At 47.9% G+C, this 71,835-nt stretch overlaps 2 protein-coding genes across 2 annotated transcripts; one reads left to right on the forward strand and one right to left on the reverse strand.

Moving 5' to 3' along the window:
• Positions 1 to 12,316: 12,316 nt before the first annotated feature.
• On the forward strand, positions 12,317 to 46,442 carry ache (acetylcholinesterase). The gene is made up of 4 exons (XM_055630951.1): positions 12,317 to 12,574; positions 25,095 to 26,618; positions 28,668 to 28,834; positions 45,413 to 46,442. Exons 2-4 carry the CDS (start codon positions 25,117 to 25,119, stop codon positions 45,532 to 45,534), a joined length of 1,791 nt encoding a protein of 596 aa, XP_055486926.1. The 5' UTR covers positions 12,317 to 12,574; positions 25,095 to 25,116; the 3' UTR covers positions 45,535 to 46,442.
• A 7,262-nt stretch (positions 46,443 to 53,704) lies between these two features.
• znhit1 (zinc finger, HIT-type containing 1) lies at positions 53,705 to 60,354 on the reverse strand. Its single transcript, XM_055630953.1, has 5 exons — positions 60,285 to 60,354; positions 57,208 to 57,378; positions 55,767 to 55,846; positions 54,768 to 54,937; positions 53,705 to 53,856 (listed from the first exon to the last, which is right to left on the reverse strand). The coding sequence occupies exons 1-5, from the start codon at positions 60,310 to 60,312 to the stop codon at positions 53,835 to 53,837; spliced, it is 471 nt and encodes a 156-aa protein (XP_055486928.1). The 5' UTR covers positions 60,313 to 60,354; the 3' UTR covers positions 53,705 to 53,834.
• Positions 60,355 to 71,835: the final 11,481 nt, after the last annotated feature.

A 71,835-nucleotide genomic window follows, 5' to 3' on the forward strand; every position in this document is an offset into this window, starting at 1 on the left:
GTAATGTAGAATGCCCGCCAAACTTCACAGCTGTGTATCTCTGGCTTATTAAAAGTTGACTGGCTTCTTAAAAATTCATAAGCTTCATAAAAGCTTCATAATGCATTTCGTTGTCTCTGTACTGTACACTGACAATGACAATTAAAATTGAATCTGAATCTGAAAAGTGTCTCCACGCCTTCTTCCCCCCTTCTCCCCTCCCCCAAATCCCCTCTCTTTTAAAGGACTACCGTACACTGTGCTAGCCATCTTAACCTTCCTGTTCATCGCGGTGTGTGTCTGTATCACCTTGGCTTTGCACCGTGTGAAATTGCGTATCTCTTTTTCTGTAGCCATTTCGATAAGATTATTAATAAATAATAAAATGATTTCTGTCACGCATTATGTTGTGGGAATTCCTTTTAAACTGCACAATGTTAGTTGTGCATACATGATTTTGTATTTAATCTCATTATTGAGTCCATATGGTCCATTATTTGTAATAATTACAAACAATTAATTACTTATTGAAGCTCAGAAGCTGAAGTTGATGATGGCAGTATTAACATTCCTCTGATTGGGTAGGGCTGGGCTGATGACATAATTCCTGAGAAAGACATTTTGAATCTAAATATAATAATATCTAAATACCATCATTTGGTGCATTCTTCTGTTGGGCCAAAAAACCTTGCACTTTTTTGCAAAAAAAATGCTGGAGTAACTCAGTGGGTCAGGCAGCATCTTTATTGTATGTAGACAAAAATGCAGCATCTATGGAGCGAAGGAAATAGGCGATGTTTCGGGTCGAGACTCTATTATGAATCACTATGTATTCGTTTGAAAGGAACAGGCCATGGAAACAGTTACTAATCCAATCATCTCAGACACAAAACGTCACCCATTCCTTCTATCCAGAGACGCTGCCTGTCCTGCTGAGTTACTCCAGCATTTTGTGTGCCATCTTCAGTATAAACAAGCATCTGCAGTTCCTTCCTCCTCAACCTGTCATCAACAGCCAGGTTACTTCTCCTATTCTCATCCCCTTCCTTTTGTCTACTGCCCTGCCTGATCTCCTCTGATCTGCGCCACTCTGTTAACCTGTTCTATTATGGGGCGCCGCATGATGGCTGCCTCACCAACGGTCTGTCTGTCTTCATCTTTTTCCTTTTTTTGTGTTTCTAGTTTGTTGTAAAATGTATGTTTTAGTTTCGTTTTATATTTGTATGTGAGACCAAATCTGGAGTATGGTGTACAATTTTGGTCGCCCAATTATAGGAAGGATGTCAACAAAATAGAGAGAGTACAGAGGAGATTTACTAGAATGTTGCCTGGGTTTCAACAACTAAGTTACAGAGAAAGGTTGAATAAGTTAGGTCTTTATTCTCTGGAGTGCAGAAGGTTAAGGGGGGACTTGATAGAGGTCTTTAAAATGATGAGAGGGATAGACAGAGTTGATGTGGACAAGCTTTTCCCTTTGAGAATAAGGAAGATTCAAACAAGAGGACATGACTTCAGAATTAAGGGACAGAGGTTTAGGGGTAACATGAGGGGGAACTTCTTTACTCAGAGAGTGGTAGCGGTGTGGAATGAGCTTCCAGTGGAAGTGGTGGAGGCAGGTTCATTGGTATCATTTAAAAATAAATTGGATAGGCATATGGATGAGAAGGGAATGGAGGGTTATGGTATGAGTGCAGGCAGGTGGACTAAGGGGAAAAAAAATTGTTCGGCACGGACTTGTAGGGCCGAGATGGCCTGTTTCCGTGCTGTAATTGTTATATGGTTATATGTTATATTTGTGTAGGACTTCCAGCGCTCTAAATCCGTGGATTTTAACATCTTGAAGCCAGGGGTCGGCCTTTGGTGCTCCAACCTGCAGAAGCTGCGGGCTTTAACATCGTGGAGCTCGCGTTCGTTGGTTAGGGACCGACTTCGGGAACTCCAAGCCCGCAGGAGGTTCGGCCGTCCTGATGCTGGAGCTTAGACCGCCCCGACGTGGGAGCTTGATCGCCGGCTGCGGATGGTTCGACTCCCCCGACTGCGAGAGGAAAGGAGGAAAGAAGATGATATTGCCTTCCATCACAGTGAGGAATGGGGAGGAGCCGCTGTGGTGGATGTTTATGACAATTTTTATGTAGTTGTGTAGTTTATGTAGTTGTGTGCTTATTGCAGAGGCATAGAAACATTGAGCACAGAAATAGCCAATCTGATCCACCATGACCATGCAAAATGTTTTACCCATCAACACTAATCCCATTTGCCCGTATTAAGATCACATCTTCTATACTTTGCCTATTTGAGTGTCTGTCTGACTATCACTTAAACATAGTCATTGTAATTGATTCCACCATGGGGTAGCACAGTTGTGCAGCGTAAGAGTTGCTGCCTCACAGCGCCAGAAACTCGGGTTCAATCTGTACTGTACTGTACTGTACGGTAATGCTGACTGTACAGAGTTTGTACATTCCCCCCGTGACCTGTGTGGGTTTTCCCCGGGACCTCCGGTTTCTTCTCACACTCCAAAGTTGTGCAGGTTTGTGGAATAATTGGCTTTGGTATTGCAAAATGTCTCTGGAGTGTTAGTGTGCGGGAATCACCAGTCAGTGCTGACTCGGTGGACCGAAGGGCCTGTTTCCGCGATGTATCTCTAAGCCAAAACAAAACTAAAGATCTCTCTCATCACCAACATTCCCTGGTGACCTTCCTTTTACCCTAGGTAGACAAAAGTGCTGGAGAAACTCAACGGGTGAGAAGAAGTGTTTCGGCCCAAAACGTTGCCTACTTCCTTCGCTCCATAGATGCTGCTGCACCCGCTGAGTTTCTCCAGCACTTTTGTCTACCTTCGATTTTCCAGCATCTGCAGTTCCTTCTTAAAAACTTCCCAAATTGCATCACATTGCATTTATCAGGATTAAATTATCTCTGTCAATACTCGGCCCAACTTTCCGTCGTATGTGTATCCTGCTGTAGCCTTAGATAATCATCCATGCTTTCCGCGGCTCATTTTCGTGTCATCCGCAAACTTAATTATGAAAGTGACTGCAGCAATTAGCAATGAAAGAGCTGATCTGCTGATACCAGATGGTTCATAAGCTTCAAGTACAAGGATGGATGATGTGCCCAGTCTTGTTTAGGTATAATTTGCAATTTTTAAATAAAAGCAGATCATTTGTCGATTTTTCCCTGTCCTTAGCAGTGGATTTGAACAAAATCGAAAAGCAATCGGGTTAATTAATTAAGATATTTAAAAAGTCATCTAAGATATATGGTAAGTCAGCTAAAGTGCATGCAGTGACTATGATTTACACTTTGTGAGGATTAAATGGAAAGGGATGCCAGGCAGTTTGCTGTGAGAAGATGGGTTTTTGCAGGATAGCAGTCTGCTGAGCTAAGATATTTCGAAGAGCTGAAAGCATCTTCCAGAACTCACACACACACACTTGGGCTCTGCAGAGATGATGCCATTGCAATTTGTAAATGGGTTGATTGCTTCAGTGAGTTAACATACTGCATTTTAAGAAGTGCATTCAACTAGTAGGATTTAAATTCAGGTTTTAGTTTTTAGTTTGGTTTGGAGATACAGCACGGAAACAGGCCCTTCGGCCCACCGAGTCTGCGCCAACCTGCGACCCCCACACATTAACACCATTCCCACTCACGCTAGGGACAATTTTACAATTATACCAAGCCAATTAACCTACAAACCTGTACGTCTTTAGAGCGCGGGAGGGAATTGAAGATCTGGTAGAAAACCCACGCAGTCACGGGGAGAACGTACAAACTCCGTACAGACGGCAGCTGTAGTTGGGATCGAACCTGGGTCTCTGGCGCTGTAACCCCTGAAAGGCAGCAACTCTACCGCTGTGCCGCTGTTAACTAAATAAAATTGGAATCTAAAGCTAATATGATTAATGGTTCATATATAGTTACCGGATTGCCTTAAAAGATCCTAACTCTCCCCATTGTCCTTTGCTATCCTTACCAAGTCTGCTGCACCACAGACTACTGACCCACAAGGAGTGTTTGCACTAATCAAGAGTGGCATGGTGGCACAGTGGTAGAGTTGCTGCCTTACAGCGCCAGGGACCTGGGTTCAATTCTGGGTACTTGTCTGTACATAGTTTGTACGTTAATTGGCTTGGTATAATTGTAAATTGTCCCTAGTGTGTGTTAATGTGTGGGGATCGCTGGTCGGTACAGACTCGAGTGGGCCAAAGGGCCTGTTTCTGCACTGTATCTCTAAACTAAACTAAACTAGTTCCCCCAGCAACTCATTCCATTTAAAGGGCAATCAGCGATAGGTAATAAACATTGGCCTCGGCAGTAAAGCAAACATCCAGTGAATGAATTAATATAAAAACCCTCCAATAAAACCTCTAAGTATGCGTCACGATTTCCTGCTCACTCTATGCTCATGACTGCGTAGCTGGACATAGTGTGAACTCCATCATCAAGTTTGCAGACAACACCACTATTGTGGGACGTATCACTGATGGGGACGAGTCAGAGTATAGAAGTGAGATCGACCAATTGACCAAATGGTGCCAGCACAATAACCTGGCTCTCAACACCAGCAAAACCAAGGAACTGATCGTGGACTTTGGAAGGGGTAGGATGGGGTCCCACAGTCCTGTTTATATCAGCGGGTCGATGGTGGAAAGGGTCAAGAACTACAAATCCTGGGCGTGCATATTTCCGAAGATCTCTCCTGGTCCCAGAACACTGATGCAATCATAAAGGAAGCACATCAGCACCTCTACTTCCTGAGAAGATTACGGAGAGGCGGTATGTCAAGGAGGACTCTCTTGAACTTCTACAGGTGCACAGTAGAGAGCATGCTGAACGGTTGCATCGTGGCTTGGTTCGGCAACTTGAGTGCCCAGGAGCGGAAAAGGCTGCAAAAAGTCGTAACCACTGCCCAGCCCATCATCGGTTTTAACCTCCCCACCATCGAGGGGATCTATCGCAGTCGCTGCCTCAAAAAGGCTACCAGCATCATCAAGGACCCACACCATCCTGGCCACTCACTCATCTCCCCGCTGCCATCGGGTAGAAGGTACAGGAGCCTGAACCGCAACATCCAGGTTCAGGAATAGCAGCTTCCCCACAGCCATCAGACTATTAAACACAACTTCAAACTATGAACTATAACTGCCTATTGCACCTTATCTGTTTACTGATATGTATATATATATATTCTATGGTTATATGGACACACTGATCTGATCGGTATTTATGACTACAATATCCTGTTGTGCTGTAGCTTGCAAGAATGTCATTGTCCTATCTGGGACACATAACAATAAACTCTCTTGACTTGACGTGACTTTATTTCAACAGAGTACTATCATTTATGATTTAATTTGGTATTATCACATACTTTGGAGTGGTCTTACATACCAGAACAACATGATACCTTTCAAGTGCCCAAATAATTGTCACCAAAAGAGGCAGGTTTAGCATAACATTACTATTGTGATAGATAATAGTACAGGCAGGTTTCTACAAAGGCAGTTTGTTTGTGGTAATCTTTGAGAGGTTAAAGCTGTTTATAACACTGAGACAATCTCCCTGCTCTTCGTCGAATAGTTCTGTGGAAGAAAAATGCATAAAGCCTGAATTCTGTGCTGAAGTGTTGGGAATTGTCAGGGATTGAACTGACAAGTGTTGCACAGAGGGGTGTTCTGCTGAAATGAAGACAAAATAATGCTGCTGGTGCCAGAATCTTGAGCACAACGCAATCTGCAGGGGGAACTCAGTGATTAGAGATACAGTGCGGAAATCCGCCCATCGAGTCCGTACTGCCCAGCGATCCCCGCACACTAACACAATCCTACACCCACTGGGGACAATTTTTTATTTTTATTTTTTAATTTAATTATGTACATTATGTACATTAACATTATTTAACATTTACCAAACCAATAAACCTACAAACCCGGGAGGAAACCGAAGATCTGGTAGAAAACCCATGCAGGTCACGGGGAGAACGTACAAACACCGTACAGACAGCGCCCATAGTCGGGATGGAACCCGGGTTTCCGGCGCTGCATTCGCTGCAAGGCAGCACGATCCACCGTGACTGCCCCAGTCGGGACCCTTAATCAGGCTGAAGAAGTGTGCTGATGAGAAATGTCCTCTGCCCATTTCTCTCTCCAGATTCTATCTGTTTACTGAGTTCTTACAGCATGTTGTTGTTAGTTTAGTTACAGCGCGGAACGGAGGCAGGATCGAACTTACAGTGCCACTGTAAGGCAGCAACTCTACTGCTGAGCCACCATGCCATCCTGTTGAAAGTTTACCAACCTTACGGTTTAGGTTTCATTTGCAGTCTCACTGAACTGCTGAAGGCACACTTTCTTTTCTTTTTCGGATCTAAATAATGGCTGAACTCAACATTGAGTTAGCAAATCTTAGAACTGCAGATAGTGGACAATGAAACAGAAATAGGCCAGACAGCATCCGTAGGAAGCTATCAATGCAACGGGCCTTTGTGGCCTGGCCAACTGTAAAATAGCATCTTGTATATAGAAGGTACACAAAAATGCTGGAGAAACTCAGCGGGTGCAGCAGCATCTACGGAGCGAAGGAAGTAGGCAACATTTCGGGCCGTAACCCTTCTTGAGAGTCTATCTTGTATATAGACTCTTGTATATAGACTCAATAAGCAGATGTGTACATTCTGTACCAACTGAGGGATTGTATGATAGTCCTGCTGAGCTGTGTACAGAAGAAAATATTTTGCGGTACCTTGGTGTACATGATAATAAAGAATCAATTGATTGAGCAATTGATTGGTAAACAGAGTCAACCTTTTCAGGTTAGATCTGAGATGTTTACCCTGTTATTCTCTGTCCACAAGTGCTGCCTCGCCTGCTGAGCATTTGATGTCAAATTAAAACTAACCATTCATGCCAAACCACGGTATAGTTGTATTCATGCTGAATGTTTATGTTAACCATATAACCATATAACAATTACAGCACGGAAACAGGCCATCTCGGCCCTACAAGTCCGTGCCGAACAAATTTTTTTCCCCTTAGTCCCACCTGCCTGCACTCATACCATAACCCTCCATTCCCTTCTCATCCATATGCCTGTCCAATTTATTTTTAAATGATACCAATGAACCTGCCTCCACCACTTCCACTGGAAGCTCATTCCACACCGCCACCACTCTCTGAGTAAAGAAGTTCCCCCTCATATTACCCCTAAACTTCTGTCCCTTAATTCTGAAGTCTGATGTTAATTGACATGTTCTGATAAAACTTTACTTGGAGATAATAAACCAGTTTCTCTCTTTCACGGGGCTTGAACTACACGCGACTGGTTAGCTTATTTTAATTGCTTGTTATTGATCATTGGTTTCATTTAAGAGAGTAGAAATTCCTATTTTGGCACAAGGCAATAGTTGAAACTCTGTGCCAACAGTGCAGAATTGTTTGGGGGAAATGGGGGATATAGTGATATTAACAATCACTTGCTGTCCTTGCAAGAATCTGGACATTCATACATTTTATATGAAGGCAGATTATGCATGTTTTAAAATGCTTGTGCCCACATTCAGAGCGCTTATTTTTGTTCTTGATGGAGGCGGGGGTGATGGCTCAAGGGTCACTATGCGAACATCACCATGGCTGGGAAAGCAGGAATGCAGGAATTTACATGGAGTTCTGCAAGTTGTAAAATCCAAGAATGTAGTAGGGCGGTCACAGTGGTGCAGCGGCAGAATCGCTGCCTTCCAGCGCTTGCAGCGCCAGAGACCCGGGTTTGCAACTGACTACAGGTGCCGTCTGTGCGGAGATTGTATGTACTCCCTGTGACTTTTCTCCGGGTGCTCCGGTTTCCTCCCACACTCCAAAGACGTACAGGTTTGTAGGTTAATTGGATTGGTGTTAATGTAAACTGACCCAAGGTGTGAATGTGCGGGGATCGCTGGTCAGTGTGGACGTGGTGGGCCGCGAAGGGTCTGTTTCCCCTGCTGTGTCTCTAATGAGACTAAATTGGCTGGCATGAGGACTAGTGAAAAGATTTGCAGTTGTCGGGAAGAGAAGGAGTCAGGTGGAGACATCGTATGAAAGTTCAGACTTTCGAAGTGGGACAAACAAAAGATGGACAAGAATGAGGTTGATCTCGAGGCAGGAAAGACAGAAAAGTCGGCGGCAAAAAAGATATTGTCGGGAAAAAGAGCAGGAGCCGACCAATAATAGGTGCAGGAGTAGGCCATTCGGCCCTTCGAGCCAGCACCGCCATTCTTGGTTCTTGGTTTCTTGGTCCTCCAAAATATTCCAAATGGAATTCAAACTGTGGAGGTGGTGAAAGGAGGGCTTAAGCCAGAGAGGGTTATTGGGAAGAAAGAGCTACTTTAAATGTAGTTACATCTGGTTGGGTAACTATAGTTGGGTGGAGATTATTCCATGCTTTAATTGTGTGTGCGGGGGAAGAACTAATTGCTGTACACATCTGTCTTTGTAGCTGGGATCACAAATTGGATCGAATGCCCTCGTCTGCTCCTAATTGGTTTTGGTTTGGTGTAGGTCTTGTAGTCCATGTCGAGCTGACCATTTAACATTTTGTAAAAACAGGTCAAACGGTGAGCTTGACGTGTGTGTGTGTGTCTTGGAGAGGGTTCCTTCCACCCCAGAGAATTCAGAAGGTTGGTGACTCTCGCTTTTCTCTCATAGGTGTTAGTAACAAATCGAGCTGTCTGTCTGTCTTTGGACACGTTCGATGGAAGAAATGTTTTTATTTGTGTATGGGTCCCATGCTGCAACTGCGTAGTCCAAATGAGGTCTAACCAGGGTGAAATATAGCTTCTCCTTGACAGAAGTTGAACAATTCACTGTGATCATGGCTGATCATCCACAATCAGTACCCGGTTTCTGTTTTCTCGCCATATCAACTGACTCCGCTATCTTTGAGAGCTCTATCTAACTCTCTCTTGAAAGCATCCACAGAACCAGCCACCTTCGCCCTCCGAGGCAGAGAATCCAACAGACTCACAACTCTCTGTGCGAAAAAAGTGTTTCCTCATCTCCGTTCTAAATGGCCGACCTCTTATTCTTAAACTGTGACCCCTGGTTCTGGACTCCCCCAACACCAGGAACATGTTTCCTGCCTCTAGCGTGTCCAAACCCTTAATAATCTTATATAAGATCCCCTCTCATCCTTCTAAATTCCAGAGTGTACAAGCCCAACCGTTTCATTCTATCAACATATGACAGTCCTGCCATCCCGGGAATTAAAAGGAATACAAAGTTAATAACAGCTTTGCAATATAATAGCTAAAGTTACATAGTTACTTAAGGAGAGGCACAAGGAATTTCAGATGCTGGAATTTTGAACAAAAGAGAAAGTGCTGGATGAACTCACTTGGTCGGGCAGCATCTGTGGAGAAATACACAGACAGCATTTCAGGTTGGGATCCTTCAATATTTAGTGTGCCGACAAATGTTATAATTAAGAAGGAAAGATAGATCAGCCATGATTGAATGGCAGAGTAGACTTGATGGGCCAAATGGCCTAATTCTGCTCCTATCACTTATGAAGTTATGAATTTATGAAGTACAAAGGTACAATGGGAGCACCACTGTGACTCAAATTGAGTTTATTGTCAAAGCCACAAGTACAGTGAGCACCAGGTACAAATAAAATCTTGCTCACACCAACCAGACTCAGACTCAGACCAACACACAAAAACAAACGATACATAAATTAGAAATAAATTACATGTAAAAATTGTAAACAAAAGACTGACAAAAATAAAAGAAATTAGTGCAAGGCACAATTGGAAAAAAACATAGCTGACAAGATATGTTTAAGAAGGAACTGCAGATGCTGGAAAATCGAAGGTAGACAAAAATGCTGGAGAAACTCAGCAGGTGAGGCAGCATCTATGGAGCGAAGGAAATAGGTGACGTTTAGGTATGAGACCCTTCTTCAGACAGATGTGGAGGTTCTACCTGCCCCCACCCCCACATCAGTCTGAAGAAGGGTCTCGACCTGAAACGTCACCTACTCCTTTTCTCCAGAGATGCTGCCTGACTCGTTGAGTTACTCCATCATCTTGTGTCTCTTCGGTTTCCACCAGCATGTGAAATTCCTAGCTACACAATATTAAATCTCAATATTTTTTGTTCTGGGATTAAAAGTAATTCACATGGATGTCTGAAAGCTTCCAAGGACAGAAGGACCAAGGACAGCAGGAGTGAATCCTGTGAGAGCTAACTCTCTGCATACGCAAATATGGGGTGGGAGATCGCAACCTTCACGTGGTCCGCCCAGTTTCGACGAATGCAATCAACCTGGTGAGCACAATCGAATAAGATCAAATAGAACAAGTTGTCCCACAGCTTTAGGCTGTACGCAAGAAGAAGATACACAAATATCACAATTATTAATAGTACAGCAAAAATGCCTATGATCATGTCTGATGTGCCGTGACAAAACAAGTCTGGTCTTGAATATGCAAAATATCTCCGTAGAAGATGTCTGATGTCTGTAGGACAATTAGCATCTCTCCACTGTCTTGCATGTGGCTGATGCAGACAAGATTGTGTAATGGTTACGGCAAGTTACAAACCATATCTCTGCTGTCAGCCCGGAACCTGTCATTAGTACCTTGTTTCTTTTATATCCAACACCGATTATTTGCTTGTCCCTTACATTTTGTAATAGTTTTATGGAGACCGGCTCTTGTTTGTGTTCCTCGTCACCATATCCCCCTGTCCTGACAAGGAGACAGAGTGCTGGAGTAACTCAGCAGATCAGACTGCATGTCTGGGGAAGGTGGATGGCAAGGAGGCAGTTTGTGGGATGGCTAGACTCAAGGCTATGGGCTTTTGCGGGCCAGCTACAGCCAGGACTGTGAGATGGCGCCAAAAATGGGGACTCAAAAGTCAAGAGTGTTTTATTGTCATATGTCCCGGACGGGACAAGGAATAGGTGACATTTCGGGTCGAGACCCTTCTCCAGAGATGCTGCCTGTCCCACTGAGTTTACGCCAGATTTTTATGTCTATTCACAGAGAGGAAAGGGAATGACCAAGATGTCCAAATCCCCATTCCCTCTGCCCATCCATAACCCCCCCCCCTCAACTTCCATAGGTCAACGAGCATTGCTTTTGTCTTGCTGATGTTTATGTCATAAGTGATAGGAGCAGAATTAGGCCATTCGGCCCATCAAGCCTACTCCGCCATTCAATCATGGCTGATCTATCTCTCCCGCCTAACCCCATTCCCCTGCTTTCCCCCCATAACCCCTGACACCCGCACTAATCAAGAATCTATCTCTCTCTGTCATACAAATATCCAATGACTTGGCCTCCACAGCCTTCTCTGGCAAAGAATCCCACAGATTCACCACAGTTATGGGCTAGACTGTTGTTCTAACAGAACAACACAAGGTATGTCTGAAGAAGGGTCTCGACCCAAAACGTCACCTATTCCTTCGCTCCATAGATGCTGCTGCACCCGCTGAGTTTCTGCAGCATTTTTGTCTACCTTCGATTTTTCCAGCATTTGCAGTTCTTTCTTAAACACAAGGTGTCCGATCTCTTTCCTGTAGAAACATAGAAACATAGAAATTAGGTGTAGGAGTAGGCCATTCGGCCCTTCGAGCCTGCACCATTCGCCATTCAATATGATCATGGCTGATCATCCAACTCAGTATCCCGTCCGTACCTGCCTTCTCTCCATACCCCCTGATCCCCTTAGCCACAAGGGCCACATCTAACTCCCTCTTAAATATAGCTCTGTACTCTGTCTCAACACTGTTGTTGATCCAGCATCAATTTTTTTCTCATACATTGTGGGCCAGAGGGGCTGTTCTGTTCAATGTTTTTCCAACCATTGCCCACTTAGCAGAGGGAAGTTGGTTTGTTAATGACAACGCAATGTTCAAGAATTATTTTATCAATGGATGGAGAAGGAATCAGCCAGCCCTTATTGTCTATTTGTGAAGAAATTCTATTCTTTGTGCAAAGTGAAGGTAGACTTCGCCAGCATGTGCAGTTCCTTCTTAAACATTTGTGCAAAGTGAAATTCGTTACACATTTTCGTTTTAAGATGTAGGAAAAATCGAAGGTGGACTGAAATGTTTGGTGGACAAAAATGCTGGAGAAACTCAGCGGGTGAGGCAGCATAAATGCTGCCTCACCCGCTGAGTTTCTCCAGCATTTTTGTCCACCAAACATTTCAGTTTCAATCTCAAGTCTTCCGAGCGGGGCAATATCTTCTGCTGTCTGAACTTGAATGTCATGTTCCTGCCATTTCTACTCGCTCGTAGAAGATAGATTCAGTGGGGGTGAGAGAGTGCATTTTGTTCCAAGTGATGAAACGCCGGCTTGTCTTGCTACAAGCATCCAGCCCTCTCCATCCTCGGACATTCGGCCCTGCATTGCCTCCCCAGCCAACATCGCGAGATTGTTCTGCGGATCATTAATCCAGTATCCCCCTCCCTCCACTCCTCAGCTATATACACACACACACACACACAGCCAACCTCACGTCAAGCGGCGTCGGCAGCAAACAACAGTCTTACACCGCTGACAGAGCCACCACCTGCAGTCCCAGTGTGTGTATCGCCTATTCGCATACAGGTAAAGACTCTTATCTCTTGCTTCCATTTATTTCTGGGCTTGGCAATTAATCTGTGCGATTTTAACCAACGCTGGCTTGTATTTTGTTGTTGTTGTTCTTGCAATCTTGTCTTGTCTGCAATGCTGTTATTTTTCCATGCATCGCCTTAAAGAGAGGGACCGTGAAACTGACACAGCCGTCCCCCAGTTAGTTTACTGACACGCTGCTGTTTCACCGTGCGTGTTGCTTTTCCACGCATTTTGAAAAGGGTTTGGTGGCTCACTGCAGGGCGAATCCACCGGTACATCCATTTGAATCGGTCTAAAAATTAGCGTTGCATCACCTAGTGAAAGATAGATAGAGAGACAGGAAGCAATCGATACCCCGCTGTGCCCATGACAACGCCATAATAATGTCGCCTGAGCTATTTATGGCCTCTGCTTTTTTTTTCTGGCAATGGTATATAAAAAGACCTGGGATATGTTTATTATTTTAACCCCCTGTGCGGTCGAGATGCAGCAGGTAGTGATCACTAAATATAATCTTGTCAAATCCCATCGCGTTTACAAGGACCCACACACTCTGAATCCCACTCCCCCTGCCCTGAGAGACCTGACATTGTCACAAATGAGGACATGGAGGGTGAAGAATTATAGAGGTCATACACACGTTCTGTTGGTTGGATAATTTGTTCAGGATCGGATTCCTCCAGGGATTTCCTGTGGCGCATCAAACGTGGAGTGGTGTGGCTGTTGTGTGTGTTGTCAGGGCCTCTGACTGGGTTTGTTCATCAACGCAGTGCTACAACAATTCAGGGTGTTTCTGCTCCTATACACAAAAGGATTTGAGTATAGGAGCAGGGAGGTTCTACTGCAGTTGTACAGAGTCTTGGTGAGACCACACCTGGAGTATTGCGTACAGTTTTGGTCTCCAAATCTGAGGAAGGACATTATTGCCATAGAGGGAGTGCAGAGAAGGTTCACCAGACTGATTCCTGGGATGTCAGGGCTGTCTTATGAAGAAAGACTGGATAGACTTGGTTTATACTCTCTAGAATTTAGGAGATTGAGAGGGGATCTTATAGAAACTTACAAAATTCTTAAGGGGTTGGACAGGCTAGATGCAGGAAGATTGCTTCTGATGTTGGGGAAGTCCAGGACAAGGGGTCACAGCTTAAGGATAAGGGGGAAATCCTTTAAAACCGAGATGAGAAGAACTTTTTTCACACAGAGAGTGGTGAATCTGTGGAATTCTCTGCAACAGAGGGTAGTCGAGGCCAGTTCATTGGCTATATTTAAGAGGGAGTTAGATGTGGCCCTTGTGGCTAAGGGGATCAGGGGGTATGGAGAGAAGGCAGGTACGGGATACTGAGTTGGATGATCAGCCATGATCATATTGAATGGCGGTGCAGGCTCGAAGGGCCGAATGGCCTCTACTCCTGCACCTAATTTCTATGTTTCTATGTTTCCATGTTTCTTCCAGCAGAGGTCTGGGTCTGGATGTAGTATGCTGAAAAGCTCCAGGTAGAGCATCACTGGACAATTTTTACATTTTATCAATCAAGCCAACTAACCTACAAACCTGAAGGTAGACAAAAATGCTGGAGAAACTCAGCGGGTGAGGCAGCATCTATGGAGCGAAGGAATAGGTGACGTTTCGGGTCGAGACCCTTCTTTAGTCTGATGAAGGAATGGGTGCAGGAGTAGGCCATTCGGCCCTTCGAGCCAGCACCGCCATTCAATGTGATCATGGCTGATCATCCCCAATCGGTACCCCGTTCCTGCCTTCTTCCCATATCCCCTGACTCTGCAATCTTCAAGAGCCTTATCTAGCTCTCTCTTGAAAGTATCCAGAGAACCGGCCTCCACCGCCCTCTGAGGCAGAGAATTCCACAGACTCACAACTCTCTGTGAGAAAAAGTGTTTCCCCGTCTCCGTTCTAAATGGCTTACCCCTTATTCTTAAACTGTGTGTGTGTGGCCCCTGGTTCTGGACTCCCCCAACATCTGGAACATGTTTCCTGCCTCTAGCGTGTCCAAACCCTTAATAGTCTTATATGTTTCAATAAGATAGCCTCTCGTCCTTCTAAACTCCAGAGTATACAAGCCCAGCCGCTCCATTCAACGGCCCTTAGGGGAATAAGAGTTACAAGGCAGCACGGAGGGAGGGTGATGGCTGTTTGTGTGTGAGCTCACTCCCCAATTGTCTAGCACTCCACACTCACAAGGACATAAGGAATAGGAGTAGAATTAGGCTATTCAGTCCACCAAGTCTACTCTGCCATTCAATCATGGATGATCTATCTCTCCCTCTTATCCCCATTCTCCTGCCTTCTCCCCATAACCCCTGACACCTGTACTAATCAAGAATCTATCTATCTCTGCCCTAAAAATATCCATTGGCCTCCGCAGCCGTCTGTGACAATGAATTCCACACATTCACCACCCTCCGCTAAATAAATTCCTCCTCATCTCCTTTCTAAAGGCACGTCCTTTAATTCTGAGGCTGTGCCCTCTGGTCCTAGACTCTCCCACTAGTGGAACCATCCTCTCCACATCCACTCTATCCGGGCCGTTCATCGGGAGGAGGGGTGTTTTTGGAGAATTGAGCGAGAGATCCTGTAAATCCTATGACAGCTGCGTTGGACATGATGCCTGATCCAACGCACACTTGGTATCAGTGACATCCCGTGCGGATAGGTCACCGGAAAGAATTCACCGAGTAGACACAAGATTCTACTTTTACCTCTCACAGCTTCCTCTCCGATATAATTAGCCCCGGCCAGTTTACCTCGGTAAATAACACCCCTCAATGAGCATGTCCGTCCTTCAGTTCCGGCCCCGTGGTCTCCTGGGCGGAGTGAGCCTCGGGTAATCTGCAGTCGGCAAATGCTGATGTTGTAAAATCCTCCAAAACCCACTCCTCCGCTGTCAGAGGGAGGCTCAGCATAAATTGGAGGAACGGCACCTCATATTTTGCTTGGGCACCTTTCACCCCAGCGGTATGAACATTGACTTGTCCAACTTGATAACCCTTGCTTTGCCACTCTCTCCAGCCCTCTCCCATCCTAGTTCTCCAACCAGCTTCTTCTCCTTGCATATGGCGTGCACAGCCTAAAGTTGCAGGACGACTTGTTCTATTTGATCTAATTTGATTGTGCACACCAGGTCGATTTGCTATCAAAACATGAGGGGGGGGGCACAATTTCTTGGCAGTCGAGCCCACACACACACGCACATGCGCACACAAGCGAGGCTTCGGCCGTGGGCCCTGTGGACGGTAACATCGGGAGCTGACCTGGTTGGTGACCGTCTCCGAACTCCAGCAACAGCAGCTTCGTCCGCCCCGAATCATTGGGCTTGAATCGACCCGTTCGCGGGGCTTTTCATCGGCAGGCGGGGGCTTCAACATCAGGAGCCTCGATGCAGCAGTTTGATTTTATGCCGCGCCGGGCGCTGAAAGGCCCCCCCCCTCCGTCCCCCCCAGGATTTCCGCCCACGAAGGTTGCAATCTCCCACCCCTTCGACCAGTTTGACTGTCCTCCTGATTGCATTTGTATCTTTGTACACCTCACTGCCAATTTCCCCTCGCCAACAGTGATCTATTCTACATTTTCGTTGCACCTCATCTGCTTTTTCACATGTTACCCTTCGCTATCTCTGTGCCTCCCCCCACCCGACTCTCTGTCTGAAGAAGGGTCTCGACCCATGACTTCTCTCTAGAGATGCTGCCTGTCCCGCTGAGTTTCTCCAGCATTTTGTGCCTATCTCCAAAATACACTGGCAGGGTAAGGAGACTTCCCTCAAGCCACCATCTCTAACACCAAGACCTGAAATGTCACCTATTCCTTTTCTCCAGAGATACTGCCTGTCACGCTGAGTTTGCCAGCGTTTTGTACCTATCCCCTCTTCATTTAATCGTGACATCTTATACAGAGCAGAAAAGGGTCTCTATTTAACATCCTGTCCGCCTGACCTCTTTGACAACGATCTCTTTTAGGACTGTGCTGGGTGCATCAGCCTAGATTATTAATTTCATTTCATCATTGTTGAAAACATTAGCGACGCAGTGGCGCTGGTTTCCGACGGGAACGGTGATGGATGCTCCACACACACCTCTGTCCTCCAGTTCCTGCGGACCTCTGCCGCTGGAAGTATAGGATTTTGATGTGTGTGTGTGTGTGTGTGCTTTACCATCATTCCTTACAATGCCATGTACCACTGTGGCCTAGATCACAAGCTCCAAATGGTACCCTGAGTGAGGCTTGAACTACAAACCTTCTGTCGCAGAGGCCAATTTGCCACAGCTGATGTTGAAAGGGTAACTATGAGCAGAAAATACAAGGGCAGATGAAGCGAGACATAGACAGAAGCAGCTGCAGATGCTGGTTTATTAAAACAAATGCAAGATGCTGCAGTAACACATGAGAAACATAGACAATAGGTGCAGGAGTAGAGGCCATTCGGCCCTTCGAGCCTGCACCGCCATTCAATATGATCATGGCAGATCATCCAACTCAGTATCTCATCCCTGCCTTCTCTCCATACCCCCTGATCCCTTTAGCCACAAGGGCCACATCTAACTCCCTCTTAAATATAGCCAATGAACTGTGGCCTCATCTACCTTCTGTGGCAGAGAATTCCACAGATTCACCACATTTGTGTAAAAAATGATATTCTCATCTCGGTCCTAAAAGACTTCCCTCTTATCCTTAAACTGTGACCCCTAGTTCTGGACTTCCCCAACATCAGGAACAATCTTCCTGCATCTAGCCTTAAGAATTTTGTAAGTTTCTATAAGATCCCCCCTCAATCTTCTAAATTCTAGCGAGTACAAGCCGAGTCTATCCAGTCTTTCTTCATATGAAAGTCCTGCCATCCCAGGAATCAGTCTGGTGAACCTTCTGGTGAAGCAGGGACCTTTCCCCGATTCACAACATCACCTATCCAAGTGCAGGTCTAGTTTGGAGATACAGCGCAGAAACAGGCCCTTCGGCCCACCAGGTCCGCGCCGACCAGCGATCCCCACACATTAACACTATCCTGCACCCACTAGGAACAATTTTTACATTTACCAAGCCCAACTAACCTACAAACCTGCACCTCTAGGTTTTGGAGTGTGGGAGGAAACCGAAGGTCTCGGAGAAAACCCACGCAGGTCACGGGGAGAACGTACAAACTCCGTACAGACAGCAGCCGTAGTCGGGATGGAACCCGGGTCTCCGGCGCTGCAGTCGCTGTAAGGCAGTAACTCTACCGCTGCGCCACCGTGATGAGGTTAGGAATAAAAGCAAACTGAAGTATGTATCCATTCCCTTGTTATTAAGATCTTGGACAATGAATTGTGACTGCCAGCTAGATTCCCAGCACTGCAGTACGCTGCCTTGATTAAATTAGACAGCAAAAATGTAATGTTGCAGGCTGTGGTCAAACCTGCAGGGGAGAGGGAGGGAGAGAGAAAGAGAAGGAGAAATCAATGGCAAATACATTGGCCATCTCCGTGCATTACACTTCATATAGCCAAGAGCTGAACTGTGTCATGTTCATTGAATTGAATTATGTCGGGATTGTCAAGAGGTGGTAGAGTGCTATTCACTCAGGTAGAATAGGTCCTGCCTGCTGGCAATATTAGCTCTTAGTTCAGTAACGGATCAGCATTCAAAATCTACTGTATCTGTCGTTCAAGGTGTGACTTCTTAAACATGGGCTTGCCCAAACGTAGACTAGGGGATCGTTTTACTGAACACCCTCGCTCAGTCTGCCTGGACCTACCTGGTTACCAAACACTTTAATTCCCCCTCCCATTCCCACACTGACCTTTCTCTCCTAGGCCTCCTCCACTGTCAGAGTGAGGCCAAGGGCAATTGGAGGAACAGCACCTCATGTTTGTCTTGGGCAGCTTACAGCCCAGTGGTATAAATATTACCTTCTCTAACTTTGAGTAACCCTTGCATCCCCCCTGTCTCTCCATCCCTCCCCCAACCAAGTTGCACCAGCTTCTCGTTCTCACCCAGCAAACAGCTAACAATGGCCTGTTTCCTATATCATCATTACTTTATTGCATATTTTACATTCATTTGTTCTATATCTCTCCACATCACCATCTATATCTCTTCTTTTCCTTTTTCCCCTGACTCTCAGACTGAGGAGGCGTCTCGACCTATTCCTTTTCTCCAAAGATGCTGCCAGGCCCGCTGAGTATCTCCAGATTTTTGTGTCTATCTTCAGTTTGCTCTGGATGCTTTCAAGAGAGAGTTAAATAGAGCTCTTAAAGATAGCCGAGTCAAGGGAGATGGGGAGAAGGCAGGAACGGGGTACTGATCGTGGATGATCAGCCATGATCACATTTAATGGTGGTGCTGGCTCGAAGGGCCGAATGGCCTACTCCTGCACTTATTGTTTATTGAATATTGCCTATACTGGAATTTGGAAGGATGAGAGGGAATCTTATTGAAACATATAAGATTATTAAGGGTTTGGACACGCTAGAGGCAGGAAACATGTTCCCAATGTTGGGGGAGTCCAGTACCAAGGGCTACACAGTTTTAGAATAAGGGTTAGGCAATTTAGAACGGAGACGGGGAAACACTTTTTCTCACAGAGAGTTGTGAGTCTGTGGAATTATCTGCCTCAGAAGGCAGTGGAGACCGATCCTCTGGATGCTTTCAAGAGAGAGTTAGACTGAGCTCTTAAAGATAGCGGAGTCAAGGGAGATGGAGAGAAGGCAGGAATGGGATACTGATTGTGGATAGAATAGAATAGAATAGGGTACTGATGATCACAGTGAATGACGGTGCTGGCCTGAGGGGCCGAATAGCCTACTCCTGCACCTATTGTCTATTGATTGGAGGCCTGAGCTATAGTCAAACATAATGTAGGATAGTGTGTGAAGGAAGGAACTGGTTTACACCGAATATAGACAGAAAATGCTGGAGTAACTCAGCAGAACAGGTAGCATCTCTGGAGAGTAGGAATGGATGACGTTTTGGGTCGAGACCCTTCTTCAGACTTCTGAGGGTCTCAACCTGAAACATCACCCATTCCTTCTCTCCAGAGCTGCTGCCTGTCCCACTGAGTTACTCCAGCATTTTGTGTCTATCTATAATAGGGTAGATCTGCTGCAGAATTCTAAAGTCTTCAATTAATCCCTCATCTCTGTAGCCAATTTATATATTGAATTAGAATGCAGTCTAATCATATTCTCATTCTGTGCCAACCATTAATCTATTAGTATCAACCTGTACCAATTCTATTTCCCAGCACTTGATCTATAGCCTTCTATATTGGAAGTGGAAGATATTGCATCTCTGGTCAGGGAGGTTCGGTGACCACGTATTGTATATGACAAGCCTGCTGGTGGAAACAGTCGAGACTCCCAGTAAAATACTTAATATTTTGCTGTTGTGTTTGAGGGATTTTAACCCTGGAATGTTTAAGAAAGAACTGCAGATGCTGGAAAAATCGAAGGTAGACAAAAATGCTGGAGAAACTCAGCGGGTGAGGCAGCATCTATGGAGCGAAGGAATAGGTGACGTTTCGTGCCAGTTGTGTGTTTACTTTAAAATGGAACACTATACCCAAGTGTGAATATTGGACAGATGTTGTAAAGGGCCCCATGGCGCTATAGGAAGAACAAGGAAGTTCTCCATGTGTCTTGAACAATATTCTCTCTTGATCTTCTTGTCCCGCAGAGGGCAAATGTGTTAATTTCCACATTTCATTCATGGCTTCTGAGGCATTTCCTCGGCTTGTGAGATTGTTACTCAAAAACAAGCGTTGATTTTTTGTCAAAGTCGCCGATCTTATAAGTGCGATATTGTTCCCAGAGTCCAGCTGTGGGTTGCCATTTTAATACATTCAGTGGACACCTAATTAACAAGAAAGACTCAAATGTCACCGACCGTTTGAAGTCAAGGGATCAGCCAAGGGTTAAGAACTTGTATTCCTCTTGAAGGCTTGCACACAACAGGCACTGTCTCTTTAAAGGCTCTCTCTATGTGGCCATGAGGCCCTGAGTGTGAGGCATTAAATCACCCTAGCCACTAACAGCAGCGCACAAGCCTTTGGTGTCTCCCTTCTGGACAGCTGCAGCCTTTAAATAGTGTCAGCTGGTCGCGAAAGCCTGATTTTGTCCCTGGCTGCTGGCATCAATTCACGGTATGTGCCACCTCTGTTCTGTTTTTATTTTGGGGCAATATGTGTGTGGATTTCTCTCCCGCAGCGGGGAAAGGTAAGGGAGGATTTCGCAAAGGGACGCGCCCTTGACACAACAGATAAGGAAGAGGAGCCTGGGGACCCGAAACGTCACCCATTCCTTCTCTCCGGAGACGCTGCCTGTCCCGCTGAGTTACTCCAGCATTTTGTGTCTATCTTCGGTTAGAAGCAGCATCTGCAGTTGCTTCCTACACAACCAAAAGGCTTGGACGTCAATTTTAAGAAGCAGGAGGGGAGTTATTCCTTTTGTGTAGCAAGCTGGGACAAGCTGCTTGGGAATGGGAGTGGGAGTCGGTTCAACAGCTTACAGCACGGAACGGAATCAACGGTTTATGTGAAGGAAAAAAATGACAGGGTGACGCAGCAGTTAGTGCTGCTACTTCGCTCCTCTCCTGCAACCCAGATTCGATTCTGACCTACGGCCTTGTCTGTGTGGAGTTTGCACGTTCTCCCTGTGACCACATAGTTTCTGCGTCGGGTGCTCCGGTTTCCACCCAAACATGCAGATTGTTCGTTTAACTGGCTGCTTCAGAATATCCCAAGTGTAGACAGGTGGAAAAATTAATCAAAGGGGAGTTGATGGCAATGGAGGTTGCAGGGTTATTTATGAGCCCGTCCCACTTAGGCGATTTTTCCGATACTGTTTAAAAGCTTCATTTATAAAGCGGGTTATTTATTTCTAGTTTGAGCCTTTAGCTCATTTATTTATAAATAGCTGGCCCAGCCACCTCTGACACAAACCTAAGGGCTTGCAGCTTCATCAGAGCTGGCCCGACACAAAGTCCGTCAGTCTGAACAAGGCAATGCCGCCTGACCTGCTGAGATACTCATGTTTAAGAAGGAACAGTACAGAGAAGGTTCACCAGACTGATTCCTGGGATGTCAGGACTTTCATATGAAGAAAGACTGGATAGACTCGGTTTGTACTCGCTAGAATTTAGAAGATTGAGGGGGGATCTTATAGAAACTTGAGGGGGGGTTGGACAGGCTAGATGCAGGAAGATTGTTCCCGATGTTGGGGAAGTCCAGAACAAGGGGTCACAGTTTAAGGATAAGGGGGAAATCTTTTAGGACTGAGATGAGAAAAACATTTTTCACACAGAGAGTGGTGAATCTGTGGAACTCTCTGCCACAGAAGGTAGTTGAGGCCACAGTTCATTGGCTATATTTAAGAGGGAGTTAGATGTGGCCCTTGTGGCTAAAGGGATCAGGGGGTATGGAGAGAAGGCAGGGATGGGATACTGAGTAGGATGATCAGCCATGATCATATTGAATGGCGGTGCAGGCTCGAAGGGCCGAATGGCCTCTACTCCTGCACCTATTTTCTATGTTTCTATGTTTCTAACTGCAGATGCTGGAAAATCGAAGTAGACGAAAATGCTGGAAAAACTCTATGGAGCAAAGGAAACAGGCAACGTTTCGGGTCGAGACCCCACATCAGTCTGAAGAAGGGTCTCAACCCAAAACGTCGCCTATTTCCTTCGCTCCATAGATGCTGCCTCACCCGCTGAGTTTCTCCAGCATTTTTGTCTACCTGCTGAGATACTCAAGCATTTTGTGTCTATATTTAGTTTTTATTACAGTATTATAACCTTTAGACTTTCACATTTATTGATGGTATCAGCTGTGCCTGAATAGATTGTCCTTTCACACCAGAGCCAATCTGTTTGATACAGCGAAAGGCATTGTCATTTGGATAAAACATTAACGTCAAGCACCCCAGACGTGATTATCAAACCCGCTGACAAGTTGGGTGCCGCCTGAGGCCAGGCGATAACTCTCAGGCACCTCCTCCTACTTATCCTTGGACCATGACCCCACAGACCAGCATCAGACTTTACTATCACACACCATTTTTGATTTCATCTCTTCCGGCTCTCTGCCCTCCAAATCCATCAACCTTATCGTACCCCAGCCCCGATTTCACCTTCTCCCCAAAACCCACAAACAGAACTGTCCTGGCAGACCCATTGTTTCTGCTAGTTCATGTCCCACTGCATTAATTTCCACATATCTCGACTCCATCCTATCCCCCCTGCTCCAATCCCTCCCCACCTATGTTCCAGACACCCCACACGCTCTTCCTCTCTTCAATGACTTCCGTTGTTCAGGCCCCCACTCCCTCATCTTAACTATGGATGTCCAGTCACTCTACACCTCCATCCCCCACCAGGAGGATCTTAAAGCCCCCCGTTTCTTCCTCGACCGCAGAATCAGCCAATTTCCATCCACCAATACTCTCCTCCGCCTAGCAGAGCTGGTCCTTTACCCTCAACAACTCCTCCTTAGACTCCTCCCACTTCCTCCAGATCCAAGGCGTAGTAATGGGCACCCGCATGGGCCTGAGCTATGCCTGCCCCTTTGTAGGGTACGTCGAACAATCCCTGCTCCAGGCGTACACTGGCCCTATCCACAAACTCAACCTCCGATACATTGATGACTGCATTGGTGCTACCTCCTGCACCCATGCAGAACTTCATCAACTTCATGACCAATTTCCATCCTGCACTCAAATTCACTTGGAAATGGGGAATAAGAGTTACAAGACAACACAGAGGGAGGGAGGTGGCTGTTTGGGAGAGAGCCCATTTGTCTAGCACTCCACACTCACAAGGTCATAAGGAATAGGAGTAGAATTAGGCCAATCGGTCCATCAAGTCTACTCTGCCATTCAATCATGGATGATCTATCTCTCCCTCCTAACCCCATTCCCCTGCCTTCTCCCCATAAACTCTGACACCCGTACTAATCAAGAATCCATCTATCTCAGCCTTAAAAATATCCATTGACTTGGACTCCACAGCCGTCTGTGGCAAAGAATTCCACAGATTCACCACCCTCTGACTAAAGACATTTTTCCTCATCTCCTTCCTAAAAGAACGTCCTTTAATTGAGAGGCTGCGACCACTAGTCTTGGACTCTCCCACTAGTGGAAACATCCTCTCCACGTCCACTCTATCCAGGTCTTTCACTATTCTGTACGTTTCAATGAGGCACCCCCTCATTCTTCTAAACTCCAGCGAGTACAGGCCCAGTGCCGACAAACGCTCATCATAGGTTAACCCACTCATTCCTGGGATCATTCTTGTAAACCTCCTCTGGACCAGAGCCAGAGCCAGCACATCCTTCCTCAGATATGGTGCCCAAAATTTGCTCACAATATTCCAAATGCAGCCTGACCAGCGCCTTATAGAGCCTCAGCATTACATCCCTGTTTTTGTATACAAGCCCTCTTGAAATTGAGTTTGCTTTCTTTATTACCGATTCGACTTGCAGATTAACTTTTTGGGAATCCTACACCAGTTCCTTTGCGCCTCTGATTTCTGGATTCTCTCCCCCATTTAGGAAATAGTCTACGCCTTTATTCCTACTACCCTTTTTCAGACCTGTCTAAGTTCCCCAGAAATGCTGCCTGACCCGTTGAGTTACTCCAGCACTTTGCGTTCTATGCAAGATTCCAGCACTTGCAATTCCTGTCTAGTAGGAAGTGTCTAGTCCTGTAGACACTTGCAGAGTCTACTGTTTCCAACCCTAATGCAATTATCAAGAAAGCTCATCAGCGCCTCTACTTCCTGAGAAGATTATGGAGAGTCAGTGCACAGTAGAGAGCATGCTGACCGTTGCATCGTGGCTTGGTTCGGCAACTTGAGCTTGTGCCCTGGAGAGGAAAAGACTACAAAAAATAGTAAACACTGCCCAGTCCATCATCGGCTCTGATCTTCCTTCCATCGAGGGGATTTATCGCAGTTGCTGCCTCAAAAAGGCTGGCAGTATCATCAAAGACCCACACACCATCCTGGCCCACACACTCATCTCCCTGCTACCTTCAGGTAGAAGGTACAGGAGCCTGAAGACTGCAACAACCAGGTTCAGGAATAGCTACTTCCCCACAGCCATCAGGCTATTAAACCTGGCCCGGACAAAACTCTGACTAACTCTGAAGAAGGGTTTCGGCCCGAAACGTCACCTATTTCCTTCGCTCCATAGATGCTGCTGCACCCGCTGAGTTTCTCCAGCAATTGTGTGTGCCTTCTGATTATTAATAACCCATTTTCTGTTATTTGTACTTTATCAGTTTATTTATTCATGTGTGTATATATTTATATTATGGTATATGGACACACTGATCTGTTTTGTAGTAAATGCCTACTATGTTCTGTGTGCTTAAGCAAAGCAAGAATTTCATTGTCCTATACAGGGACGCATGACAATAAACTCACTTGAACTTGAACTAGTTCAGATTTTCAACATCTACAACTTCCTGATTTTCCGAAATTGGGAACAGTTTTTTATTCCCTTGTGTCCTCAATGTTTGTCTTTCCTTCCAGTTCCAAAATAGACGCGAAGGAAATGAATGTTCTCGTGGCCTCGGTGTTGGGGATCCTCCTGCCCTCCGTCACCCTGTGTCAGTCACAGCATCATCCCGAGCTCCAGGTTAGCACCAAGTCGGGAAAAGTCATGGGAACAAGAATACCGGTGGTGTCCAGCCACGTCAGCGCTTTCCTGGGAATCCCATTTGCAGAACCTCCAGTTGGTAATTTGAGGTTCAAAAAACCTGAAGGCAAGAGGCCATGGTCGGGACTCTGGGACGCCTCTGCCTATCCCAAGAACTGCCAGCAGTACGTCGACAAGGAGTTCCCTGGGTTTCCCGGTTCCGAGATGTGGAATCCCAACAAGGAGATGAGTGAGGACTGTTTGTACCTCAACGTCTGGGTGCCTTCTCCAAAGCCAAAGAACGCCACGGTCATGGTCTGGGTCTACGGAGGCGGCTTCTACAGCGGAGCCTCCACCTTGGACGTCTACAATGGGAAGTATCTGGCCCACGTTGAGAAGGTGGTGGTGGTCTCCATGAACTACAGGGTGGGTGCGTTTGGTTTCCTTGCCCTGCACGGCAGTCAAGAGGCACCTGGGAATGTGGGCCTTCTGGACCAGAGGCTGGCTTTACAATGGGTGCAGGACAACATCCAATCCTTCGGCGGCGACCCAAAGATGGTGACCATTTTCGGAGAGAGTGCTGGCGGGGCCTCTGTCGGCATGCACCTGCTGTCCCCGGGGAGCAGGGACCTCTTCCACCGGGCCATTCTTCAGAGCGGCTCGCCAAATTGTCCATGGGCCACCGTTTCAGTGGCGGAAGGTCGTCGGAGGGCCGTCGAATTGGGAAGACTCCTCAACTGTAACATCAACAGCGACAGTGAGTTAATCCAGTGTCTTCGGGCAAAAGAGCCTCAGGAACTGATCGACAAGGAGTGGTCAGTGCTCCCCTACAACAGTGTCTTCCGGTTTTCCTTTGTTCCCATCATTGACGGGGAATTCTTCCCAGATTCCCTGGACGCCATGCTGGACTCGGGCAGCATCAAGAAAACTCAGGTCTTGTTGGGCGTCAACAAGGACGAGGGTTCGTACTTCCTTCTGTACGGAGCGCCGGGCTTCAGCAAGGACTCGGAGAGCATCATCTCACGTGAAGATTTCACGGTCGGGGTCAAGCTCAGCGTCCCGCACGCCAGCGACCTGGGACTGGAAGCTGTGGCCCTTCAGTACACCGACTGGATGGACGAACACAACGGCATAAAGAACAGAGATGCGATGGATGACATTGTGGGCGACCACAACGTCATCTGCCCCTTGATGCACTTTGCCAACAAGTATTCCGAGTTTGGTAACGGCATCTACATGTACTTCTTCAACCACCGGGCCTCCAACCTGGTGTGGCCGGAGTGGATGGGAGTGATCCACGGCTATGAGATTGAGTTTGTCTTCGGCCTGCCACTGGAGAAGAAACTCAACTACACGAAACAGGAGGAGAAGCTGAGCAGGAAGATGATGCACTACTGGTCAACGTTTGCAAAAACCGGGTAAGCAGCCAACAAAAGCTACAGAAAGATAGGTGGCGGGGGGCAGGCAGGCAGGCAGGGAGTCTGCAGAGGGACTCGGACAGACAATAGACAATAGACAATTAACAATAGGTGCAGGAGTAGGCCATTTGGCCCTTCAATGTGATCATGGCTGATCATCCCCAATCAGTAACCCCGTTCCTACCTGCTCCCCATATCCCCTGACTACGCTATTTTTAAGAGCCCTATCTAGCTCTCTCTTGAAAGCATCCAGAGATCCTTCCTCCACCACCCTCTGAGGCAGAGAATTCCACAGACTCACCGCGCTCTGTGAGAAAAAGTGTTTCCTCGTCTCCGTTCTAAATGGCTTACTCCTTATTCTTAAACTGTGTGTCGCCCCTGGTTCTGGACTCCCCCAACATCGGGAATATGTTTCCTGCCTCTAGTTTGTCCAAGCCCTTAACAATCTCATATATGTTTCAATGAGATTCCCTCTCATCCTTCTAAACTCCAGAGTGTACAAGCCCAGCTGTTCCATTCTCTCAGCATATGATAGTGCCGCCATCCCGGGAATTAACCTGGTGAACCTACGCTGGGCTCCCTCAATAGCAAGAATGTTCTTCCTCAAATTAGGGGAACAAAACTGCACACAATACTCCAGGTGTGGTCTCACTAGGGCTCTGTACAACTGCAGAAGGACCTCTTTGCTCCTATACTCAACTCCTCTTGTTATGAAGGCCAACAGGCCAAAACTGCACACAATACTCCAGGTGTGGTCTCACTAGGGCCCTGTACAACTGCAGAAGGACCTCCTTGCTCCTATACTCGACTCCTCTTGTTATAAAGGCCAACATGCCATTCGCTTTCTTCACTGCCTGCTGTACCTGCATGCTTATTGGGAGAGTGTGCAAGGAAGTGGCAAATGGAATACGGCACAGCAAAGTGTACGGCCATGCACTTTGGCAGAAGGAATAAATGTGGAGAGGATTCAGAAATCGGTGGCAAATGGACTTGAGAGTCCTCGTGCTGCATTCACAAAATGATGTCCAGCCATGATCACATTGAATGGCGATGCTGGCTCGAAGGACCGAATGGCCTACTCCTGCACCTATTGTCTATTGTATATTGTTAATTTAGCAGGTTGAGTCAGTAATTAGTTTAGTTTAGTATTGTAGAACGGCAAATATAATGCTGGCACTCATTTCGAGAGGAGAATAAAATGGATGTACGGAAACTTTATAATTTATTTTATGTAAAGCACTTTGGTTTCAACGCGAGTTGATTTAAACGTGCTCTATAAATAAAATTTACATACTTACTTACTATAAAAGCAAAGATGTAATGCTGATAAAGGGCTCAAAGTGCTGGAGTAACTGATGTTTCAGAAGGAACTGCAGATGCTGGAAAGTCGAAGGTAGACAAAAATGCTGGAGAAACTCAGCGGGTGAGGCAGCATCTATGGAGAGAAGGAAATATGCGACGTTTCGGGTCGAGACCCTTCTTCAGACTTCAGTGACTCAGCTGGTCAGGCAGCATCTCTGGGGAACGTGGATAGGTGATGTTTCGTATCGAGACCCTTCAGACTGAAGAAGGGTCTCGACCCAAAACGTCACCAATCCATGTTCTCCAGAGATGTTGCCGGACCCGCTGAGTTACTCCAGCACTTTGCATTCCATGTTTCAATGAGATCCCCGCTCATCCTTCTAAACATTCCATGCAAAGTTCCTTCATCTGCAGTTCCTTGAGTCTACTATTCCCAGCAATTTCCAATTTTAGCTCAGGCTGCCAACATCTCGCTGATGTTATAGGTCCTTAGATGAGGGGGTGGAGGGGGGGGGCTCATTGGAACCTACTGAACAATGGAAGGCCTAGATAGAGTGGATGTGGAGAGGATGTTTCCACTTGAGGGAGAGTCTAGGACCAGAGGGCGTGGCCTGTGAATAAAAGGACGTACCTTTCAGATTGGAGATGAGGAGACATTTCTTTAGACAGAGAGTGGTGAATCAGTGGAATTTATTGCTAAGTTCTACCCAACAGGAGTCTCACCCTAGATCTCTTTTCCCTCTGCAGGAATCCAAATGATCCCCATCCGCAGGAGAAAAGATGGCCTCCCTTCACCACCAGCGAGCAAAAGTTCATTGACCTCAACACGGAGCCGGTCAAAGTCAACACACGTCTCCGAGTGCAGATGTGTGTGTTCTGGAACCAGTTCCTCCCCAAGCTCCTCAATGCCACAGGTATGTGTTGCTTTCTCCGTGAACGAGTCCAGAACCAGGGGCCACACACGCAGTTTAAGAATAAGGGGTCGGCCATTTAGAACGGAGACGAGGAAACACTTCTTCACACAGAGAGTTGTGAGTCTGTGGAATTATCTGCCTCAGAGGGCGGTGGAGGGCGGTTCTCTGGATACTTCCAAGAGAGCTAGATAGGGCTCTTAAAGATAGCGGAGTCAGGGGATATGGGGAGAAGGCAGGAACGGGATACAGATTGGGGATGATCAGCCATGATCACATTGAATGGTGGTGCAGGCTCGAAGGGCCGAATGGCCTCTACTCCTGCACCTATTGTGTATTGTGTATTGACGTTCCGATCCATGCCAAAACATCCATGTTTAGGTTTTATGGATGCCATCCACATTCTCCTTGTCTCCAGATCTTGCTAGACCAGTCATCGAACTACCCGGATCTATCCAAACAGTAGTGCCACTGCAACTGCAGTGCTCACACCTATGTTTGTGGCGTTAGGCTTGGAGGGTTGCTTTCATGGTTTATAGTCACGTGTACCAGGTACATTCTTAGCAGACAGCTCAGCAAGACCACCCCCGCACACAAGCACAATCCTCCCGGTCATCAAAGATCCTACAGCGGAGCAAGATCCCTGTAGTACTGTCATGGGCAGATTCATGGGTAATTCTCGGCCCCATTTCCGTAACCGGCTTCCGTCTCCGCACCAAAGATCCCGTAGGATACTAGTGCGGAGACGGAAGCCGGTTACGGAAACATCCTCGTAAAAATAAAAGTTATTTGGGAAAAATCTTCTCACAGAATTTAATTTATTAACACAAACTGTTCCCCCGCAACGTTGATTACACTGCGAGTCGGGTGGGGTCCGGTTACTGAAATGGATGAAAAATAGGCCCACGTTCCGCTCCGTTGCGTACTGCACGTCAGCCCATTGCATTCAGCAGGAGTGGTCTATTGCTCCGCTATAGGATCTTTGCCAGTCAGTTCCGTCTGCAGCTGGCCACAAAGCCCGGCAGTAGCAGCCCTCGCCTCCATTCCAATGTCCCTCTCCACTATGTTTACGAAGGAACTGCAGATGCTGGAAAATCGAAGGTAGACAAAAATGCTGGAGAAACTCAGCGCGTGAGGCAGCATCTATGGAGCAAAGGAAATAGGCAACATTTCAGGTCAAGACTGAAGAAGGGTCTCCTATTTCCTTCGCTCCATAGATGCTGAGTTTCTCCAACACTTTTGTCTACCTCCCTCTCCACTATCATGCTCGTGTCTAGGGGAGGACATGGAAGCGAGGCTGCTGTGGTGATTCCTCTCCCATAATGGACCAGATCAAAGTCATAGTCAGTCAAGGTGCAGTGATATGAATTTGCCAGCAGCAATACACTTAAAAAAAGAACACACAATGCACAATAAGATTTAACACAAACATCCACCACAGTATTCTTCACTGTGGTGGAAGGCAACAAAGTTCAGGCAGTCCTCCTCCCTTTGTTCACCCGTGGTCGGGGCTATGAACCCTCCGTAGTCACCGCTACGGACAGTTCGATGTACAGGCCCCTGTAGGCTGGGATCAAGGGTGGGCAAGTGGCATAGTGGGTAGAGCGGCTCACTCGCAGCTCCCGTCACCCACGTTCATTCCCGACCTCCGGCGCTGTCTGCGCAGAGTTTGCAGGTCGTTCCCCGTGAGCACGTGGGTTTACCCCGGGTCCAATTGTCCCATCTGTGAAACGCCCCGGGTTTGCTGGGAAGTGAACGCGAACAACGCAGAACTATTGTGAACGGGAGTTAGATGGAGCTCTAGGGGCAGTGCTGGCTCGAAGGGCTGAATGGCCTCCTCCTGCACCTAGTTTCTATGTTTCTATGGATGATCGATGGTCAGCATGGACTCGGTGGGCCAAAGGGCCTGATTCCACGCAGTTCCTTGCAATCACTCACCACTGCATATTGTGTGGGCATCTTCACCATGTGGACTATCTATCCTGGTTCACCAGTGCCTGCTCCAGGGGCACTAGGGATGGGGAGTTGGCAATCAGTCGCCATCTGAAAACGGGTGAAGTGCTGCGCAAATTAAGAAAAATGCATTCAAAGGAAGATCTACACTTGATTTTGAACAATCTTTCCATTTTAATTTGCCATTTTGAGTTAATTTAATCCTTCTTCCCTTTTTATTTTAGCTTGTGATGGAGAGCTTTCTAGCTACGGGACACCTAGTTGTAAGGGGAACGGTTTCTATGCTCTTTTATTTTCCATCCTCTACCTGTCTATTTATTGAACAAGAATAGCCGGCCAGCATGCCGTGACAAAGGCCCTTGAAGGAGATGAAGGAGGATGGCAGGGCTGTTTCCCAGGTGTTTGTAAGATCCAGGACCTGTCGAAATCACTGAAGTGGATCGAGAGGGGAATTAGGGTCCCGTATTAGCCGGGACATCCCATATTTTGGGCTCAATTGGTTTGTCCCGTACGGGACCGCCCTTGTCCCGTATTTGACTGCTAATACTCGGGTGGAGGGGACTGTCGGGTTGGACCCCGCCTCACGTGGTGCAGCCCATGGAGTGCAGCAGCAGCAGCAGCAGCGCCTTGCCCGTGGCCCCGTCGGTCGGCTGTCCGACCTTCGCTTACCTCCGACACCACCTTCTCATGGCCGATTATCAGTTCATGAGTTAGACGGGGCGATGGACTGTGCGTACAACAGACCACAAAGCCCAGCCGGCGGGCCAGCCGAGGAGTTTTGGCCCGGGCCACACGCAAAGTCCAGCGCCCGGACAGAGGCCAAAACTCCTCAGCTGGCCCGCTGGGCTGGGCTAGGCTATGTGTGCAGTCCAGCACCCGGGCCAACTCATTGTTCACCCAGTCGGTCAACGAATTGCCGTGGGGGAATTTGTCCCGTACTTTGACCTTTCGTCCCTTATTTGGGAGTGAGGAAAGTTGGCGACCCAACTCTAACCTCCCCCCCAAACTTCTGGTCTGCAAACCCCCTGCCCACATCAGGCTCCCAGTTACCCCCAAACTCCCCAACACCCAGCACTGAAATATCACCCCCAACTTCCCTCTCCCCTCCCAGCTCCTCTCCGGAACATCACCCCACGCCCTGCAAAGGTCGGCACAGTGGCGCAGCGGGTAGAGCTGCTGCCTCACAGTTCGATCCCGACCACTGGTGCTGCCTGTACGGAGTTTGCACGTTCTCCCTGTGGGTTTTCTCTGGGTGCTCCGGTTGTCTCCCACTCTCCAAAGACGTGCGTTCGGGTTTGTAGGTTAATTGGCTTTGGTGTCATAGCAAATGATCCCTAGTGTGTGGAGGGCAGTGTTAGCGTGCGGGGATCGCTGGGTTTCCGTGCTACACCTCTACACTGAACGTCCCTCGCTCTGAGAAACATTGATGAAGCCGTGCACCAGCCTTGTGCACGTCCCTGTCTAACGACAAACAACCTGGCTCACCCGCCGCTGACTGATCTGGTGTAAATTTGCTCCCACAAGCAACTAACTCACTGCCCCTCCTCCAGTCCTGATTTCCTGCCCACCTTTATGAAGCATCACAGCATTCTTAAAAACATTATGGAATTATTTGACAAAATCAATCTCCTGTTGAGCAACCAGTTCAATATAACATTTTTTGAATATTTTATAAGCTGGCCCCAAACAGGCCCTCTAACTTCTAAACTATCTTTTAAAAGTTTATTTTTCAACAGTCGGCGTTCTGAGTCATTAAGTGATTTCTTCTTGTGTTTCTATAATACATTCTGTGCTCTTTAACCTGAACCCACTCGGACTCTGAAGGCTGTTCCTCAGGTTGTTTGCTTCATAGTTTAACTCACCCCTATTTCTCTAAACCTGTGTGTGTCTAATAACAATCTCATTCTGGCTTTACTGATTAAGAACTTTAATGTTTGTGGGTAAGTTCCCTCTCTAGCCACTCTCTGCACCAACACAAGCCTGTTCAAGGGGCCAACTGGTACTTGTGAGTATGTATGTGGTCTATGTCAGTGTCTATGTCTCTGGCACTTTCTCTGCCTCTCTCTCTCTCTCTCTCTCTCTCTCTCTCTCTCTCTCTCCGTGTCTCTCTCTGTCTCTCTGTCTCTCAATTCAATTCAATTTCAATTAAAAAACTTTATTGGCATGATAAAAAAACATTGTTATATTGCCAAAGTATAAAACATGACATACATATTTAAAATGCATAAGTATAAATACAAGTATCTTTTTCTCCTCTCTCTCTCTCTTTCTCTCACACACACTCTCTCTCGCTCTCTTCTCTCTCTTTCTCTCTCTGTCTCTCTCTCTCTCTCTCTCTCTCTCTCTCTCTCTCTCTCTCTCTCTCTCTCTCTCTCTCTCTCTCTGTCTCTCTCTCTCTCTCTCTCTCTCTCTCTCTCTCTCTCTCTCTCTCTCTCTCTCTCTCTCTCTCTCTCTCTCTCTCTCTCTCTGTCTCTCTCTCTCTGTCTCTCTCTCTGTCTCTCTCTCTCTCTCTCTCTCTGTCTCTCTCTCTGTCTCTCTCTCTGTCTCTCTCTCTCTCTCTCTCTCTGTCTCTCTCTCTCTCTCTCTCTCTCTCTCTCTCTGTCTCTCTCTCTCTCTGTCTCTGCCATCTATTTTTCTCCTCCTCCTACCACCTCATGTCTCTCTCTCTCTCACACTCTCCCTTCACCTCTCTACCGCTCATCTTTATTTCCTTTCTTTCCCCACCCATCAAAATTCAATGTGGAGTGAATCTGCTCCAGGCCCAGGGGCCAATTTGGACGAGGGGATTCTTTCCTAACATAGGTTGAATTTTCTGCAGATTCCAGGTAAAAGCAGAAAGATGGGATTTAGAGAGTTATGTAAAAGGTTGATCCAGTTTGCAATCACCAACCCAATCTCCCGGTGGCCCAGCACTACAACTCCCCCTCCCATTCTCAATCCAAACTTTCTGTCCTGGTCCTCCTCCATGGCCAGAGTGAGTCCCACCACAAGTTGGAGGAGCAGCACCTCATATTTCCCTTGGGTAGTTTACACCCCAGCGGTATGAACATTGACTTCTCCAATTTCAGGTAGTCCCTGCTTTCTCCCTCCTTCCCCTCCCGTTCCCAGCTCCCCCACTGTCTCCGCCTCTTCTTTTCTTCTTCCCACCAGAATAGAAACGTCGCCTATTCCTTCGCTCCATAGATGCTGCCTCACCCGCTGAGTTACTCCAGCATTTTTGTCTACCTCCACGGTTATGGTCAATTTTATTGCCTTCAGCTGAAGATAATCTCCAAGAACAAATTTGATTGGGCCAGGATCACAAGCAGGAACCAAAAAAGTAGTTTTATTGGAATTGATTGAAAGACACTATCTAAATGGCGTTTAGTTGGGAAAAGGGGAAGTACAACGGGATCTGGGGGTCCTTGTACATCAGTCTATGAAAGTAAGCATGCAGGTACAGCAGGCAGTGAAGAAAGCGAATGGCATGTTAGCCTTTATAACAAGAGGAATCGAATATAGGAGCAAAGAGGTCCTTCTGTAGTTGTACAGAGCCCTAGTGAGACCACACCTAGAGTATTGTGTGCAGTTTTGCTCCCCTAATTTGTGGAAGGACATTCTTGCTATTGAGGGAGCCCAGCGTAGATTTACCAGGTTCATTCCCGGGATGGCGGGACTGTCATATGCTGAGAGAATGGAGCAGCTGGGCTTGTACACTCTGGAGTTTAGAAGGATGAGAGGGTTTCTCGTTGAAACATATAAGATTGTTAAGAGTTTGGACACGCTAGAGGCAGGAAACATGTTCCCGATGTTGGGGGGAGTCCAGAACCAGGGGCCACACACACACACAGTTTAAGAATAAGGGCCAAGCCATTTAGAACGGCGACGAGGAAACACTTTTTCTCACAGAGAGTGGTGAGTCTGTGGAATTCTCTGCCTCAGAGGGCGGTGGAGGCCGCTTCTCTGGATACTTTCAGGAGAGAGCTAGATAGGGCTCTTAAAGATAGCGGAGTCAGGGGAGAAGGCAGGAACGGGGTACTGATTGGAATTGATCAGCCATGATCACATTGAATGGCGGTGCTGGCTCGAAGGGCTGAATGGCCTCTACTCCTGCATCTATTGTCTATTGTCTATTGTTAAGCAGACAGAATGTTCCTGGGCAGGACTTGGATCGGTGATTCCTAGATGGTGACTTTCTCTCTCTCCACCAGGGAGCAGGTGTGGCAGGAAAACAACAGCCAAGAACAACCAGCAATGAAATTAACAGCGCCCTATATACTGTGACTCAGAACAATAAAATTCTAACTTGCTACAGGTTTTACTGGCAGGTTAATGCAACCACACAACACATAAATGTACAGTCACACAATGAATATAACTTTGGCCTAGATAACAAGACCAGAATGATATAAGGTAGACACAAAAAGCTGGGGTAACTCATCGGGACGGGCAGCATCTCTGGAGAGAAGGAATAGGTGACATTTCGGGTCGAGACCCTTCTTCAGAGTGAGAGTCGAGGGAAAGGGAAACGAGAGATATAGACGGTGATGTAGAGAGAGAGAAAGTGAACAAATGAAGGTACACTCTGGAGTTTAGAAGGATGAGAGGGGATCTCATTGAAACATATATGAGATTGTTAAGGGCTTGGACACGCTAGAGGCAGGAAACATGTTCCCGATGTTGGGGGGGGTCCAGAACCAGGGGCCACACAATGGAGCGGCCGGGCTTGTACACTCTGTGGAGTTTAGAAGGATGAGAGGAGATCTCATTGAAACATATATGAGATTGTTAAGGGCTTGGACACGCTAGAGGCAGGAAACATGTTCCCGATGTTGGGGGAGTCCAGAACCAGGGGCCACACACACACACACACACACACAATTTAAGAATAAGGAGTAAGCCATTTAGAACGGAGACGTGGAAACACCTTTTTCTCACAGAGAGTTGTGAGTCTGTGGAATTCTCTACCTCAGAGGGCGGTGGAGGCCAGTTCTCTGGATGCTTTCAAGAGAGAGCTAGATAGGGCTCTTAAAGATAGCGGAGTGAGGTGGGGAGAAGGCAGGAACGGGGTACTGATTGGGGATGATCAGCCATGATCACATTGAATGGCGGTGCTGGCTGGAAGGGCTGAATGGCCTCTACTCCTGCACCTATTGTCTATTGTCTATTGTTAAGCAGACAGAATGTTCCCGGGCAGGACTTGGATCGGTGATTCCTAGATGGTGACTTTCTCTCTCTCCACCCTGGGCAGGTGTGGCAGGAAAACAACAGCCAAGAACAACCAGCAATGAAATTAACAGCGCCCTATATACTGTGACCCAGAACAATAAAATTCTAACTTGCTACAGGTTTTACTGGCAGGTTAATGCAACCACACAACACATAAATGTACAGTCACACAATGAATATAACTTTGGCCTAGATAACAAGACCAGAATGATATAAGATAGACACAAAAAGCTGGGGTAACTCACCGGGACAGGCAGCATCTCTGGAGAGAAGGAATAGGTGACATTTCGGGTCGAGACCCTTCTTCAGAGTGAAAGTCGAGGGAAAGAGAAACGAGAGATATAGACGGTGATGTAGAGAGAGAGAAAGTGAACAAATGAAGGTACACTCTGGAGTTTAGAAGGATGAGAGGGGATCTCATTGAAACATATATGAGATTGTTAAGGGCTTGGACACGCTAGAGGCAGGAAACATGTTCCCGATGTTGGGGGGGTCCAGAACCAGGGGCCACACAATGGAGCGGCCGGGCTTGTACACTCTGTGGAGTTTAGAAGGATGAGAGGAGATCTCATTGAAACATATATGAGATTGTTAAGGGCTTGGACACGCTAGAGGCAGGAAACATGTTCCCGATGTTGGGGGAGTCCAGAACCAGGGGCCACACACACACACACAATTTAAGAATAAGGAGTAAGCATTTAGAACGGAGACGTGGAAACACCTTTTTCTCACAGAGAGTTGTGAGTCTGTGGAATTCTCTGCCTCAGAGGGCGGTGGAGACCGGTTCTCTGGATGCTTTCAAGAGAGAGCTAGATAGGGCTCTTGAAGATAGCGGAGTCAGGGGATATGGGGAGAAGGCAGGAACGGGGTACTGATTGGGGATGATCAGCCATGATCACATTGAATGGCGGTGCTGGCTCGAAGGGCCGAATGGCCTCTACTCCTGCACCTGTTGTCTATTGTCTATTGACCTGCGTGGGTTTTCTCCGAGATCTTCAGTTTTTCCTCCCACACTCCAAAGATGTCCAGGTTTATAGATTAATTGGCTTGGTTTAATTGTAAATTGTCCCTAGTGGGTGTAGGATAGTGTTAGTGTGTGGGGTGATCGGTGGGCCAAAGGGCCTATTTCCACGCTGTATCTCTAAACTAAACTAAACTTAGCTAAGCTTTGTCAGTGGTTACTCCAGCCTGTGGTAAATATGAATGTTGACAGCATCCTACCTTTGCTGTTCCTACCATTGATAGACACAAAATGCTGGGGTAACTCAGCGGGACAGGCAGCATCTCTGGATAGAAGGAATGGGTGATGTTTCGGGCCGAGACCCTTCTTCAGACTTGTGACACGAGCACACTACTCTCAACTCAGTCACTGAATGGGATTACCATTACAGAAAACACAAGTACAGTACTGACTTCTGGGCTGCAACCATTCAAGTTGGAGAAAAGCATTCAGGATAATATTGAGAACCACCAGGGGCAAACATCAATATCGAGAGGATTTCACGCCACACAGCCTAAGCGCTCTCAAGCACCTCCTGTCCCATCTGCCCATTTGGTCTCATCAGCCAGCTAAGAACCCACAACGGCGAGCGGTAGAATTGTTGCCTTACAGCGAATGCAGGGCCGGAGTCCCAGGTTCGATCCTGACTATGGGCGGTGTGTCTGTGCAGAGTTTGTACGTTCTCCCCGTGACCTGCGTGGATTTTCTCCGAGCATTGGCCTCCGCTTCTCTGGCAATTTCTCAGAGAATTGGCCTCCGAGATCTTCGGTTTCCTCCCACACTCCGAAGACGTACAGGTTTGTAGGTTAATTGGCTCGGTAAATGTGAAAAATTGTCCCTAGTGGGTGCAGGATGGCGTTAGAGTGCGGGGATCGCTGGTCGGCACGGACCCGGTGGGCCGAAGGGCCCTGTTTCCACGCTGTATCTCTAAACTAAACTAAACCTGAGTTGAAGCAAGTAGAGTCTACGAGGCGGAGTCTAGCTGTGTACAGCCTCTGTAACTCAGAGAGGCTGAGGTGGTGGGTGAGGCTGACATCTTCTGCCTGGCCACATGGGCCACAGTGATCAGCCATCCCTACAGGAGAACCAGCATTGTCCAGGGTCAAGTTTCAAGGCCTTTCCCCATGTCCCCTCCACAACCTGCAGGGGGAAGAACAATGCAGGACCTGGAGTGGGGGTGAGGGTGCGGAGGGGGGGAACAAAGGAGGAGCCAGCGGGCAGTATTTTGTAACGTGGCAACTATTTGTATACATTGTGTATGCAAGCACTGAACTTCATTGTGCCTTGTCCCAGGTGACAATAAAATATTCCATTCGATTCCACCCCACTCCACCTAACTGCCAGGGACATCCAGGCTAGGATGGCAGAAGGCCAAGGATGGGGGGCTCACCCATCCAGAGATCTACACTGATTATATGTCCGTCACCATGGAAGACTCCTGTTGTTCCCACGTTGACCACAGACGGTGGGATGGACAGGGCATGTTTTGCACAGAGCTGCTGTCGGGAGAGACTGTGTGTCGACAGAGGGGCCCGAAATGCACATTAACGTTCTCTAACCATCCTTGCAACACATCTAGAGTGACTGAACGCTGACACATTGTGGGCTGGGGGGGTTTGTTTCTCTCACCCATTCCCTCTGACACTTCTTTCAGCTGTATTTCCCCCTCTTTGATTTATTGGGACTATCCCATAGTATAAGAAACAGTTGGACAGGTACATGATGGATAGGGCAGGGTTATGGACCAAGAGCGGGCAAGTGGGACTAGTGTAGCTGGGACATGTTGGCCGGTGTGGGCAAGTTGGGCCGAAGGGCCTGTTTCCACACTGTATCACTCTATGACTCTATGCTTCTATCCTGTTAATTGACTTGCTCCTTCCATTACTTTGCTTTGATTTTCCTGCTCGCCATGCTTCCCCATTTATCCGTGTTCCTTTCTTTCCCTCTTGCCTAATCCCCATTTCATTTTCTCTCCGGCTTCACCTTCTCCCTTGTCCGTTTCCCCACTTTTTGTGCAGTCATCTCTTTTGTCTCTCCAGCAACCTCCAGATATCAACACACTATTCCCTCTGCATACGTAAAAAGAAAATTTTCTTTCTCCAAGGTAGACAAAAATGCTGGAGAAACTCAGCGGGCGAGGCGAAGGAAATGGGCGATGTTTCGGGTCGAGACCCTTCATCAGATTGATGTGGGGGTGGGGGAGGCGGGAAGAAGAAAGGAAGAGGCGGAGAGAGTGGGCTGTGGGAGAGCTGAGAAGGGGAGGGGAAAGAGGGAGAAAGCAGGGACTACCTGAAAGTGCTCCAGTGTCCTATTTCCTTCGCTCCATAGATGCTGCCTCACCTGCTGAGTTTCTCCAGCATTTTTGTCTACCTTCGATTTTCCAGCATCTGCAGTTCCTTCTTAAACATTTTCTTTCTCCATATTGTTATTTTAATTTCATTATGATTTGTAATTTTCATTGTGTTGTGGTGCTTTGGTAAATTTCTTGACGATATTTTACTTGCTTTAGGCCCATAACATGGTTGTTCATTTTATTGCATGTAAAACCCACAGATTTTCTGTTCCCAAATTTTAATGTTTCTCGTGTTCTTTACTTCCTGCATGTGTGACGATATCAATAAAAATATCTCTGTTCAGAATGTTTTTAAAATGTTTTGTGTGTGCTGTTTAAAAGTAGTTTACAGGCTCGTGTCATGATAAACACAGCTGATGCAGTGTAAGCTGTTTCACTGTGCAGTTGTACAAGGCTCTGGTGAGACCACATCTGGAGTATTGTGTACAGTTTTGGTCTCCTAATTTGAGGAAGGACATCCTTGTGATTGAGGCAGTGCAGCGTAGGTTCACCAGATTGATCCCTGGGATGGCGGGACTGTCATATGAGGAATGATTGAAAACACCAGGCTTGTATTCACTGGAGTTTAGAAAGATGAGGGGGGGATCTTTTAGAAACATATACAATTATAAAAGGACTGGACCAGCTAGATGCAGGAAAAATGTTCCCAATGTTGGGCAAGTCCAGAACCAGGGGCCACACAGTCTCAGAATTAAGGGGAGGTCATTTAAGACTGAGGTGAGAAAAAACCTTTTCACCCAGAGAGTTGTGAATTTGTGGAATTCCCTGCCACAGAGGGCAGTGGAGGCCAAGTCACTGGATGGATTTAAGGGAGAGTTAGATAGAGCTCTAGGGGCTAGTGGAGTCAAGGGATATGGGGAGAAGGCAGGCACGGGTTATTGATAGGAGACGATCAGCCATGATCACAATGAATGGTGGTGCTGCCTCGAAGGGCCGAATGGCCCCATCCTGCACCTATTGTTTATGTTTCTATGTTTCAATGTGGGCTGGGCTTTGTGTGCAGTCCAATAGACAATAGGTGCAGGAGTAGGCCATTCGGCCCTTCGACCGAGCACCGCCATTCAATGTGATCATGGCTGATCATCCCCAATCAGTACCCCATTCCTGCCTTCTCCCCATATCCCCGCTATCTTTAAGAGCCCCATCTAGCTCTCTCTTGAAAGCATCCAGAGAACCGGCCTCCACCGCCCTCTGAGGCACAGAATTCCACAGACTCCATCACCCGGGGCCAACTCATCATTCCAGGAAGGAGTCGGTCAACGAATTGCCGTGGGGAATCTGTCCTGTACTTTGACCTTTTGTCCCTTATTTGGGAGTGGGAACGTTGGCGACCCAAGTTACACCGGAAGTTAGAGGCTTGGCTTTCAGAGATTCTACTCCATTTTGTCACATGGGGATCATTCAATGATGGCTGATCTATCTCTCCCTCCTAACCCCATTCTCCTGCCTTCTCCCCATAACCCCTGACACCCATACTAATCAATGCCTTATTACCTATGCCTTAAAAACATCCATTGACTTGTGGCCTCCACAGCCTTCTGTGGCAACGAATTCCACAGATTCACCACCCTCTGTCTGAAGAAATTCCTCCTCAAAATACCAAGCAAGATACCAACCCTCTGGCCTGCTCTTGTAGAATAATATCCAGAAGATTGAATCTCAGCAATGGTAATGCCATCACATGCCAAGGGTCGGTGATCAGTCTCTCTCTTGTTAGTATAATGTGCAGTATAATGTGGATAAATGTGAGGTTATCCATTTTGGTGGCAAAAACAGGAAAGCAAACTATTATCTAAATGGTGGCCGACTAGGAAAAGGGGAGATGCAGCGAGACCTGGGTGTCATGGTACACCAGTCATTGAAAGTAGGCATGCAGGTGCAGCAGGCAGTGAAGAAAGCGAATGGTATGTTAGCTTTCATAGCAAAAGGATTTGAGTATAGGAGCAGGGAGGTTCTATTGCAGTTGTACAGGGTCTTGGTGAGACCACACCTGGAGTATTGCGTACAGTTTTGGTCTCCAAATCTGAGGAAGGACTTTATTGCCATAGAGGGCGTGCAGAGAAGGTTCACCAGACTGACTCCTGGGATGTCAGGACTGTCTTATGAAGAAAGACTGGATAGACTTGGTTTATACTCTCTAGAATTTAGGAGATAGAGAGGGGATCTTATAGAAACTTACAAAATTCTTAAGGGGTTGGACAGGCTAGATTCAGGAGGATTGCTCCCGATGTTGGGGAAGTCCAGGACAAGAGGTCACAGCTTAAGGATAAGGGAGAAATCCTTTAAAACCGAGATGAGAAGAACTTTTTTCACACAGAGAGTGGTGAATCTCTGGAACTCTCTGCCGCAGAGGGTAGTCGAGGCCAGTTCATTGGCTATATTTAAGAGGGAGTTAGATGTGGCCCTTGTGGCTAAGGGGATCAGAGGGTATGGAGAGAAGGCAGGTACGGGATACTGAGTTGGATGATCAGCCATGATCATATTGAATGGCGGTGCAGGCTCGAAGGGCCGAATGGCCTCTACTCCTGCTCCTAATTTCTATGTTTCTATGTTTACTTCCGATCCCAAATGATACCCTGAACCTTAATGAAATCCACATCTAACTGCACGCGGGCACAAGAGGCACATCTGCTGAAAAGCTGTGAGATTAATACCATACATATTTATCCCGGGAGGGAGGAATTAATCCAGCAACACAGTCATAAAACACAAGATACATACAACATGGATATAAAGTGACCAGTGCAAAGGATTGGGGTTGTGCAAAGATTTGGGGATGTGGGGGGTGGGGGAGTCAGTCAACCACACACAGTAGCGGACTGGGTCTAAAAATATTGGTTGCCAGGAGACAAAGGGGGTCCACTTCATCAGGGGCCCACTTGATATGGGGGGCCCACTTGCCATCGGGCAAGCTGACAGTCCGCCCTGACCACACGTCAGAAGGGGGTGGAGTTGTACTGTTCGATAGCCACAGGGAAGAAGGATCTCCTGTGGCGTTTCTAACAGTGTAACTGTGGAAGGAGCGAAAGGCCATTAGAAGATTGCTGGTCCCCGGGCATTCCTGCATTAATGTCTGGAACCGCGATAATTCACCTCCAACAACCACCTTGTGTGAGGTCTGGCCTCAGCCAGTAAGTTCATCACCTTGAAGTCACACTCAGTGAAGTGCTCCCTTGTTGCACAGGTCTCCGACTTCCCTCTGGAGTTCAGCTCCCGTTTTGGTATCAAAAATATATCATTTCATCACGATTTCGATACAAAACGGTGGTGACACATCCCACCACCATAGTACAAAATCACCAAATGATCTACAATTATCAAGCACTATGTTACAATCCTGACAAAGATACTAAATAACTGCTATTGCAATGTATATATAGTACTATAGTAACCCTAACTACATATAACAATGTCTCTAACAGCAATGGGGCAAGCATTCTGCTCGGACAAAGCCCTCTTGTTCCCGATGTTGGGGGAGTCCAGAACCAGGGGCCACACACACAAACACAGTTTAAGAATAAGGGTTTAAGAAGGAACTGCAGATGCTGGAGAATCGAAGGTTACACAAAAAAGCTGGAGAAACTCAGCGGGTGCAGCAGCATCTATGGAGCGAAGGAAATAGGCAACGTTTCGGGCCGAAACCCTTCTTCAGACTGAAGAAGGGTTTCGGCCCGAAACGTTGCCTATTTCCTTCGCTCCATAGATGCTGCTGCACCCGCTGAGTTTCTCCAGCTTTTTTGTGTAACCTTAAGAATAAGGGGTCGGCCATTTAGAACGGAGATGAGGAAACACATTTTCACACACAGAGAGTTGTGAGTCTGTGGAATTCTCTGCCTCAGAGGGCGGTGGAGGCCGGTTCTCTGGATGCTTTCAAGAGAGAGTTAGATAGGGCTCGTAAAGATAGCGGAGTCAGGGGATATGGGGAGAAGGCAGGAACGGGAGGGGTGCTGATTGGGGATGATCAGCCATGATCATATTGAATGGCCGTGCTGGCTCGAAGGGCCGAATGGCCTCTACTCCTGCATCTATTGTCTTCCGCCTGGGGCCGTGACTGGTGGATGGCCAGCTTGGCCAGGCCTAGGAGCAAACTAACCAGGACATCTTCGACCCTGCCCACTCCCTAAATCCCTTCGCCAGCCTTTCAGTCACTGACAGCAAGTCTGTTCCTGCCCTAAGGGCAAGGGGTGGAATGATAGTGCTCCTTGCCCTCCGGACACTGGCCAAAGTGGACCCTTGACTAGTCCCTATGGACTTCAACTCCTTGGTCTGCCTGGTCCAAGACTAAGACATCTGGAGACAAATGTTCCTGGCAAAACCCTAAACCAGTGAGCAAGTTATTAATGAGTAGGTGCCACAGGGAGACAGTTTCCCTAACTTTGACGATCAGACTGAGTAATGTGACTGACTTGAAATTAGTTGAAGATAAGACACAAAATGCTGGAGTAACTCAGCGGGACAGGCAGCATCATCTCTGGGGAGAAGGAATGGGTGACGTTTCGGGTCGAGACGGCTCAGGGGAGAGGGAGATCCATAGATAAGGAAGTGTGGGGTGTGAAAAGGGGGCAAAGGGGATGGAGATCAAGGCAAATGTGAAATAGATCATCGTAAGCTGGGAGAAGTTGACAACAAGTCGGACTGGGGGGAGAACTGGGAAGGGGAAGGGGATGGAGAGAGAGGGAAAGCAAGGCTTCCTTGAAGTTGGATAAGTCAATGTTCATACCACTGGGGTGTAAGTTGCCCAATTAGTAATTACCTAATTAGTAATTAGCTGGACTGGATTCTTTTTGTGACTAGGACATAACTGGGAAGTTTTCCCCATGTGTCGGAAGGAACTGCAGAGGCTGGTTTAAAATGAAGATAGACACAAAAAGCTAGAGTAACTCAGCGGGTCAGACAACATCTCGGGTGAAAGGGGAATAGGGTCGAGATGCTTCTTCAGATGAAAGGTCTCGATCCGAAACGTCACCTATTCCTTTTCTCCAGAGATGCCGTCTGACCCGCTGAGTTACCCCACTACTGTAGGTTTTCCCCCATGGTCTGTTGGCAAGAGGTGCTGGAACTGTTCCAAGATAGCGGAGTCAGGGGATAGGGGGAGAAGGCAGGAACGGGGTACTGATTGAGGATGATCAGCCATGATCACATTGAATGGCGGTGCTGGCTCGAAGGGCCAAATGGCCTCTACTCCTGCACCTATTGTATATTGTCTATTAAGAACAGCTTAGCCTCAGACAATAGACAATAGTCAATAGCTGTAGATTAGTGTCACTCATACTATTGGTATGCCCACAGGCTTATTAGAGAGCTCTCTCTCTCTCTCTCTGTATGCATGCGGAGATGAAAGCACCTTGTGTTTCATAGAAACATAGACAATAGGTGCAGGAGTAGAGGCCATTCGGCCCTTCGAACCTGCACCGCCATTCAATATGACCATGGCTGATCATCCAACTCAGTATCCCGTACCAGAGTGGTGAATCTCTGGAACTCTCTGCCGCAGAGGGTAGTCGAGGCCACAGTTCATTGGCTATATTTAAGAGGGAGTTAGATGTGGCCCTTGTGGCTAAGGGGATCAGGGGGTATGGAGAGAAGGCAGGTACGGGATACTGAGTTGGATGATCAGCCGTGATCATATTGAATGGCGAATGGTGCAGGCTCGAAGGGCCGAATGGCCTACTCCTGCACCTAATTTCTATGTTTCTACCTGCCTTCTCTCCATACCCCCTGATCCCTTTAGCCACAAGGGCCACATCTAACTCCCTCTTAAATATAGCCAATGAACTGTGTGGCCTCAACTACTTTCTGTGGCAGAGAATTCCACAGATCCACTGTGTGAATTTTTTTTTTCTCATCTCGGTCCTAAAAGACTTCCCCCCCTTATCCTTAAACTGTGAGCCCTTGTTCTGGACCTCTACAGAGTTGCTAATAAAAGTCTATGGATTCTACTCACTGTGTGTGAGTCTGATCATTTCCTACAGAAGCTGTAAGGATTGTGCAAGGATCCTGTTTGTATTCTTTTTGTGGCTTCTCCCCTTGCCCTCTTCGCTACTTACCTTCCAACCTTCCCTTCCAGAGACCATCGACGAGGCAGAACACCAGTGGAAGATGGAGTTCCACCGGTGGAGCTCCTATATGATGCACTGGAAGAATCAGTTTGACCACTACAGCAGGCAAGAGCGCTGTGCTGAGCTGTGAGCCCCACGCCTACGGTTCGCCCCGTGAGGCAGAGAGTGGAGTTGACCAGGCGTTGACCAGGCGCCAGTCTCGTTCCTGGCGACACTGCATGGCCACCAAACCTTGCCTTTGAGAATGCCTCCGATGCACCGACCCATCTCTCCCCCCGCGCCCCCCAGCTCAAAGTGTTCCTCTCGAGCGATCCCACCAACATTCGGCCTTTTCCACTGGCTTTCCGCTGCTCTCCTGTCCAATCCAATTCTGCCTGCTCCTCACCCCACACACACACACTCTCTCTCCCTACTGCCCCCTCAGTCCAATTCTCTCTCCCCGCCCAACACAAACCCTCCGCCACCATCCTCTTACTAGCCACCTCCATCGACACTCTTCTTGCCCCATCCTCTCTCCCACCACCACTAATGTCCCCTTCCTAGGCAGTAAAATGAATAGGTTTATTGGCCAAGTATTCACATACAAGGAATGTGCCTTGGTGCTCCGCCCGCGAGTGACAACATGACATACAGTGACAGTTTTGCGTACAGTTTTGGTCTCCCAATCTGAGGAAAGACATTCTTACCACAGAGAGAGTACAGAGAAGGTTCACCAGACTGATTCCTGGGATGTCAGGACTTTCATATGCAGAAAGACTGGATAGACTCGGCTTGTACTCGCTAGAATTTAGAAGATTGAGGGGGGGTCTTATAGAAACGTACAAAATTCTTAAGGGGTTGGACAGGCTAGATGCAGGAAGATTGTTCCCGATGTTGGGGAAGTCCAGAACAAGGGGCCACACAGTTTAAGGATAAGGGGAAAATCTTTTTCAGGAATGACACATAAAACATTAAGCACCAAAATGCTGGAGTAATTCAGCGGGTGAGGCAGCATCTCTGGAGAGAAGGAATGGGCGACGTTTCGGGTCAGGACACTAATGCCCCTGTCCCACTTAGGAAACCTGAACGGAAACCTCTGGAGACTTTGCGCCCCACCCAAGGTTTCCGTGCGGTTCCCGGAGGTTTTTGTCAGTCTCCCTGCCTGCTTCCACTACCTGCAACCTCCGGGAACCGCACGGAAACCTTGGGTGGAGCGCAAAGTCTGCAGAGGTTTCCGTTCAGGTTTCCTAAGTGGGACAGGGGCAGGGGCAGAAGGGTTTCGACCCATTCCTTCTCTCCAGAGATGCTGCCTCACCCGCTGAGTTACTCCAGCGGCGCTCCGACCCGACAGTCCCCCGAGTAGTAGCGGTCAAATACGGGACAAGGGCGGTCCCGTCTGGGACAAACCAATTTAGCCCAGGCTAATGATTTAGCCCAGGCTAAAGAAACCAATGATGTCCCGGCTAATACCGGGACAGTTGGCAACGCTAGTCTCCAAGCCCCACACCTACCCTCTAATGACACTTCTCTTTCCCAGCAATTCCCCCCAACCCCTGTGGGCGGAGCGCCAAAGCAAATTCCTTGTATGTGAATACTTGGCCAATAAACGTATTCTTATTTTTCTTTAAACTAACACCAAAGCAGCAACGTTCCTCACCTGCCATGTCCTTGAAAATAGCACCAGGTGGGTCTCGGCCCGAAACGTCACCTATTCCCTCTCTCCAGATACGCTGCCTGTCCCGCTGAGTTACTCCAGCATTCTGTGTCCAGCATTCGGTGAAAGGCAGCATCTTCAGTTCCTTCAGTGGGCAGTTTCTTGCAGTTTCATGATGACATTTTCAGCCTTCAGTTCAGCTTGTGGTCTCCGATGACCAACATGGCAATTGCAGCTCACAGCAGCATCATTGCTGGACCCTCCAGGCCTGCGTTACGTTAAAACCTGCCCTCCACGACTGGAGAGCAGTGGGTGCAATGAAGCACCTCAGACCTTTAGCCCTCCCAACCATTTGTAGCCATGTCTCCGCTCACTGGGAACCTGAGAGGGACATTTCCTTAAACATCCCCTCCCAAAAGAAAATGTCAATTCAGAATAAACATGCTGGTGAAACTCAGCGGGTGAGGCAGCATCTGTGGAGCGAAGGAATAGGTGACGTTTCGGGTCGAGACCCGAAAGGGTCTCGACCCGAAACGCCACCTATTCCTTCAGATCTGTCTGAAGAAGGGTCTCGACCCGAAACGCCACCTATTCCTTCACTCCATAGATGCTGCCTCACCCGCTGAGTTTCTCCAGCATTTTTGTCCACCTTCGATGTTTCCTGCATCTGCACAGTTCTTTCTTAAACAAATAATCAATTCAGAACACCCATCATTTGAGGGAGAGGTTACGAATGCCATTTTCCTGCCACTTGCATCTTGGGGATACTTAATTAGAACCACATCATCAGCCTCTTTGTCAACATTCACCCTTGCAGTTGTATCTGCATCTGTACGACCACACTTGCCTCTCATAGATCGGGAATGAAGCTGGTCCCACTTTCGAATATCCATGTGGAGTTTATGTGTCTCTGAGATATATTGTAAAATTATTTATTTCAGTGTTTTTTGTGTGCTTTTTCAAAGAGGCAGTGTCTGGTACGGTTTGAGGGATTTTAAAACATTTAAAACCACCATCGCAAATCCGCTCTGTGGCAGCTTTGAATGAGCCGCTCTCAATGCGAATGCCAACAGTTCAGGAGTGCAACAGTAAGTGGAATGACTGGATCCTGCTCGGACAGTTCCCCAAGTCGACAGTGCCCATGCCCGTGGCAGAACTGTCATATGAGGAAAGACTGGGCTTGCATTCACTGGAGTTAAGAAGGATGAGAGGGTATCTTATCGAAACGTATAAAATTATAAAAGGACTGGACAAGCTAGATGCAGGAAAAAATGTTCCCAATGTTGGGGGGTGGGGGAGTCCAGAACCAGGGGCCACACACAGTCTAAGAATAATGGGGAGGATAGACAAAAATGCTGGAGAAACTCAACAGGTGAGGCAGCATCTATGGAGCGAAGGAATAGGTGCTGAGTTCCTCCAGCATTTTTTCTACCTTCGATTTTTCCAGCATCTGCAGTTCTTTCTTAAGAATAAAGGGGAGGCCATTTAAAACTGAGATGAGGAATAACTTTTTCACCCAGAGAGTTGTGAATTTGTGGAATTCCCTGCCACAGAGGGCAGTGGAGGCCAAGTCACTGGATGGATTTCAGAGAGAGTTAGATAGAGCTCTAGGGGCTAGTGGAGTCAAGGGATATGGGGAGAAGGCAGTCACGGGGTTACTGATTGTGGATGATGAGCCTTGATCACAGTGAATGGTGGTGCTGTCTCGAAGGGCCAAATGGCCTCGTCCTGCACCTATTGTCTATGTTTCAAGGAGGTTGTGATCTCATTCTCATCACTGCATGGGTCCAAGTCCCACTTCAGATTCTTGATTAGTACAAGTGTCAAAGGTTATGGGGAGAAGACAGGAGAATGGGGCTGGTAGGGAGAGATAGATCAGCCATGATTGAATGGCGGAGTAGACTTGATGGGCCGAATGGTCTAATCCTCCTCCTGTTACATATGACTTCATGACTCTTCGATCCAATGTCTTCCTTCAAGATGCAGTTACAGAGAATGTCAAAAATGAACCAAGGCTCCATCTGTCTTTACAGGAGAGAATAAAACCCCTGACACTAATGACACACGTACATGTCACCCAGACTCTGTCTCACAATCATCAGTATCAGATGGTCTGGACATTTTGACCCTGATGTTTTTAGAGGCGTGGGGGCAGAGAATGGAGCAGCTGGGCTTGTACACTCAGGAATTTAGAAGGATGAGAGGGTATCTTATAGAAACATATAATATTATTAAGCGTTTGGACACGCTAGAGGCAGGAAACATGTTCCCGATGTTGGGGGAGTCCAGAACCAGGGGCCACACACACACAGTTTAAGAATAAGGGGTCGGCCATTTAGAACGGAGACGAGGAAAAACCTATTCTCACAGAGAGTTGTGAGTCTGTGGAATTTCCTGCCTCAGAGGGTGGTGGAGGCCGGTTCTCTGGTCATGAGAGAGCTGGATAGGGCTCTTAAAGATAGCGGAGTCAGGGGAGAAGGCAGGAACGGGGTACTGATTGTGAATGATCACATTGAATGGCGGTGCTGGCTCGAAGAGCTGAATGGCCTCTACTCCTGCACCTATTGTCTATTGATAGTGAAGGGACAACAATTTAGTTCTAACTGGCGATGGTGTGTGACTTGGAGGTGGATCTGGATGTGACCATGCTGCTGTTTTAGACTAGTGTAGTAGAGGCTACAACTGTTTGCAGGACCTGTTGAAGATTTGAGTCTCTCGACGGCTAGAGTCAGTTCCTCTAGCACCATTGCACAAGAATGCTTGTGTCTTGAACAGTTTCCATACACTGCCTCTTCACCATTAAAGTATTCACAGTCAAAGGGCATTGTATATTATGCATGTCAAGTGAATGTATTGTAATGATTGTAATTTTCAATAAATATATCTATATTGATAAACTGAAGTCATTCTCTTCTGGTTTTTTGGGACTTGTTTGAAGAAAAACTTACAAAGTGACCTTTTTAGCCACTAATCCAGCAACCTTCTCCCTCCATAGACACCGCCTGACCTGCTGAGTATCTGCTTGCATTTCAGATTCAGATTTTATTTCAGATTAGAGTGGGTGTGGAAGGGATGTTTCCAGCTTGTGGGAGAGTCCAGGACTAGAGGGCACAGTCTCAGAATTAAAGGACGTTCCTTTAGGAAGGAGATGAGGGGGAATTTCTTCAGTCAGAGGGTGGTGAATCTGTGGGATTCTTTGCCACACAGACGGCTGTGGAGGCCACAAGTCAGTGGATATTTTTTACGGCAGAGATAGATAGATTCTTGTTTAGTGCAGGTGTCCAGGGTTATGGGGAGAAGGCAGGAGAATGGGATTAGGAGGGAGAGATGGATCAGCCATGATAGAATGGCGGAGTAGACTTGATGGGCCGAATGGCCTAATTCTGCTCCTATCACTTATGACCTAATTTCCAGCAGTCTGACTCTCAGCTATTCCAATCCAACTTTGGTGAGACCACACCTGGAGTATTGCGTACAGTTTTGGTCTCCAAATCTGAGGAAGGACATTATTGCCATAGAGGGAGTGCAGAGACGGTTCACCAGACTGATTCCTGGGATGTCAGGACTGTCTTATGAAGAAAGACTGGATAGACTTGGTTTATACTCTCTAGAATTTAGGAGATTGAGAGGGGATCTTATAGAAACTTACAAAATTCTTAAGGGGTTGGACAGGCTAGATGCAGGAAGATTGTTCCCGATGTTGGGGAAGTCCAGGACAAGGGGTCACAGCTTAAGGATAAGGGGGAAATCCTTTAAAAACTGAGATGAGAAGAACTTTTTTCACACAGAGAGTGGTGAATCTCTGGAACTCTCTGCCACAGAGGGTAGTTGAGGCCAGTTCATTGGCTATATTTAAGAGGGAGTTAGATGTGGCCCTTGTGGCTAAGGGGATCAGGGGGTATGGAGAGAAGGCAGGTACGGGATACTGAGTTGGATGATCAGCCATGATCATATTGAATGGCGGTGCAGGCTCGAAGGGCCGAATGGCCTACTCCTGCACCTAATTTCTATGTTTCTATGTAACTTTGCTGTACTGGAGCAGGTAACAAGCCGTGTCTGTGCAATCATGTTGTAAAGGAAAATCCACTTAGGTCACAGAAGAACTATAACAAACAGAGCAGTAGTGACGAATACAAATATTGTTTTAAAGCAGCAATTTTTAAAGCTATTAACAAAATTAAGTATCTGTACATTTTATCCTGGAAAAGATAAATCTGTTCCCCAGGGACAGTGACTTCCATTGCCGTAAGATAATAATACGTGAGGACATAATTTACAAGTTGAGAGATACAGCACAGAAACAGGCCCTTCGGCCCACCTAGCCCGTGCCGACCAGCGATCCCCGCACACTTATGACCCAGTCCCACTTGAACGGAAACCTCTGGAGACTTTGCGGTTCCCGGAGGTTGCAGGTGGTTGCCGGAGGTTGCAGGTAGTGGAAGCAGGTAGGGAGACTGACAAAAACCTCCGGGAACCGCACGGAAACCTTGGGCGGGGCGCAAAGTCTCCAGAGGTTGGGGGAGTCCAGAACCAGGGGCCACACACACACACACAGTTTAAGAATAAGGAGTAAGCCATTTAGAACGGAGACGAGGAAACACTTTTTCTCACAGAGAGTGGTGGTGAGTCTGTGGAATTCTCTGCCTCAGAGGCCGGTTCTCTGGATACTTTCAAGAGAGAGGTAGATAGGGCTCTTAAATGAGAAGAACTTTCTCATTTAAGATGCGAAGAACTTTTTTCACACAGAGAGCGGTGAATCTCTGGAACTCTCTGCCACAGAGGGTAGTTGAGGCCACACAGTTCATTGGCTATATTTAAGAGGGAGTTAGATGTGGCCCTTGTGGCTAAGGGGATCAGGGGGTATGGAGAGAAGGCAGGTACGGGATACTGAGTTGGATGATCAGCCATGATCATATTGAATGGCGGTGCAGGCTCGAAGGGCCGAATGGCCTCTACTCCTGCACCTAATTTCTATGTTTCTATGTTAACACTATCCTACACACACTGGGGGACAATTTACACTTACACCCAGCCAATTAACCTTCAAACCTGCACGCCTTTGCAATGTGGGAGGAAACCGAAGATCTTGGGAGAAAACCCATGGGGGGGGAGCGTGCAAACTCCGTACAGGCAGCACCAGTAGTCGGGATCGAACCCGGGTCTCTGGCGCTGCAAGGCAGCAACTCTGCTGTTGCACCCCTTAACAACTAACCAAATACAAGAGGCATTTACGCCACAAGTGATTGGGGGGGATATAGACACTGAGGCAGAGGTGTTATCAGCCATCTCCCAATTGAATGACAGACAAGACTCAAGGGTCTGACTGGCCTCATCATGCTTACAATTCTTATGTTCTTACCCTCTGCAAAAATGGGTAAATGTCCAAAAACAGAAATATTACTCGAACATAAAGGTGTACAGACAGAGGTTAATCCGGCTATCTTGATTGCCTAAAGACGTGAGTGGCTGATCTACAATGTAAACAGCATTTAAAGATAATCTGCGCACAATTTATTTGGGGGACATTTAGATTTCATTCTAGTTGCGACCAAATATCTTGAAAACGAGTGCCTGCTGTGGGATATGGCAAGAGTTGCCGACGTTCCCGCTCCCAAATAAGGGGCAGAAGATCAAAATACGGGACAAATCCCCCACGGCAATTCGTGGACCGACTGGGCCGTGGCTGGGTGAATGATGAGTTGGCCCTGTGTGCTGGACTACACACACACAAAGCCCAGCCTGCAGGCCAGCCGAGGGGTTTTGGCCCGAGCGCTGGACTTTGCGCGCGGCCTGGGGCAAAACTCCCTTGTGATCTGTTGCACGCACAGTCCAGCGCTCCGTCCAACTCATGAATCGGCCATGAGAAGGAGGAGTGGTGTCGGTCCAGAGATCCTCACAGCTACGCTCCTGGTAGGGCCACCCATGGCGGTAAGGTCTCTGGCAAAGAGCCAATCCAACCGAGACCTCGACGGTGGAACAGGCGGAGGACGATGGCTGACCTTAGTGGAGCGTCACGTCGGCTGGGAAGGCGGATGAAGGCTGCAGCAGGAAAGGGTCTCCGGTCTTCTTGGACTCCATGCCACTGGATCCTGACCCAGATCTGTCAAGGACTGTCTGTGCACCAGTCTCCCCACGTTAAACAAAGTCACGCACAGGAGTCCTCAGGAGAGGAGTCAGACCCGTCTCGAGTGACCACCGTTGATGATGATAAGTGATTTTAAAGCCCAACATTACAACCGTAACACACACACACCTACGCACGCACACACACAGACACACACACACGCACGCACACAGACACACACACACACGCACACACACACACACTAACACACACACACACACACATACACACACACACACACACACACACACACAGACGCACACACATACACACACTCATACACACCTACACACACACACACACACACACACACACACACACACACACACACACACATACACACACACACACACGCACACACACACACACACACACACACACACACACACACACACACACACACACACACACACACACACACAGACATACACACACACACACACACACACACACACGTACATACACACACACACACACACACACACACACACACACACACACACACACACACACACACACACACACACACACACACACACACACACACCCACACACACACACACACACATCCACACACACACACACACACACACACACTTATGTACACACACACACACACACACACACACCCACACACAGTTGTGGGTAGATGATGACCAGCAAGGTTGCAGCTTCACACTGTCCACTTCAGGCACCTGTAGTGGACACATCAACATCAACACAAACAGTCGCACTGCAGGCAATCGACTGGAATTCTCCCACAACCCCCTTCCCAAAGTCAGCGGCAGAACAACCCCAGCAGCCAACCTTCCAACCAGGGCAGGGAACCTAGAAAGCCACCTCCGCTCAGCCCGTCTTAACCAACCAGATCCCCCAGTGGCCCAGCGCTTCAACCCCCCCCCCCCCCATCCCCCCCCCCCCCCCCCCCCTCCCATTCCCATTCCCAATCCGACCCGGTTTGGACACGCTAGAGGCAGGAAACACGTTCCCGATGTTGGGGGAATCCAGAACCAGGGGCACACAGTTTAAGAATAAGGGGTAAGCCATTTAGAACGGAGATGAGGAGTCTCCAACACTTTTACACACAGAGAGTGGTGAGTCTGTGGAATTCTCTGCCTCGGTGGAGGCCGGTTCTCTGGATGCTTTCAAGAGAGAGCTAGATAGGGCTCTTAAAGATAGTGGAGTCAGGGGAGAGAAGGCAGGAACGGGGTACTGATTTGGGATGATCAGCCACGATCACATTGAAACATAGACATAGAAACATAGAAAATAGGTGCAGGAGTAGAGGCCATTCGGCCCTTCGAGCCTGCACCGCCATTCAATATGATCGGAGTCAGGGGATATGGGGAGAAGGCAGGAACGGGGTACTGATTGGGGATGATCAGCCATGATCACATCGAATGGCGGTGCTGGCTCGAAGGGCCGAAGGGCCTCTACTCCTGCACCTATTTTCTATGTCTATGTTTCAATGTGATCGTGGCTGATCATCCCAAATCAGTACCCCGTTCCTGCCTTCTCCCCTACTCCGCTATCTTTAAGAGCCCTATCTAGCTCTCTCAGCATCCAGAGAACATGTTGAGTGGAAAGTAACTGCGATTAGACATACCTGGTTTCCTGGTGCGTGCCCAGACACTTGACACAGCAGTAGCGGGCACCACACGAGACGCACGTGTAGTTGGACGGGAAGCCGCAGACGGCACAGAAGTGGCGTTGGGGAAGTTTGGAGGCATCGACGCAGGCCGTCAGGTAGTTCGGCCCATCAGTTGAACTCAGGTTCTGCTCGGCCAGAAATGAAGGATACTTGTGATTCACCACAAACCACACAAAGTCCTTACATCAGGACTGCATTAAGTAAGTAAGTTTATTGGCCAAGTATTCACATACAAGGAATTTGCCTTGGTCCAAGAGCAGTCTCTACTGCCAGGCCTTGTGATTTAGCTCCTTCATCCAAACATGCTCTTCCCTGGAGCTGGTACAGGGCCCTAGTGAGCCCACACCTGGAGTATTGTGTGCAGTTTTGGCCTGTTGGCCTTCATTACAAGAGGAGTTGAGTCTAGGAGCAAAGAGGTCCTTCTGCAGTTGTACAGGGCCCTAGTGAGACCACACCTGGAGTATTGTGTGCAGTTTTGGCCTGTTGGCCTTCATTACAAGAGGAGTTGAGTCTAGGAGCAAAGAGGTCCTTCTGCACTTGTACAGGGCCCTAGTGAGACCACACCTGGAGTATTGTGTGCAGTTTTGGTCCCCTAATTTGAAGAAGGACATCCTTGCTATTGAGGGAGCCCAGCGTAGGTTCACCAGGTTAATTCCCGGGATGGCGGGACTGTCATATGCTGAGAGAATGGAGTGGCTGTGGGCTTGTACACTCTGGAGTTTAGAAGGATGAGTGGGGATCTCATTGAAACATATAAGATGTTAAGGGCTTGGACACGCTAGAGGCAGGAAACATGTTCCCGATGCTAGGTCAGGGGATATGGGGAGAAGGCAGGAACGGGGTACTGATTGGGGATGATCAGCCATGATCACATTGAGTGGCGGTGTTGGCTCGAAGGGCCATTCTACTCCCCCCTCCCTACCTCATAAATACACACAGTACACTAAACCCTACCTGCTCCTCCAACAGAGACTGGAAATTCTTGCGGAATCGTTGCTTAAAATGATCCCCTCGAGTTTTCTTCTTCTTCTTTGCTGAAACGAGAGTGAACTCAGCACCCAACCCTGTCAAGATACAAATCCACCCCACTCTGACCCACCCACCCCACCCCCCCCCCCCCCCCCCATCCCAACCTCCCCCAAGAATATGGGTGGCCAACTTTCCCCGCTCCCAAATAAGGGTCAGAAGGTCAAAATACGGGACAAATTCCCCCACGGCAATTTGTTGACCGACTGGGCCGTGTCTGGGTGAATGATGAGTTGGCCCCGGGTGCTGGACATAGAAACATAGACATAGAAACATAGAAATTAGGTGCAGGAGTAGAGGCCATTCGGCCCTTCGAGCCTGCACCGCCATTCAATATGATCATGGCTGATCATCCATCTCAGTATCCCGTACCTGCCTTCTCTCCATACCCCCTGATCCCCTTAGCCACAAGGGCCACATCTAACTCCCTCTTAAATATAGCCAATGAACTGTGGCCTCTGTGGCAGAGAGTTCCAGAGATTCACCACTCTCTGTGTGAAAAAAGTTCTTCTCATCTTGGTTTTAAAGGATTTCCCCCTTATCCTTAAGCTGTGACCCCTTGTCCTGGACTTCCCTAACATCGGGAACAATCTTCCTGCATCTAGCCTGTCCAACAACCCCTTAAGAATTTTGTAAGTTTCTATAAGATCCCCTCTCAATCTCCTAAATTCTAGAGAGTATAAACCAAGTCTATCCAGTCTTTCTTCATAAGACAGTCCTGACATCCCAGGAATCAGTCTGGTGAACCGTCTCTGCACTCCCTCTATGGCAAAAATGTCCTTCCTCAGATTTGGAGACCAAAACTGTACGCAATACTCCAGGTGTGGTCTCACCAAGACCCTGTACAACTGCTGTAGAACCTCCCTGCTCCTATACTCAAATCCTCTATGGCAAGAATGTCTTTCCTCAGATTAGGAGACCAAAACTGTACGCAATACTCTAGGTGTGGTCTCACCAAGACCCTGTACAACTGCAGTAGAACCTCCCTGCTCCTATACTCAAATCCTCTATGGCAAGAATGTCTTTCCTCAGATTAGGAGACCAAAACTGTACGCAATACTCCCGGTGTGGTCTCACCAAGGCCCTGTACAACTGTAGTAGAACCTCCCTGCTCCTATACTCAAATCCTCTATGGCAAGAATGTCTTTCCTCAGATTAGGAGACCAAAACTGTACGCAATACTCCAGGTGTGGTCTCACCAAGACCCTGTACAACTGCAGTAGAACCTCCCTGCTCCTATACTGCACACATAGCCGAGCCCCTGAGTTTTGGCCCGGGGGCCGCGCTCACAGTCCAGCGCCCCGTCCAACTCATGAACCGACGATCGACCCATGGGAAGAATCAGATCCCCCCCCTCCAATCCACCTACCAGCCTCGGTGTGCGGGTCGTCGAACTGCGGCAGGCGTTTGAGCTGCGGGAGGTTGGCGTGAGGGTCATCCTGGAAGTTGTCGCGCTCCAGGGCGTCGAGCTGGCGGCAGAGGCGACGTTGTCGGGTGGCCGGGTCGAGGACCCGTCGCCCACTGCCCTCCTGCCACCTGCCTGAGACAAGAGGAATAAAAATGGGTGAGTGGTGGAATATGGGGGCTATGGGTGAGTGGTGGAATATGGGGGGCTATGGGTGAGTGGTGGAATATGGGGGGATGGGGTGAGTGGTGGGATATGGGGGATGGGGTGAGTGGTGGAATATGGGGGCTGGGGTGAGTGGTGGAATATGGGGGGGGATGGGGTGAGTGGTGGAATATGGGGGGCTATGGGTGAGTGGTGGAATATGGGGGGCTATGGGGTGAGTGGTGGAATATGGGGGATGGGGTGACTGGTGGAATATGGGGGATGGGGTGAGTGGTGGAATATGGGGGATGGAGTGAGTGGTGGAATATGGGGGATGGGGTGAGTGGTGGAATATGGGGGATGGAGTGAGTGGTGGAATATGGGGGATGGGGTGAGTGGTGGAATATGGGGGGATGGGGTGAGTGGTGGAATATGGGGGCTATGGGTGAGTGGTGGAATATGGGTGAGTGGTGGAATATGGGGGGCTATGGGTGAGTGGGGGCAATGGGGTGAGTGGTGCAATATGGGGGATGGGGCGAGTGGTGGAATATGGGGGATGGGGTGAGTGGTGGAATATGGGGGATGGGGTGAGTGGTGGAATATGGGGGGCTATGGGTGAGTGGTGGAATATGGGGGGCTATGGGTGAGTGGTGGAATATGGGGGGCTATGGGTGAGTGGTGGAATATGAGGGCTATGGGTGAGTGGTGGAATATGGGGGGATGGGGTGAGTGGTGGAATATGGGGGGGGGTGATGGGGTGAGTGGTGGAATATGGGGGCTATGGGTGAGTGGTGGAATATGGGGGGCTATGGGTGAGTGGTGGAATATGGGGTGAGTGGTGGAATATGGGGGGATGGGGTGAGTGGTGGAATATGGGGGGCTATGGGTGAGTGGTGGAACATGGGGGATGGGTTGAGTGGTGGAATATGGGGGAAGGGGTGAGTGGTGGAATATGGGGGCAATGGGTGAGTGGTGGAATATGGGGGATGGGGTGAGTGGTGGAATATGGGGATGGGGTGAGTGGTGGAATATGGGGGGATGGGGTGAGTGGTGGAATATGGGGGGATGGGTGAGTGGTGGAATATGGGGGGCTATGGGAGAGTGGTGGAATATGGGGGATGGGGTGAGTGGTGGAATATGGGGGATGGGGTGAGTGGTGGCATATGGGGGATGGGGGGAGTGGTGGGAATATGGGGGATGGGGCGAGTGGTGGAATATGGGGGATGGGGTGAGTGGTGGAATAGGGTGATTTCACCAAAGGTCAAATGAGCGTAGATCCCCCCTCACGTGACCGAAAATTTTAACTGGAGGACATCTCTCAGTTTGGTACATGTAAGTGAATGGGGAAACACGCACTTTCCCACCCGTTAAAAACATGGAAAACGGCCGATTTTTGAGCTGAAATTTTCTGTGCTAGTCGGGGTGACCGTGAAGCACAGCGACCTAAATTTTCAGGCAAAAAAAAAGATAGAAAGCGAGGTAATTACAAGAGGGAACTGAAGGTAGAAAGCGGCGGAAGTGAACAGCTGACATTTGCCGTGGTGATTTTAAGATCCAAAATATCGGGAATTATCGCGTTTGCTCGCTGAATTTCATCAAAATTAAGTTAATAATGCCTTAGTTTTGATGAAATTCAGCGAGCAAACGTGAGGGGGGGTCTACGCTCATTTGACCTTTGGTGAAATCACCCTATATGGGGGAGTGGTGGAATATGGGTGATGTGGAGTGAGTGGAATGGAATATGGGGTGAGTGGGGCTATGGGGGGATGGGGTGAGTGGTGGAAATATGGGGGATGGGGGTGAGGTGACTGGTGGAATATGGGGATGGGGGATGGGGGGTGAGTGGATGGAATATGGGGGATGGATGGGTGAGTGGTGGAAATATGGGGTGGAATATGGGGGGTGAGTGGTGGAATATATGGGGGGGAATATGGGGGATGGGGTGAGTGGTGGAATATGGGGATGGGGTGAGTGGTGGAATATGGGGGCTATGGGTGAGTGGTGGAATATGGGACTTCTCTCCCGCCCCCCCACAGTTACTCCAGCACTTTGTGTCTTAGAAACATAGAAATTAGGTGCAGGAGTAGGCCATTCGGCCCTTCGAGCCTGCACCGCCATTCAATATGATCATGGCTGATCATCCAACTCAGTATCCCATACCTGCCTTCTCTCCATACCCCCTGATCCCCTTAGCCACAAGGGCCACATCTAACTCCCTCTTAAATATAGCCAATGAACTGGCCTCAACTACCCTCTGTGGCAGAGAGTTCCAGAGATTCACCACTCTCTGTGTGAAAAAAAAGTTCTTCTCATCTCGGTTTTAAAGGATTTCCCCCTTATCCTTAAGCTGTGACCCCTTGTCCTGGACTTCCCTAACATCGGGAACAATCTTCCTGCATCTAGCCTGTCCAACCCCTTAAGAATTTTGTAAGTTTCTATAAGATCCCCTCTCAATCTCCTAAATTCTAGAGAGTATAAACCAAGTCTATCCAGTCTTTCTTCATAAGACAGTCCTGACATCCCAGGAACCTTCAGTACTCCCTCTATGGTGAACCGTCTCTGCACGCTACTCCTCTCACCAAGACCCTGTACAACTGCAATAATGCTCCTATACCTTCCTCAAGATTTGGAGACCAAAACTGCACGCAATACTCCAGGTGTGGTCTCACCAAGACCCTGTACAACTGCAGTAGAACCTCCCTGCTCCTAGACTCAAATCCTTTTTGCTATGAAGGAGGGTCTCGACCCGAAACGTCAGCTGTTCACCTCTCTCCAGAGAAGACGCCCTTTCCCAATCGGCCACCACAGTTACTCCAGCACTCTGTGCCTTTTCCCCGGGGTGAAACCAACCCCTGCAGTTCCCTCCTGCCCTCTGACCCCGTCTCCCGTCTCCTCACCCGCGCTCTCTCGCTTCTTCTCCACCATCTTGTTGTCGGTCTGTGGCCCGGGGTGCGGGGCGGAAGTGCGGTGGGGGAAGGACTTCAACGCTGCACCGGGTGCGGGGCGGAAGTGCGGTGGGGGAAGGGTTTCAGCGCTGCACCGGGTGCGGGGCGGAAGTGCGGTGGGGGGGAAGGGTTTCAGCGCTGCACCGGGTGCGGGGCGGAAGTGCGGTGGGGGGAAGGACTTCAACGCTGCACCGGGTGCGGGGCGGAAGTGCGGTGGGGGACGGTTTCAGCGTTGCACCGGGTGCGGGGCAAGGGGGAGGTATTGAGCCTCACTCGACAGCGCCGCCCGCTGGTCACCTGCGCAAACAGCAGCCCAGAGTCAGTCAACAGCAAAGAACTCTCAAATAGTGTTTTATTATCATGTGCCCCAGATTAGATAGAACAATTAAATTCTTCCCTGCAGCAGCACTACAGAATGTATAAACATATTATTGCAGGAAGGAAGTGCAGATGCAGTGAAGAAAGCAAATAGTATGTTAGCATTCATAGCAAAAGGATTTGAGTCTAGGAGCAGAGAGGTTCTACTGTGCAGTTGTACAGGGTCTTGGTGAGACCACACCTGGAGTATTGCGTACAGTTTTGGTCTCCTAATCTGAGGAAAGACATTCTTGCCATAGAGGATTTGAGTATAGGAGCAGGGAGGTTCTACTGTGCAGTTGTACAGGGTCTTGGTGAGACCACACCTGGAGTATTGCGTACAGTTTTGGTCTCCTAATCTGAGGAAAGACATTCTTGCCATAGAGGATTTGAGTATAGGAGCAGGGAGGTTCTACTGCAGTTGTACAGGGTCTTGGTGAGACCACACCTGGAGTATTGCGTACAGTTTTGGTCTCCTAATCTGAGGAAAGACATTCTTGCCATAGAGGGAGTACAGAGAAGGTTCACCAGACTGATTCATGGGATGTCAGGACTTCATTATGAAGAAAAACTGGATAGACTCGGCTTGTACTCGCTAGAATTTAGAAGATTGAGGGGGGATCTTATAGAAACGTACAAAATTCTTAAGGGGTTGGACAGGCTAGATGCAGGAAGATTGTTCCCTATGTTGGGGAAGTCCAGAACAAGGGGCCACACAGTTTAAGGATACGAGGGAAATCTTTTAGGAGATGAGAAAAAAAAATTCACACAGAGAGTGGTGAATCTGTGGAATTCTCTGCCACAGAAGGTAGTTGAGGCCACAGTTCATTGGCTGTATTTAAGAGGGAGTTAGATGTGGCCCTTGTGGCTAAAGGGATCAGGGGGTATGGAGATAAGGCATGGATGGGATACTGAGTTGGATGATCAGCCGAGATCATATCGAATGGTGGTGCAGGCTCGAATGGCCTCTACTCCTGCACCTATTTTCTATGTTTCTATGCTGGTTTAAACTGATGATCGGCACAAAATGCTGTAGTAAGCCAGCGGGTCAGGCAGCATCTCTGGAGAACATGGATGGGCAACATTTAGGGTCGAGACCCTTCTTCAGACTATGAAGTACCTGCTTGCCTTGCCTCTCATATTCTGACCTTGGTTGAACAAACCCATGGACCCGCTCCCAAGGAAGAAACAAATATAGACCTCCCTCCCCCCTCCACCTACCCCCTCGAGACTCAGTCTGGCTTTTAGAAACATAGAAATTAGGTGCAGGAGTAGGCCATTCGGCCCTTCGAGCCTGCACCATTCGCCATTCAATATGATCATGGCTGATCATCCAACTCAGTATCCCGTACCTGCCTTCTCTCCATACCCCCTGATCCCCAAGGGCCACATCTAACTCCCTCTTAAATATAGCCAATGAACTGCTAATTTTGACAATAGATAACAGCTCGGGAAATCAATAGTCAACAGGAATAGATACAAGCAAACTCAATGTTTATTTTTTTGTTTTCACAGTTCCCAACACACACACACACATACAGTCATTTATTCCACAATTCATGCCTGGAATTTGAAGGCTGTGTGGCCCTGACCCAGCAAATTGGCTCAGGTCCACGTAATTGACAGGGTTACAGTGGCACACATTCTCCGGCCAATGGGCCTGAGTGCAGAAGGAGTTGAAAATGCCATCCCATCGCTTAAAACCCAAGCAGCAGCAGCCAGAGTGGAGAATCAGGGCAGCGTTTCACCCCCTGGAGCTAAGAGGAGGTTCTGGCCAGTTTGTTGTACAGACTGAAGATGGTCATCGCCCCACAGAGGACAAGTCCCCCGACAGCCAGCCCAGCCAGTAGAACAGCCACAGCCGCTACCAACCCCACCACAATCAGCAGAGTCTTGGTGTTCACTTCACCAGAAGAGAGAAGGGGAGAAAGAGAAAAAAAAAACTGGTTAAAAGACGTGGTCTGCATTTATGGAACTATTACAAGCATAAGGTGCAATAATAAGTTAAAACATAAAGGCTACCAGGACCTGGTAATGGGGGGTATAAAATAAATTTTTAATAAAAACGCAGATGGTATATCCTTTTTTGCGGAGTTTTGTGTTACAATAGAGCGATTGATTTTCCTCTCTTCTTTTTTTTTCTTTCCTTTCTAGGGTCTTATTTCTTTTATTTACTTCCTTCTCTTGGTGAGACCACACCTGGAGTATTGCGTGCAGTTTTGGTCTCCTAATCTGAGGAAAGACATTCTTGCCACAGAGGATTTGAGTCCAGGAGCAGGGAGGTTCTACTGCAGTTGTACAGGGTCTTGGTGAGACCACACCTGGAGTATTGCGTACAGTTTTGGTCTCCTAATCTGAGGAAAGACATTCTTGCCACAGAGGATTTGAGTATAGGAGCAGGGAGGTTCTACTGCAGTTGTACAGGGTCTTGGTGAGACCACACCTGGAGTATTGCGTGCAGTTTTGGTCTCCAAATCTGAGGAAGGACATTATTGCCATAGAGGGAGTGCAGAGACGGTTCACCAGACTGATTCCTGGGATGGCAGGACTGTCTTACGAAGAAAGACTGGATAGACTTGGTTTATACTCTCTAGAATTTAGGAGATTGAGAGGGGATCTTATAGAAACTTACAAAATTCTTAAGGGGTTGGACAGGCTAGATGCAGGAAGATTGTTGGGGAAGTCCAGGACAAGGGGTCACAGCTTAAGGATAAGGGGGAAATCCTTTAAAACCGAGATGAGGAGAACTTTTTTCACACAGAGAGTGGTGAATCTGTGGAACTCTCTGCCACAGAGGGTAGTTGAGGCCAGTTCATTGGCTATATTTAAGAGGGAGTTAGATGTGGCCCTTGTGGCTAAGGGGATCAGAGGGTATGGAGAGAAGGCAGGTACGGGATACTGAGTTGGATGATCAGCCATGATCATATTGAATGGTGGTGCAGGCTCGAAGGGCCGAATGGCCTCTACTCCTGCACCTAATTTCTATGTTTCTATGTTTCTCTAATTCCTTCCCTAAGGGGCTCTCCTCTCCCAACACTTTCCTGCACCTTCACGATTCTTGCTAACTATCCTTATTTCTTTTATTTCTATCTTTTTTAAAGCTCAAAAAATGCAGTGGTACAACATAATGCAATAAGATATATGCGATGTATTAATGTGATTTACTGTACAGCTAATAAAAATAAAATTAATTTAAAAAATAAAAAAAACTCAAAAGGTAATGAATGAGAGCAATTCTTTCCCTCTTTCCGAGGGTCTATTTCTTAACTTTCTTCTCTAATTCTCTTTCTAATGGGCTTTTATTCCCCCCAACACATTCTCGCACTATCACTTTCCTTACTTCCTTTAGTTCCATCTTCCTTAAAGCTCAAAAAATGAAGGGGTACAACAAAATGTAATAAGATATACATAGAAACATAGACAATAGGTGCAGGAGTGGAGGCCATTCGAGCCTGCACCGCCTTTCAATATGGTCATGGCTGATCATCCAACTCAGTATCCCATCCCTGCCTTCTCTCCATACCCCCTGATCCCTTTAGCCACAAGGGCCACATCTAACTCCCTCTTAAATATAGCCCATGAACTGTGGCCTTGGTTCTTAGTTCTTGGTTCTCCAAAATATTCCAAATGGAATTTAAACTGTGGAGGTGGTGAAGGGAGGGCTTAAGCCAGAGAGGGTTATTGGGAAGAAAGAGCTACTTTAAATGTAGTTGCATCTGGTTGGGTAACGATAGTTGGGTGGAGATTATTCCGTGCTTTAATTGTGTGTGCGGGGGAAGAACGAATTGCTGTACACATCTGTCTTTGTAGCTGGGATCACAAATTGGATCGAATGCCCTCGTCTGCTCCCAATTGGTTTGGGGTATGGTGTAGGTCTTGTAGTCTATGTCGGGCTGACCGTTTAACATTTTGTAAAAACGTTAAGGTCAAACGGTGAGCTTCACGTGTGTGTGTGTGTGTGTCTTGGAGAGGGTTCCTTCCACCCCGACCAGAGAATTCAGAACTTTGGTGACACTCGCTTCTCTCTCTCATAGGTGTTAGTAACAAATTGAGCTGCCTGTCTGTCTTTGGACACGTTCGATGGAAGAAATCTTTGTACATCGTCCTTGTACATCGACCACCACCCCATGGCCCTCTCCGCAGGCCCCATTCGACACAGGGGCCGCCGTGGGCTCCAACCCACTCTATACCCGACAACAACACTTGGACAAGGATGGTACAAGGAGCATTAACTCACCAGGCCTGGCACCTTCGTCCCCACCAGAGGAGTTCTGGCCACCATTTCTCACTGTAGGGTCATCGACATCCAGGATTCGCAGAGGCCAAACCCGAACCTCTCCTGCCTCCTCCAATTGGGAGCCTAAATAAACAAAAAGACCAGGGCCCTGTAGAGTTCCATCCGCAGCGAGCAGAGAGGTAACATCGTTGAAACAAGATCCCCGCAAGGTTTGGAGACAAAGAGTGCAGTCCCTTCTTCAGACTGAAGGTTTCGAGAGGTTTAGATTAGGGTTGGCAACTGCCCTACTCCCAAACAAACAATGGACAATTCACAGAGTCAGGGGAGAAGGCAGGAACGGGGTACTGATTGGGGGTGATCAGCCATGATCACATTGAATGGCGGTGCAGGCTCGAAGGGCCGAATGGCCTCTACTCCTGCACCTATTGTCTATTGTCTAAATTTCCAATGGCAATTCATTGACTGACTGGGCCGTGGCTGGGTGAATGATGTGTTGGCCGCGGGTGCTGGACCACACACACACATACACATACACATACACATACACATACACATACACATACACATACACATACACATACACACAAAGCTCAGCCAGCGGGCCAGCTGAGGAGTTTTGGCCTGGAGGGGTGCCCCAATCGCAAAGTCCAACTAACCAGCCAACGATCAGTGACCAAGGCTGGGAGGGGTAATCGATATTCAGGAAGGAAGAGGAGGTGGTTGGGGTGACATTGCCGGCTAATGCAACAACAAGGAGAGACATTAGATGCTGTAGAATCGGTCTGGGGTAGAACTGCGAAATAGCCATGGGGAGAAAATGCTCTCGGAGTTGTATACGGACCACCAAACAGTAGTGAGGAGCATGGGGGGGGGAGGTAGCATCAAGCAGGAAATCAGGGATGCATGTAGCAAAAAGGTATTATGCATGACTTTAATCTACATGTAGATCAGGCCAACCAAATTGGTGACAGGGTTGAGGAGGAGGGTTTCAATGAACCAGGGATGGGTTTTTTTAAACCTATATGTAGAGGAACCGAGGGCAGGCCATCTGAGACTGGGTATTGTGTAATGAGGAAGGATTTGTTAGTGATCTTGTTGTGCAAGGCCCCTTGGGCAAGAGTGACCATAATATGGTGGAATTCTGCATCAGGATGGAGAGTGACTCGGTTAATGTCAGAGGCCAAGGGCAGAGGCTAATGTCCTTCATAGCAAAAGGATTTGAGTCTAGGAGCAGGGAGGTTCTACTGCAGTTGTACAGGGTCTTGGTGAGACCACACCTGGAGCATTGCGTACAGTTTTGGTCTCCTAATCTGAGGAAAGACATTCTTGCCATAGAGGATTTGAGTATAGGAGCAGGGAGGTTCTACTGCAGTTGTACAGGGTCTTGGTGAGACCACACCTGGAGTATTGTGTACAGTTTTGGTCTCCTAATCCGAGGAAAGACATTCTTGCCATAGAGGATTTGAGTAGAGGAGCAGGGAGGTTCTACTGCAGTTGTACAGGGTCTTGGTGAGACCACACCTGGAGTATTGCGTACAGTTTTGGTCTCCTAATCTGAGGAAAGACATTCTTGCCATAGAGGATTTGAGTCTAGGAGCAGGGAGGTTCTACTGCAGTTGTACAGGGTCTTGGTGAGACCACACCTGGAGTATTGCGTACAGTTTTGGTCTCCTAATCTGTGGAAAGACATTCTTGCCATAGAGGGAGTACAGAGAAAGTTCACCAGACTGATTCCTGGGATGTCAGGACTTTCATATGAAGAAAGACTGGATAGACTCGGCTTGTACTCGCTGGAATTTAGAAGATTGAGGGGGGATCTTATAGAAACGTACAAAATTCTTAAGGGGTTGGACAGGCTAGATGCAGGAAGATTGTTCCCGATGTTGGGGAAGTCCAAAACTAGGGGTCATCCAACTCAGTATCCCATCCCTGCCTTCTCTCCATACCCCCTCATCCCTTTAGCCACAAGGGCCACATCTAACTCCCTCTTAAATATAGCCAATGAACTGTGTGGCCTCAACTACCTTCTGTGGCAGAGAGTTCCACAGATTCACCACTCTCTGTGTGTGAAAAAAAAATGTTTTTCTCATCTCAGTCCTAAAGGATTTCCCCCTTATCCTTAAGCTGTGACCCCTTGTTCTGGACTTCCCCAACATCGGGAACAATCTTCCTGCATCTAGCCTGTCCAACCCCTTAAGAATTTTGTAAGTTTCTATAAGATCCCCCCTTCAATCTTCCGAATTCCAGCGAGTACAAGCCGAGCCTATCCAGTCTTTCTTCATATGAAAGTCCAGAAGAATTTTGTACGTTTCTATAAGAGTGATACAAGTGATGTGGAGAGTGATACAGCATGGAAACAGGCCCTTCGGCCCAACTTGCCCATTCTGGCCAATATGTCCCATCTACACTAGTCCCACCTGCCCTTGATATTGCAGTCGGGTTACAGGAGTACAGCATGGTCTGCAGGTATAGCACACACACCCATCCATCCCAATGTGTTACCCACCTTGGGTTTTCCATCCAAAACCAGTGCTCCTCCTTTTCCTGCCTCCTCTGCACTTCCTCCGACAGCATCGACAAACGCCAGCACCTCCCTCGACTCGAGTCCACCTTAGATCCAAACCAGAGATTCTTAGCTTCAGAGATACAGCACGGAAACAGGCCCCACCTAATTTGAGGAAGGACATTCTTGCTATTGAGGGAGCCCAGCGTAGGTTCACCAGGTTAATTCCCAGGATGGTGGGACTGTCATATGCTGAGAGAATGGAGCGGCTGTGGGCTTGTACACTCTGGAGTTTAGAAGGATGAGAGGGGATCTTATTGAAACATATAAGATTGTTAAGGGCTTGGACACGCTGGAGGCAGGAAACATGTTCCCGATGTCGGGGGAGTCCAGAACCAGGGGCCACACACACACACACAGTTTAAGAATAAGGGGTGGGCCATTTAGAACAGAGACAAGGAAACACTTTTTCTCACAGAGAGTGGCGAATCTGTGGAATTCTCTGCCTCACAGAGGGCAGTGGAGGCCGGTTCTCTGGATGCTTTCAAGAGAGAGCTAGATAGGGCTCTTAAAGATATCAGAGTCAGAGGATATGGGGAGAAGGCAGGAACGGGGTACTGATTGGGGATGATCACATTGAATGGCGGTGCTGGCTCGAAGGACTCTTGAAAATAGCCATTCAATGTGATCACGGCTGATCATCCCCAATCAGTACCCCGTTCCTGCCTTCTCCCCATATCCCTGCTATCTTTAAGAGCCCTATCTAACTCTCTCTTGAAAGTATCCAGAGAACCGGCCTCCACCGCCCTCTGTGAGGCAGAGAATTCCACAGACTCACAACTCTCTGTGATGAAAAAGTGTTTCCTCGTCTCCGTTCTAAATGGCCGACCCCTTATTCTTAAACTGTGTGTGTGTGTGTGTGTGTGTGTGTGTGTGTGGCCCCTGGTTCTGGACTCCCCCACCATAGGGAACATGTTTCCTGCCTCTAGCGCCCTTAAATAATCCAGCATGTTTGTGCATAGATGCTGCTGCACCCGCTGAGTTTCTCCAGCATTTATATGTACCCTTAATAATCTTATACGTCTCAATGAGATACCCTCTCATCCTTCTAAACTCCAGAGTGTACAAGCCCAGCCGCTCCATTCTCTCAGCATATGACAGTCCCGCCATCCCGGGAATTAACCTGGTGAACCTACGCTGGGCTCCCTCAATAGCAAGAATGTCCTTCCTCAAATTTGGAGGTTAGATCCAATCTCCATCTGACAGCCAGGATTAAAAGCCGGAAGGTGGTTTACACTGAAGATAGACACAAAAATGCTGGCGTAACTCAGCGGGACAGGCAGCATCTGGGAAGAGAAGGAATGGCTGGCATTTCGGGTCGGGACACTTATTCGGACTGAAGAAGGGTCTCGACCCGAAACGCCACCCGTTCCTTCTCCCCAGAGACGCTGCCTGTCCCGCTGAGTTACGCCAGCATTTTTGTGTCTTACAGAACTCACACAGTGGAGTAGGCAAGCGAGGGAAAAATTACCTGAGGTAACAGCACTCAACATGAGCCACAGATGAACTAGATCTCACAACAGCAGTTCCAGCTGCCTTGGGCATGTTGTCGAGATTCGTAGAATAGCCGATCCGATGGACATACACCTGTAAAATAGTCAGACAGGTCACATACCCCCAGGTAGAGCCATGCATAGAAACATAGACAATAGGTGCAGGAGTAGAGGCCATTCGGCCCTTCGAGCCAACACCGCCATTCAATATGATCATCCAACTCAGTATCCCATACCTGCCTTCTCTCCATACCCCCTGATCCCTTTAGCCACAAGGGCCACATCTAACTCCCTCTTAAATATAGCCAATGAACTGTGTGGCCTCAACTACCTTCTGTGGCAGAGAGTTCCACAGATTCACCACTCTCTGTGTACACCATTTCGTTGTCTAATGCATTTCGTTGTCTCTGTACTGTACACTGACAATGACAATTAAATTGAATCTGATCTGATCTGATAAAAAATGTTTTTCTCATCTCGGTCCTAAAAGATTTCCCCCTTATCCTTAAACTGTGTGTGTGTGTGGCCCCTTGTTCTGGACTTCCCCAACATCGGGAACAATCTTCCTGCATCTAGCCTGTCCAACCCCTTAAGAATTTTGTAAGTTTCTATAAGATCCCCCCCTCGATCTTCTAAATTCTAGCGAGTACAAGCCGAGTCTATCCAGTCTTTCTTCATCTGAAAGTCCTGACATCCCAGGAATCAGTCTGGTGAACCTTCTCTGTACTCCCTCTATGGCAAGAATGTCCTTCCTCAGATTAGGAGACCAAAACTGTACACAATACTCCAGGTGTGGTCTCACCAAGACCCTGTACAACTGCAGTAGAACCTCCCTGCTCCTATACTCAAATCCTCTACGGCAAGAATGTCTTTCCTCAGATTAGGAGACCAAAACTGTACGCAATACTCCAGGTGTGGTCTCACCAAGACCCTGTACAACTGCAGTAGAACCTCCCTGCTCTTATACTCAAATCCTTTTGCTATGAAATCTGGAAACAGGCCCTTCGGCCCAACTTGCCCAATCTGGAGAAGTCACCCATTCCTCCTGGAGAGATGCTGCCTGTCCCGCTGAGTTACTCCAACTTTTTGTGTCTTATCTTCGATAGATCAGCCATGACTGAGTGGCAGAGTAGACTTGATGGGCCTTTGGGCCTAGTTCTGCTCATAGTGTGGAAACAGGCCCTTCAGCTCAACTTGTCCTATCTACCCACCTGCCTGCATTTGGTCCATATCCCTCCAAACCTGTCCTATCCATGTACCCATCTAACTGTTTCTTAAACGTTGGGAAAGTCCCAGCCTCAACTACCTCCTCCGGCAGCTCATTCCATACACCCACCACCCTCGAAAAGTGTGGAAAAGTTGCCCCTCAGATTCCCATTACACCCTCTGTGTGAAAAAGTTTTCCCATCAAATCCTTTCCCCTCCACCTTGAACCTGCCTCTAACCGTTTCTTAAAGGTTGAAACCTTGTCTTAAACTGCTTCTTGCCTCAACTAAGATAGACACAGAACGCTGGAGTAACTCAGCGGGACAGGCAGCGTCTCTGGAGAGAAGGAATGGGTGACGTTTCGGGTCGAGACCCTTCTTCAACCTTGCCTCAACTACCTCCTCCGGCAGCTCGTTCCATACATAGAAACATAGAAATTAGTTACCCCTCAAATTCCAATTATATGTTATCATCTCAAAGCCCTTGTCCTCAGATGGACCCATGTTCAATTCCTCTTGTATAAAGGCCATTCGCTGCCTTCTCTCATAGAAACATAGAAATTAGGTGCAGGAGTAGAGGCCATTCGGCCCTTCGAGCCTGCACCGCCATATCAATATGATCATGGCTGATCATCCAACTCAGTATCCCGTACCTGCCCTCTCCATAACCCCCTGATCCCCTTAGCCACAAGGGCCACATCTAACTCCCTCTTAAATATAGCCAATGAACTGGCCTCAACTACCCTCTGTGGCAGAGAGTTCCAGAGATTCACCACTCTCTGCGTGAAAAAAGTTCTTCTCATCTCGGTTTTAAAGGATTTCCCCTTTATCCTTAAGCTGTGACCCCTTGTCCTGGACTTCCCTAACATCGGGAACAATCTTCCTGCATCTAGCCTGTCCAACCCCTTAAGAATTTTGTAAGTTTCTATAAGATCCCCTCTCAATCTTCTAAATTCTAGAGAGTATAAACCAAGTCTATCCAGTCTTTCTTCATAAGACAGTCCTGACATCCCAGGAATCAGTCTGGTGAACCTTCTCTGCACTCCCTCTATGGCAATAATGTCCTTCCTCAGATTTGGAGACCAAAACTGTACACAATACTCCAGGTGTGGTCTCACCAAGACCCTGTACAACTGCAGTAGAACCTCCCTGTTCCTATACTCAAATCCTCTATGGCAATAATGTCTTTCCTCAGATTAGGAGACCAAAACTGTACGCAATACTCCAGGTGTGGTCTCACCAAGACCCTGTACAACTGCAGTAGAACCTCCCTGCTCCTAGACTCAAATCCTTTTGCAATGAAAGCTAACATACCAATACACCCACCATACACCCTCTGTGTGAAAAAGTTACCCCTCAAATTCCAATTATATGTTATCATCTCAAAGCCCATGTCCTCAGAAGGACCTATGTTCAATTCCTCTTGTTATAAAGGCCATTCGCTGCAAGACACATCATCATGGGCTAACCCACACATCTCACCATTATAGACATGCCACAGACAGATATCTCAGCAGGGAAGAGGCCAGTGTTGTTCTGGGCATCCACCCAAGCAGGGGGGCAAACTTTCAGCCCCACCACCATCCCCTCAGCTCCAGCTGGCCGTCCCACCCCGACTAAGACCAGCAGACTGCATTCTCCACACCAA

This window comes from Leucoraja erinacea, unplaced genomic scaffold (assembly GCF_028641065.1).
Source record: "Leucoraja erinacea ecotype New England unplaced genomic scaffold, Leri_hhj_1 Leri_58S, whole genome shotgun sequence".
Taxonomy (NCBI): Eukaryota; Metazoa; Chordata; class Chondrichthyes; order Rajiformes; family Rajidae; genus Leucoraja; species Leucoraja erinaceus.

What these genes read in the sequence shown, in the direction of transcription:
- ache (XM_055630951.1), top strand. Translation starts at nt 25,117, where the DNA reads ATGAATGTTCTCGTGGCCTCGGTGTTGGGGATCCTCCTGCCCTCCGTC. An exon ending in TCAACGTTTGCAAAAACCGG is followed by an intron (nt 26,619 to 28,667) that starts GTAAGCAGCCAA and finishes TTCCCTCTGCAG; the next exon opens with GAATCCAAATGATCCCCATC. An exon ending in CAAGCTCCTCAATGCCACAG is followed by an intron (nt 28,835 to 45,412) that starts GTATGTGTTGCT and finishes CTTCCCTTCCAG; the next exon opens with AGACCATCGACGAGGCAGAA.
- znhit1 (XM_055630953.1), bottom strand. Translation starts at nt 60,312, where the DNA reads ATGGTGGAGAAGAAGCGAGAGAGCGCGG. An exon ending in GAAGAAGCGAGAGAGCGCGG is followed by an intron (nt 57,379 to 60,284) that starts GTGAGGAGACGG and finishes CTCTTGTCTCAG; the next exon opens with GCAGGTGGCAGGAGGGCAGT. An exon ending in CGACCCGCACACCGAGGCTG is followed by an intron (nt 55,847 to 57,207) that starts GTAGGTGGATTG and finishes CTCTCGTTTCAG; the next exon opens with CAAAGAAGAAGAAGAAAACT.